This window comes from Equus asinus, chromosome 6 (assembly GCF_041296235.1).
Source record: "Equus asinus isolate D_3611 breed Donkey chromosome 6, EquAss-T2T_v2, whole genome shotgun sequence".
NCBI lineage: Eukaryota > Metazoa > Chordata > Mammalia > Perissodactyla > Equidae > Equus > Equus asinus.
The window spans coordinates 7233701-7305789 of NC_091795.1; the positions used below are offsets into that span (position 1 = coordinate 7233701).

Consider the following 72089-nt stretch of genomic DNA (forward strand, 5'->3'; position numbering starts at 1 on the left):
ATTTCACTGCTATTTTCATTGGCCACTTTTTGTGAGAATTAAATGAGTAGTTGGTATATAGTTTTGCTTATATTATTGTTATCATATTTAATTCAAGATTTCTATGTCTTTTAGTGGACTGAGTTGATGAGACTCAGTCCACTATGTAGCTTTTTCTTTCATGTAATGTTTTGCCACCATTTAGCATGAACTTAAGCAAGGTCATTTATCAAAGCCAATCCTCACCTCTCTCTACAAGTTATTATTTCACTGATGCACATCCCAAATTAAACGTTAGGAACATTTGCTACTCATAGAGTACCAAGATCTCTAAAAGCTTATCAGTAAATGTTTGTGAGTGATCTACTTAATGAATACAGTAATCATGTTTAAAAAATGTATCCTACCTTCTTCCTCAGGCCTTTGTCTCACAATAAGTAATTCGGAGCGCGCAGGCTTATGAAAATTGTTCAGGTGAATTACACACAAACAATTGGAGACAACTGACACCACCAAATCTGCTTGCAGATGTGTTGATGCAGTGAATGTTGCTCTCATCTTTTACCAGTTTGTGCTGAGTGCTCACCTCATCATTACAAAATGACCGAGTTTGTTAAATATGCCATCTTTTTCTGAAGTTTTGATTTAGTTGTAACTAGTGCAATACATCACAATACATGTTAATTTCTTATTAAAACATAGATATCATATTTTTTTCTATGTTTCTATTCCAATTATTTAAAAATGCTTTCTGTCAAGGAAAGTTTTAATTGACAACCCCAGAGCTCTGTTGAGAGTGGTAGAATTCAGATTTTGTCTATGTACATTAAGGAAATTGGAAAATTGTGACAATGCAAAGTCTTCAAGGTAAAACAGCATAGTGTCCAAGGTTATTGAGCAAACAGTTATGGACATTCTTTATCCATAATATGAGGTGTGGAAGCAACAGCTAAATAATATTTGCTGCTGCTGTTAGGCATGACAAAACAGTGGTGTGGAAAGTTCTGTTGACCTGTCACAAGGGAAAACAGATGAAAACAATCCTCTGATTCACTGCAGCCAAATAAACTTGGAACATTTTGTGTGCTTCTGTAGCTAATGAAAAAGCTAACATTTTCTGCTAAGTCAAGACAGACATATAATAGAGAGTAAAGGCTAAATTGAGAATCTGCCAGGACTTCATATCCTCAGAAATTCAAACTTTCTCTTCATTATAGTCATAGAAACATGAGTTCCCAGTGTTTCAAAGAGCTCAGACAAATAGAAAAGAGCAACAGAAGAGGCAGATTTTTGGGAGAACTATGGTCACTGTATCATGGGTAGTAATTAAAACAGTCTATTTCGGTTAGTAAGATGAGCTTCATTCTATTAATAGACTGAAGCCAAGAGATGATCTACTCAGAAATAGTGTATAAGGGAATTATTATAAAACAAAAGATAACCAATATAACATTGATAAAACTGCGTCATCTGTCATCCACGTGGAATAGCACCTACTCCCGTAACATTTTAAAAGTGAATAGATCAAAAGCTGAAAAGATAGAGGGGATGTTTTATTCCAAGGAATGGTGTAAGCTGAGTCGGAAGAGACCAATCTATTATGTTTGAAGTAAGATCAAAAATAATTTTTTATATACGCACCTTCTAAATTAACTCTGATACTGCTGAAGTATTAAAGAAATCTTTGAAGAAAGCAACCCACATTTCTGTCTTTAGCTCAGGTGACCTACTTTGGACCAAGTACATGTATAACAAATGAAAAAGACAATATGCGAAGGCAGTATTGTAGAGGAGATTTTGTACACACAAAACCCAAGAATATCAAATTTATAGTTCCCATGACAACTGTAACTATGCCATACTGCACATTATAGTAATCACTGCAGTGAGCTGTATAGTTACAGTTGCAAGATATTTTGGGCTGTAACTCCTTATTTTCCATTGCTTGCAGTAATTTTCAGAAAAATTCTCATTCAGGGCTCTACTTTTAAAGTTTGCCTCTACTGAATGGAGAATAATACTGGAAATTGAAAACAATAGTTGAAAGACTCTTGTGGAAGAAAAATCTAGAGAAATTAGTTTTATTTTTCAAGTATATATTTACTTGAAATATGCATATGTATATGAAATAATATGTATGTATATATATATATATATGCACACATATATACATATTTACTCCTTGTCCATGTAAGGCATTCTGAGAGCATAAATTGCTAGTATAAAATATATTCTTACCCATTAACACCATTAACACAGAGTTTGTATATATGCTCATGCAACAAATGCACACATGCATGTGCCTACACCTAGAACCTCAAATGTAGTAAGTAATCCATAGAACTTTGTTGAAATAAAAAACAAAGGTAATAGCATTCAAAAATGTTATAGGAGTTCAAAGAGGGATGTCATGATTTTTATCTACATCTTTGCAGAGAAGCTGAATGCCGTGTTTGGGAAGGTAGTACTTGGTTGTGAAGTTAGATTATTAGATTCCAGACTTTACTACCAACTAAACTGTGACTTTGGCAAGTGTATGGACAACTGTCATTGCTTATCCACTCCCGTTTTTCTCCTAAACAGAATGCCAAATGTGTTTTGATAACCGTCTTTTTCCAAGGGATCCCAAAGGAGGTGACTCACCCCCAACACTAGGAGTATATCCTGTTTAGCCAAGTCAGCCAAGATAGCCCATCATTTTGCTCTTGAGTGCTCAGACCTTGGGCATGTGACCCAGGCGTGACCAATGAGAAATGAAATCAATCTTTAGGAGGAGTTTCTGGGAAAGGTTCCTTGACCTTAAATCATGAGCCAGGGGGAGATAGTCTTCACCATTGCACTAGACATTGTCAAGTCCAGCTGGGCTGCCTGAAACAGCTGAAAATCTGAGTAGAAAGTTCAGCCAATACCAAGAATGTCAGAAGAGAGAGAGAGAATGCAGTAAGATGCTTAAGCACATCATGAGCCATATAAACCATTCTAAAATCTGGTTTTCCCCATAGGGTCCCCATTATGGAAGATATTAAATTCCTTATTTTCAAGTCAATTTCATTAAAAGAGTTTTATTATTGGCTGCCAAAAGCATCCTTCCTGATACTATAAGTCATTAAGCTCTGTGACTTTTAATTTACTCATTTATTAAAAATAATAATACCATGTCTTCCAGAAAATCTGTACAAAATACTGTGAATTGAAAGTCATTATACAAATATAAGGCAAGTAAATTAACCTTCATACATACATTATTTATATCCAGCGGTGTGCTAGAGCCAGCTTCTACCAGTTCACAAGAGCCAATTTTCAAATTTTTAGGAATTTTGAAAGCTAGTTGACATCACATACTTAGATTAAAATCAACCATGATGAGATATTTATGCCCCAGGAAAATACTATTTGTCAGGGCTCTTCTTTACTTCAGAGAGTGAGTTGTTAAACATTTACCAATATGCCATTATTTATATCTATCCTGGAAACAAAAGAGGAATGTCCTAGGATGTCCTGAATACCTCAAAGAGGAGTGGATGTCTAGTTTTAAAACATGCCAGTTTCCCTTAGACATCTTCCATCTGTTCATAAGTTCCTTCCTTTATATTTTCCCAGACCCTGACCCTATAGATGCCATGCCATTTGTAGAACCCAGCCATTCATGCTCTTGCTCAAAAGAAAGCAAAAGAAAATGTTAACAGTAATGACTATAGGAGTTCGCACCTTCATCTTCATTCACCCATCAAATATATACTGAGATCCTCCTACAACAGGCACTGTAGCAATGGGCTAAACATGGTATAAGACATAAAGCATATGATACCTCTCCTCAAGGAGCTCACCTTCCTGTAGTAGAAGACAGATAATGCAAAAGTTGCATTAGAAGCACAAAGATTTCAGACCTAGCTAGAAATTGTCAGGGAAGCCTTCCTGGAAGAAGGTGGGTTCAGTAGGTTAAGAAGAAAGCAAAGGAAGGGAGAAAGCAAACTATCCATTTGGGAAATACTAAGTTGCTCAGTTGTCTGGTGACCTGGACTTATACAACAGGTACTTGAAAGTAGAGAAGATCAACAGCAGGAAAGAGGTGGCCAATAGAACCAAATTTTACATAGATGTAAAATGCAATAAGAATTGAAAATTATCTACTGTATTTATTAGTTAGGGTGTCACCATTGATCTCAGAGCATTTTAAATGAAATGGGCATGGGAGTCTCATTGTAGTGATGGATGGTCATGGATTAAATGGGGAGTTAGAGTCTGTGAATACATATAAAATTACAAACTGTAACTGTGTGTGTGTGTATGAAAGAGAGAGACAGAAAGAGACAGAGAGAGAGAGGAAGAGGCTGAAGTGAAAGAGCCAGCAGATGAAGCTATAGGAGCAAGAGGAAATGATTAATAGGATAAGAAGAAGTGGTTTGAGGGAAAAATATGAAAGGCTGTCTTATGCAAATGGAAAGATAATTTTTTCTCCAGGATGCAAAAAGAAATGGTACATTTTTGGTGTATTCATGGATGTATTTGCAAATTACGTGAGGAAGGTGTTGGGAAACCAAAGATAAAATTGCCTAGGAAAACTGGTAAGTACAGAATAGAGGAGAACCAATAAAAACCTGAATCAAATGCATAAAGTAAATGATTTACAACACAGACAGAAGGGGAGGAAGTGAAAACAAAAGGAAGAGTGGCAGACAGATGGTAAGAAATTTAAGAGAAACTGGTGCCATAGAACCCAAAGAAAAAGGAAAAGGAAGTTTTAAGAAAGACGGTGTGGTCCCCAGGGGTCTGCCAAGGTTAGGAGAGCTTGCAGCTTTCATCAGAAACAACTTTAGAAGCTACTAGACAGATGAGGACAGCCAGATATTAATGAGTGAGAAGAAAAGGGACAAAATTCTAGGGAAAATCAACGTGTGTACACATAGCTTTGTGGCAGAGTTTAGGAGACAGTGGCTTGATGTCCTTAGATAGTGTCTCCTGCTCTAGATCCCTCTGTCTCTCACTGACACCTAACCTAGTGGCTGAGAGGTCTCCCTAACAGGTAATACATTAACATTTCAGTGAAGATCTCCTAAGGTCTAAGAAAATAAAAATTTGGGCAGGGCAGAGGCATATGAACTATTTGATGTCTAAAATTCAATCAGGTGAGTGTCTATATACCTTAAATAAAGAAAACACTAACCGTGTGTACATATGTGACAGGCTCTGTCAACTCAAGGATGCTCCATTTACTGAGGCACATTTTTTGTAGTCTCTAAAATAATTTTTTTCTATCTGCGGTCTTTTCTGATGGTCTCATACTTTAAATGGTGGTTTCTCTGATGTTTCATTGCTTTAAAATGGTGACGTCTTCTATTGATTTAATCATTACATAAAGAGTTATTTTTGTTCTGTATCTGACATTTCAAATAACCGAAGTCCTCACCAGAGTGGAAGTGTGGAAGAAAGGGGGACATCTAAAATGGGTCTGTGTTGTTTTAATGAACTCTCAGAGAGGATTCTCTCCTCCCTCTCTCTCCCTCCCTTACCCCCTCCTTCCCTCTCTCTCTTTCTCTCTCTCTGTGCATGCTTATTAGATTTGACCAAAAGACTACATATTATTCTAATTTCAGTAGGCCTAAATTGAAGAATTTTGACAAATCATTTTGAGATGCTTTGATGTATATCCTTGATAGAAGTACCTTTGAGATTATGTATTGCAAATATTTCCTCCCAGTCTGTGGCTTGTCTTTCATTTTTTTAAACGTAATGTCTTTCAAAGAGTAAAAGTTTTAATTTTGATAAAGATTATTTTATGATTTTTCTTTTATGACACAATTTTTACGTCCTGTCTATAAAATTTTTATATCCACCAAAGTTGCAAAGATTTGCTCTATTATTTCTACTATTATACTTTAACATTTGTGTTTAGGCATATGATCCTTTTGGAGTTAATTTTGGCATATGATACGAGGTGAGGGTAAAGGTTTACTTATTTATTGTCTGTACAGATATTCATTTGTTCCAGGACCATTTGTTGAAAACATGACCCTTTCTCCATTGTATGACTTTCACCCCTTTGTTGAGAATTAATTGAATTATTAAACATGGGTCTATTTCTGGACTCTTTATTCTGTTCCAGTGATCTAATATTTATCCTTACACAAGTATCATCATTCCTTAGTTCCTGTAGGTGTGCATAATATAACTTGAAATCAGATAATGAGATTCTTCCACATTTTTTCTTTATTCAAAATGCTTTTGGCTGTTCTTGGTCCTATATATTTTCATATAAATTTTAGAATCAGTTTCATAAGCACTAAAAAAAAATCTTCTGGGATTTTTATGTAATTGTATCAAATCTAGAAATTATTTTGAGAACTAACATCTTAATAATGTCAATTCTTCTAATCCACAAACACCGTATATTTATCGATTCGTTTGGACCTTTAATATTTCTCTCAGCAAAGTTTTATGATTTTCAGTGTATAGGTTGTGTGTATACATATTAAATATATCCCTAAATATTTTATGATTTTATTCTATTGTAGGTTTGTTTTTTTATTTCAATTTATAATTATTCATTGCTAATATATAGAATACAATAGAATTTTTGCATGTTGCTCTTGTATTGTTCCTTGATTATTTTTAAAATCCAAATAAGATATTATTATTTTTTTATACATTCAATGGTATTTTGGATTTATCCTCATATTAGTAAATTACTTAGCTCTCCTCTCCTCTGTATATTAGAGAACTTCCTTCTGGGAATTTTACTCTTCTTGTTGAAATACAGCTTTTAGTAAGTGTTTGTTGTGGTAAATTCAATTTTTGTTTGACTAAAACTATATTTACTTAATCAGTTTTTAATGAACCTTTAATTGGACATAAAAATGAAGAACTTGTTCCTTTTTAAAAAGCTTTCTAGTGAAAAGTATTATACGTTAAAAAGCACAAAGTAGATATACACAATTGAAGGATGGTAATAAAACAAATGCACAAAATTGTTATTTGAGTGAAAAACTAGATTATTGCCAGTACCTTAGGAATTCCATATGTGCACCTGTTGCTCCTCTCATCTTCCATTAGATGAGTTCTGGCTCATTGATATGATTTCAGGTTTGAAGTTCAAGCTTTACTTCTCAGGCACTTCTCAAGCTTCTGCTGCAACACATTTGATAATGTCCCGCTGACCAAAGCAAGACGGGTCTCCATCCACATTCAAAAGGTGGAGATGTAAATTTATGAAGTCTATATATAAAGACTCATGGCATATACATACTATATATAAAAGTGGTGATATAGACACATTTCTTCATGGAAGTAGAATAACTTTTGGTCATTTTTGCCAATTATCACATCTTTTCATTCATAAATATCAGTATATATGAAAAAGTAAGTTATATATACGTATATATAAATTCAAAACATCCTATATATCTGCATTGGGTATGTATACATAATACATATATATATATATATAAATTTGGTATGTTTTGAACTTCATTTATATGAAATCATGTTATATTTAAGCCTCTATGATAAACTTTTTTCACTTATATTTTGTTTTTAATATTTATTGTTACTGGATTTAACTGTATTTTGTCTTTATCTTTGTATAGTACTCAGTTTTATGAATATACTTAAATTCATTTATTCATTTTATTATTGATGGACATTTGAGCTGTTACCAGCTTAATATATTCTCACTCTATTTATGGTGCTTTCAGACAAACAGAAGTTTTAAATTTTAAAAAGCTTGAATTTACCAATCTCTTGCTTATTATTTTTATCATTTTTCTTATTTAAGAAATCTTTCCCTATGCTAAAGTCACAGAGATATTCCTGTATATTGTCTACCAAGTATTTTAGAGATCATGATACAATTTTATTTTTATATATATAATCAGTGTCACGATTCTTGAATATCCTATTGCTTCTCTGGTGATCAGCAATGCCATCTCTATCACAATTCGTTTCTATTATGCATATATGTTTCTATTTTATGAATTTGTTAGGAAAATGTCAATATTCTGTAGTATAAATATACATTATATTGCATTAATTTCAACTCATCATTATTTATTTCCTTCTGCTTTCTTTTCATTCATCCCTTTTGTCCTTTTTCTAATGTATTAGTTCACTCATTTTCACCTTTTTTCCAAATAAAAAGCATTTGATGTGTAGATTTCTTTTTAAATACTATTTTGTCCACATCTCCCAAGTCATTTGTGTATAAATGTCATAGCTATTTTATTATGAATCTTTTCCAAATTTTATTATGATGTCTTTTATTACCTTAAATTTCCACATATATGGAGGTTTACTAGTTATTTACATGATTGTGTTCTAACTGAATTAAATTATATTCTGAGAATGGGTTTTGGGTGATAGTAATACTTTAAAATTAGCTAAGACTAATTTTTATAAATGTTTCCTGTTTGCTTGAGAAAAATTTTATGCACATTTTTACATAATATGGTTGAATTTAGTAATTTTTTGTATATAAATAAAGAAATATGTAGAGGTGTTCAGCATTCTATCTAAGTCCATAAGGTAAACTTCATCACTTGCTCTTGAAGTCTTTTATAGTTTTTCTGAGCTTTTTTGCTAGAGTTTTCAATTACTGAGAGAGGCATATGAAAATCTCCCACAAAAATTATGACTTTTTCCAATTCTACTTGTAAATCTGTCTGTTTTTGCTCTCTATATTTTGAAACTCTGTCAGATAGATTTCTGTTTTTGTTAGTCCAAAAATGTCTTTATTTCACCATTCTTGAAAGAAAGACTCACTGTGAATAGTATTCTAGGTTGACAGCTGTTTTCTTTGAGTACAATTGAAGGCACTATTCCTCCATCTTCTGTCTTCCAACATGCTGACAAGGAGAGCAGTAAGCCTTCCTTTGCAGGTGAGCTGGCTTATTTCACTCTCTCAATTTCTCTGTCTATATCTCTTCACATATTCTGAATCTAGATTTCTTTTTTAAATCTGGAGACATTACTTCTGGATTTGTGAATCAAGTACTTTTTTCTGCTTTTATCTTTTCAAATGCTTCCACTCCTTTATTTTTTCAATTTCCTTTATCTAGAATTCAATTAGATGTACATCAAATCTATGCATTTATTTTCCATTTCTCTCTCATATTCTTTCTCTGTGCTTCTCTGAGCTGTGCTGTGGGGAAGTTCGTCACATCTCACAATTCAGTTTGCTACTTCTCTTTTCATCTATACCCAATATTGTGTGTCCTCATCCATTGAAGTTTTCATTCTAACATAAAGGTTTCACTTCTAGAAGTTGTATTTGAACCTCTTCCAAGTCAGCTTGGTTATTTTCGATAACAAATTGTACCTTGTTCATATAGCCTATTTCCTCTTTTGCAGCTTCAAACATTTATCATACTTCTTTTATTTAGTATCACATAGTTCCAATGGCTGAATCTCTTGGTTAGGCAAAGTAAAGATCTGATTCCGCTGCTGTTGTTTCTTCTATAGTTCATGGTGATTTGTTTCATTGTGTGTGCATAAGAGTGTGTGTGCATGAGTGTGTCTGTATGTATGTGTGATATTGGATTAAGACTTCAACATATTTCAGCCTCTATCTGTGTAGTCTCATTTTGAGGTGAGCATGCAAATCTACTGAAGTTTTCACCCTTCCAACCCAGGAACATGCTCTTACCAGAAGGTATCTACATTCAGAATTTAAAGCCACATTAAGAAGGCTGTGGCTACAAATGAATTCTGAAATAGATTTTTCCCTCTAGAGCCAAATCCACGTGGCTTAATGCTGTTGGAATCTCTCCACATTGGCAAGATTTCTTTCTATTCCACTTTTTCACAGAAGGTGCAGCTTGTCAAAGTTCCTGGCTCTTTATACAAGTTTTCCACTCTAACTGCCCATTTTGCTATCGTTCAAGGTCCTGTCCCCTCTGTTCTATATGGCCCTTAAAGCCTAGTCATCTGGATCACCAAAATCCTCACACATCTGAGGGCAGTAGTAGCTTTGGTGTCGTTTTGTGGCTTTTTGTATCAGAAAGTATTCTCATTTACCAAACTTGCCTTTCATCATTGTTTCCCTTCCTGTAAGTTGAGTAATGTGTCCAGCATACTGAACTGAAGTGTTAAAGAATCCAATTTATACACATCTAAGTGATAACAACTAGTAGCTAGTCAACCTTTCCAGATGCTTTTGGATCTTAGACTAGGAATTTATTAGCCTAAACCTAAACAAGTCCCTAATGATAACATTTCTGTGGATGCATTTGAGGGGAAGGAGATTTCTGAAACCCGCACACTTTACCAGCTAACCCTTGTTGTATAAATAATGTTGTATTGAAGCCAAGACATTTCTTTTTCAAAGATGCTATGGTAGAGATCATAACATCTCTCTTTCATTTATCAGTTTCTTCATTTATTTATTCAATCAGTAGATATTTATCAAGTGCCTGCTATGAGCCAGGCACTGTGCTGGGACAGCATGAAGGAATGGTGAGAAAAGTAGAGCCAGTCCCTTGTGGCCTAGTGGGGAAACAAAGAGCTTGATAGTCACACAGATGTGAAAATGTAAAAGGACATCCGAGAGAATGCTTTGGAGTAGACACACTCTGTACTAGAAGAGATTGTGATCACATATTTGAGGTAGTCTGAAGGGTAGACCAGGTTCCTTAGGAAGTGATGCCAGTGGAAAGATGGGAAGAATGACTCAAGCCTGGTGAGTGCATGAAGAGGCTACAGTGGCTGAGTGAAGAGAAAGAGAAAGAGTGATGGGAAATGAGGCTGCAAAGGTTGGCAGGATCAGACTTTAAGATGGGAAGATGTTTCTCTATTTTCAGTTTCTGTTAATCAGGAGACAAGCATAGAGTTCTACACTAGAGAGAAAGGATAAGGACAAGAGATCAACATGGTTAACACTCTCAGAATTTTCTTTCCAGCGAAAATAATTCAGATGTCTTAGCCATGACTAAACCAGAATACTCCATGTTCCTCTCTTTTAAAATATAAAAGTTCTTGTGAAATTAAAGTCTTAAAGGAATCAGATCAGTCAGTCAAAATAATTTCATATTTCCCAGCATTCAAATTCTGCAAAAGCAGCCAACTTAAACTTTGCAGAGAAACATTCTCGAAATCCGTTTCATTTCTCAAATAATGTGCAATCAAAGGGGCTGTATCTCTTATTCAGCATCAGTCCCTCTCCAAGTGGCAGACAAGACAGTTAATCAACTAGTCCACTGGGGAACCTCACCCCAAACAACTAACATTTAAGGATAAAAGAGCACCAATTCTACAGTGATCATGCATTCATTTATTCATTTAGCTAGTGAAAACTTATTAAGCATATACTATGTCTTGAGCTCCATATTTTATTCTATAAAAGGAAAATTAACTCCCAATAGTCTTATTTTTATTAACAAACTTATCAAGGTCTGTCTGAGTTGTCACTAATCCAAATGATTGGTTATTTTGAGTTGGAGTATTGTGGGGTAGAGTGGGGACATTTCAGGCCAGCACAGAGGTGGCTAATCAAGAAGACCCAAATATTGTATCAATCCAAGTTCTGCCCTTGTCTTGCTTGTAGAAATGCCTCAGAAACAGCCTGCATGCCTGCTGCTGCTCTGTGAACAAAATCTTGGAAGGAAAAGGAGAGAGAGTAAAGCAGCCTTTTACAACATCAACAAATGGGCTCAATTCCTAGTTCACAAATTTTCAGTAAGTATTGCTCACAAATATTCAGTAAATATATTGGTGGACCTTAGCCTCACCTTATTTTTGCACAAGATATGAGATGAAATTAACATATGGACTGACAGCTCAGCTTACAAGTCAAAAGGAAGAGATCTCAGGAACAGATACTGTCTTAAAAAACACAGAAAGAAATGGTTATGTATACATTACTACTGCATTTTTCTATTTTTTATACCCAACCAAGCCAAATGAAGTGTGTGGCATTAGAGATGTAGCTCCACTTCAATAATGTATTTGTATTTACGTTCTTATTGTTCTAGTTGTAAGTAGTCTAAATTTCAACATTTTTAGTTCTAGCTATTGATTGGGTTCAGAATGGACTTAGCTTTTATGAGGATAAGTCATTTCTGTCCATGAAAATCTTATGATGTCTTATAGTTAAATCTATCTAGGTTTTTATCTCTTGGCAATAAGGAGAAATCATGCGTGCATCCTTTCTGGTCATCCTGAGGAAATGTAGATCTGTTTGTTCTCTGGAAATACTTTAAAAAGAGGCTGCTCCTCTGCAGGGCATAGTTTATGAGGAGGTATTCTTGAAGGCAGGGGAAGGGCTTGGAAGCCCCTCTGAATCCTCTCCAGCAGTAATCTCCGCTGGTGACTCTAATGGGGAACTTCTTTCCTCTGTGCAGCTTCGTGTGAATGGTAATAAGCTATGACACCTATGGTGATCCCAGAAATGGAATTGCTGCCCACTGAGTGCCATTTTCTGTCTCTTTAGGAGGGTAGACTCTTGCCTCTGTTGCACTTTGCAGTAATGTAGATAACTGCAAAGAGGCAAACGCTTACCAGGAGTTTTCCCTATCACAAAGTCCTGGCCCTTAGCAAGATTACTTTCCTCCTATAGTGATGAAATGGAATATTAAATACATATCTCAAAATGAAAAATATGATAAAAATCCTTCTTATCTGCCTGTTGTAGAAACTTTTCATTCTGGGTGCATTGGTGACATATTCTTTTTAATTGATGGCAGATAAAATTAAAGATGGGCCAACCATAGCAGAGAATGTCTCTTTCCGTGAAAATGGAAGATCTAAAAATAATGTCAAACAGAAAATACTTTCCACACCACAGGTAACTCCACTTATCACTTTATATCTCCACAAACTAAAAGAACAGCCAGTATAATCACTTAAGGATACTATCATCCCATGGACGGAAATGTTATTAAAAGAAGGACAAAGAAAAAAGATTAGAAAAGATAGAGACACTTTTCACTCTGTAGTCTGTATTTGACCATGAGTATCTAATATAACACGTGTGGCAGCAGAAAGACAGAGCTGTACAAAGTGCCCTCACCAATGTAGGGCACTGTTGAAGTTGCATGCAAGGTGGCAGTGACTACAGGTTAAGCAGTTGTTGTAAGTGTGTGCTTGTGTGGATTAGAAAGGTGAGAAAATTGATTTAGGATTAGTTCTAGAGCTTTACAAATATGGACTAGGCTTTGGGAGTTTTTTGAGCCTTTAAAAGCCCAATGGAAAGCATTTCCAAGGGCCCTCTGCTCTTACTGCTGTGATAGGAACGAGCTTACAAAGAAGCAAAATGGGTTGGAAAAAGACAGAGCTGTACTGAAAACAAGGTTGCTGGACCAAATCAGGAATTATCGATTTGGAGTCACTTTGGAGTGTCCATTTACTGAGGTATGTAAAATCACCAGAGGAGCAGAATTTGGTGGGACTTGTGGGTGGGTGAAAAAGTCAAAAGCTCAATTTTGGACAAGTTAATTTAGAGACGTCTATTAGTCACAGAAGTGGAGAGGACATTGTTGGAGATATGAGTTTAAGGTAGAGTCTAGGCTATGGATGTGAATTTGGGACTTGCCGGTATATAAAATGCATTTATAGACACACAACTGAATGAAATCATCTTAGCAGAGAGAATAGTTAAAGAAGGGAAGCCTGGGGGCATTTAAGACTGCAGGGAGGAGGGGGAGGGTTAGGGGGACATATATGGAGGAGCTAGTGAAGGAAACTGACAAGTATCGATTAAGGGAGGAAAAGAACCATGAGAGAGTTGAGCCAAGAGGAGAAAGTATTTCAAGAAGGGAGGAGTGATCAGCTGTGTCATGTGCAGCTTAAGAGAAGTGAAATAGCCGTGAAAATTGACCAGTGGCTTTGGAAAGGTAGAGGTGATTTCTGATCTTGATGAGAATTCTCTTGATGAGAATTTATTGGAATGTTGGGGGCAATACCTGACAGAATTGGACTCAAGAGACAATGAAAGAAGACCAGGTGGAGCCAGTAAATATGTATGAATATTTTGAAGGGTAACATAAGCAGGCATCTAGGTGGAGATACTAAGTAGGCACACAGAATAACCATTCTTGAGGAAATTGGGCACTGGGAAATTGGTGTTTCAGGTGTTACATTTGATTTAAAGATATAATTATCATCCATGAGGAAACAGGTCAAAATTTCTCAAAAGAGTTACTCAGTTTTATTGCATCTAAACAAACCCCAGACAATAGAGTCAAGTAGAGGGTCTCAGAAATCAAGATGTAATATTCAAATGAGGATGGAAATTCAGCTTAATTGATACCAAATATGAGTGTAAAGAAGAGAATTCAGCAAGATTACAGGAAGCAAATTGAATTTGTCCTGCAACGCATTTTAATGGGGCCAAGTTTTAAATATCAGAGCCAAATTTTTATTTCTAGTTCCTTTGGTGGTAAGGAACAATGACTCAAAATGATAAAGTTTTTGGTGTTATAGCCCCTCTAAAAAGATAAACCTATGCTTGGCTACAGAAAGTAGATATTTATCAGGTGAAGTTAAAGGGTCATAGGGCAAGTTCCTGCCAGCAAATTTTCACGGTGCCTGTGAATTTCAACTCACTTATTTCTTTGGGCTTTGAAGCACTTCCTGGAAGAGTTAATACCCTAACCTCTTACCAGGAAAAATCTTAGTGAAGGTTAACTTTGCATTGGTGGGAACTTTTTCTAGCTCACACTAATTCCCTGAGAAAAGATTAATCTGGAAGAAAGGAAAGGGCAGAGCCTGAACCATCCATGTCTGAATTTTGCTGACTGCTCATGGGGCCTCCCTGGCTGCCTCTTGCCTCAAGGTTTGGATGCACAGGGAAAGCCCAATGGAACAGACAGTCTCCAGGGAAACTGAGTCAAAATAGCATGGGGATGGATTTCAATGAAAAAGCACAGGAGAAAGAAGTGTTGTCTGTCGTATCATGAAATTTACAGCCTTCTGGTGGATTTTTTCCCATGCTTTGAGTGAATCTGCAAGGAAAACAGTTAAGTTTGCATATCATTGAATTGGATGACTTGGCAATGTTCTCAAACAAGGAACAGAAGAATAATATTGTTCATCTTTTTTTTTGGTTTGTTTTGCTTTTTAAATTGTGATGAAAGTTTTGAGATTCAGAAAGAAACAGTGAACCAGAGAGAGAGAGTGTGCAGCAGATATAACACCTTTCAGAGAAAATAAAATGTTCCATATCTCAAAATAAACAAACATATTTTGCTTTTAAAGGAAAAAACTTGCATTATTTATTTCATCTATGGGGCTTTTCAACCCACAAATGAGTTTTTCTTAGATCCTCCACGGTTGCCATCACTTCAATACCTATCTTGATTTTGTCTTCTTTCTCCCTTTTCTTCTTTGATGTCAATATTTCTTCTTGGTTTTTCATTACTAAATACAACTTTCACTTACTTTTCTGCATTCTGGTTTTACCCTAAACCTCTGGTGTTACACCAATTGATTATACTAACTGTAAGTTATACTCTCTGCTCACAGCAGGAACTGCAAATAACATTTCTATCATGTTTATGCTTACTTTGGTCTATGATGCAGGTAGTTTCATTACTTCTGTTTATGCATAGTATCTATTAGAAGCCTACAGTATTTATAGATGCAAGTACACTTTGGGGGTAATTCCTATCCATATGTTTCATTCTATGGGGCTCCTTCTTCATACAAGAAAGATTAAATTTATTTCAAAATATAAGTGAAATAAATCCTTTAAGAATAACAAAAAAACAAAGGTAAAACAGAATGTTCAGATCTTGGAAGAGGACAGCCAAATATTTCTATATTTTAATTTCAGGTTTTTGTTTTTTACCTAATATTTTGCAGGGCAAGATATACCATCTAGCTTGATACTCTCCTTTAAATTTTACAGTAATTCCTTCTCTGTTTCCATATTGCTTACCACAGTTTTTCTGATTCCTTCATCTTCTAAAAAGATGCATTTTACAATTTCTGTTACTTTTAAAGTTTTCTTTTTTGTTTGCCAATTTTTCTCTTGGGGTTACCCTCTGTCTCCTCCATCCAGCTGAATTCCTGTCCATCTCTGAACACACTCATTCTTGCATGAGCTATAAATCCATCCTTTTACATTCTGACTGGGCTTATCACCTGGACACCCAACAGGCTCAACATGTCAAAATGAACATCATCTTTTGACTCCCCAATCTAGTCACTTATACTGATTTCCTGATATTGGTCAGTAACCACACAGGAAGAGTAGCTGAGCCAGTGCTGCCATAACAACCACTAAGCTAAAGTGTGGCTAAAGTCTAAACACCAAGTGTGTTTGGACAAACACACTAAAAGTAGTTTTTGTCTCCAGAATGAAGCAAAGAATATAGTCTTCTGAAGGAGAAGTTCTGACATTACAGACTCTTGTTCTGGGGTAACAGTCATAAGTAACATAAAGCCATGGGAAGTATGAGGAGTCCCAGGAAATAAACTATATGTGAATTCCAACTTAATTCCCATCGTAGTGGCCTCTTCAAATCACCAAGTGTGATATTCTTAACGTGAAGTTTCATTTTTTTCTAGGAATGCTCTCTGTGAATGAGAAAATAGACTACACCTAGTAAAATATATATATATTTTTTGCTGAGGAAGATTTGCTCTGAGCTAACAACTGTTGCCAGTCTTCCTCTATTTTGTATGTGAACCACTGTCACAGCATGGCCACTGATACATGAGTGGTGTAGGTCTGCACCCAGGAACCAAACCCAGGCCACCAAAGTGGGGTGCCAAACTTAACCACTAGGCCACCAGGGTTGGCTCACCTAGTAATATATTTAATTTAGACTCTTATCTACAAATATTTACAGACAAACAAGAATAAAAGCCTAAGAAAGAGGCATCAAATACCAACAATAGAACAAATCCTAAGGAGAGAAATCAAGTGGAAAAAGAAAGCCTTGAAATAAACAGTCCTCATCAAGAATGGAGATATAATCCATTAAAAAAGAAGACGAAGGCAAGGAAGAGGAGGAGAAAGTGAAGGAAGAGGTGAAGAAAGAAGATAAGAAAATGAACATATGGAAAGGAAGTATTTAATAGGAAATAATGAAACCTTTCAAGAGTTCTTGGAGCTCTAAAATATTGTCATAGAAATAAAGGTTTAAAGATTAACTGAGTGGCATAATTAAGAGTCTTGGTAAGAAGGTAATTTGTAAGGTGTAAACTTGTGTGAAGGAGACAAAAGATGTCTCTTGTTTTCTTGGTGACTCTGGCTAAGGGTTTGTCAATTTTGTTATCTTTTCAAAGAACCAGCTCTTAGTTTCATGGATCCTTTCTATTGTGTTTTTAAAACTCTGTTTCATTTATTTATGCTGATTTTTATTAGAACTTTCCTTCTACTAAGAATAAAATAAATAAAATCAATAATGAAAGAGGATAAATTACAATGGATACTGCAGAAGTGCAAAGGATTATAAGAGAATACTACGAAAAAATGATATGCCACAAATTGGATAACATAGAAGAAATGGATAAATTCATAGAATCATACAACCTCCCAAAACTGAATCAAGAAGAAATAGAGACTATGAATAGACCAATCACAAGTAAAGAGATTGAAACAATTATCAAAAACCTCCCCAAAACCAAAAGCCCAGGACCGGAAGTCATCTGTGGTGAATTCTACCAAACATTCAAAGAAGATTTAATACTTATCCTTCTTATACTCTTACAAAAATTTGCAAAGGACAGGGAACTTCCTAACTCATTTTGTGAGACCAACATAACCCTGATACCAAAACCTGATGAAGACTACACAATAAAAGAAACTTACAGGCCAATATCACTGATGAACATAGATGCAAAAATCCACAACAAAATATTACAAAATTAAATAACATGATTCATTAAAAGGATTATACACCACAATCGAGAGGGATTTATTCCAAGGATGCATGGATGTTTCTTTATCTGCAAGTTAATCAATGTGATACACCACATTATCAAAATGAAGAATAAAAATCAATCACATTATCATCTCAATAAATGCAGAGAAAGCACTTGACAAGATCCAGCATCCATTTATGATAAAAAAAAACTCTGAATAAACTCTGCAGAAGGAAAGTGCTCAACATAATAAAGGCCATTTATGACCAACCCAGAGCCAACATCATACTCAACAATGAAAAGCTGAAAGCTATTCCTCAGAACAGGAACAAGAAAAGGATGCCACTCTCACCACTCTTACTCAATATAGTATTGGAAGTCCTACTCAGAGCACTTAGGCAAGAAAAAGAAATAAAAGGAATCCAAATTGGAAAGGAAGTAGTAAAATTGTCATTATTTGCAGATGACATGATTCTACATATAGAAAACCCTAAAGAATCCACCAAAAATGATTAGAAACAATTAAAAAATATAGTAAAGTTGCAGGGTACAAAATCAACATACAAAAATCAGTTGCATTTCTGTAGACTAACAAGGGACTAGCAGAGAAAGAAATCAAGAATACAATCCCATTTACAGTCACGACAAGAGGAATAAAATACCTAGGAATAAATTTAACCAAGGAGGTGAAAGACCCTTACACAGAAAACTATAAGACGATTTTAAAAGAAATTAAAGAACATATAAAGAAATGGAAACATATTTGTGCTCATGGATGGAAAAATAAGCATAATAAAATGCCCATATTACCTAAGCAATCTACAGATTGAATGCAATCCCAATCAAAATCCCAATGACATTTTCCACAGAAATAGAACAAAGAATCCTAAAATTTATATGGAACAACAAAAGACTCTGAATACAAAGCCATCCTGAGAAAAGGAACAATGCTGGAGGTATTACACTCAGTGACATCAAAATATGTTATTGTGTGTATATATATATACACACACACACACACATATATATATAAATACAATGCAATACTACTCAGCCATAAAAAAGAATAAAATCTAGCCTTTTGTGACAAAATGGATGGACCCTACAGGGTAGTATCCTAAGTGAAATAAGTCAGAGAGAGAAAGATAAATGCTGTATGATTTCACTTATATGAGCAATCTAGAAAATAAAACAAATGAACAAAAAAGAAACAAACTCAAAGATACAGGAAACAAGCTGGAAGTTAACAGAAAGGGAAGAGGTTGGGGCAGGCAAAATAGGTGAACAGGTTTAAGCGGTACAAACATGAGTTATAAAATAAATGTCATGAGGATGTAAGGTACAGCATAGGGAGTATAGTAAATAACATTGTAACAACTTTGTATGGTGACAAATGGTAACTAGATTTATTATGGTGATCTTTAGTAATGTATATAAATATGGAATCACTATGATATATACCCAGAACTAATGGGATATTTTATGTCTATTATACTCGAATAAAAAAAAAAGAATTAGTTATGAACAACTTTCCTTAAAATATGTGACTCTTGCAGACAAATTATTACTGCTAGATACAAAATGAAGTTGCACAGAAGACAAATAAATTTCTTAGATAAAATAATAAGTATGGTTGGGCCCAGTCCAGTGGTGTAGCAGTTAAGTTTTGTGAGCTCTGCTTTGGCAGCCTGGGGGTCGCTGGTTCAGATCCTGGGCACAAACATATGCACCATTTATCAAGCCATCCTATGGCAGGAATCCCACATATAAAATAGAGGAAGATGGGCACAGATGTTAGCTCAGGGCCAATCTTCCTCAAAGAAAATAACAAAATAATAATAATAACTATGGCAGCTATCACCCTAGTCCACAAATCACACTATCGCATATCACAGTTGCTCATGTTCAAAAATTATACTCTTAATTATGATCGGGTTTTTTTTTTGGTGAAAATGTGACTAGAAAAAGAGTACAGCACAGTAACTTCCTGCTCTTCACCAGGATAATAATCTAGTAAATACTCCAAATAAAGAAACTAATAAACAGGAGTAACTGTCCTTAAAACCGTGAAACACTCGATTAACCTTCATTTTTTCAGAACTCATGGAACTGAATTATAGTCTTGTTAATGAATGCCTCACTGAACCATCTAATACTGAACCAGAGTAGCCAAGCATTTTTGAATGCTATCTGTGTAGACAGCAAGCTTCAGAGACTTTAGAATCTTATCATGAATTACTGACTTGATTAGATTCATACAATTGGGATAAATGATATCTCAAAACAAACATATAGCAAAGGGTAATGATTGTTTTTGTCATTGATTGGACCTCAGGTTAAGGGTTGAAAAAATATTTGAGAAATGTTAGGCTCTATTGTCCCAAAGGAACCTAGGATAGATAATTTTAAGGGTAAAACTGCAGATTCAATAATTGTATTTAGTATTTCTGATATTGACCCTGGTATCAGTTTCCCCACGTTAAACCCAGCATATATGGGGTTAAAACCAAAGCACTCTTTGCCTGCTTACTCCCTGGCTTCCTGGCTCCAGAATCCACTATCCTCCATGGAGACAGACACCTCCAAGGACAAGCACCTGGATTCATTATCTCCTCCCCACAAAGAGATACGGGCTGGTGGGAAAGCTGCTGACCAGCAAGGTCATGAGCTCCCTCCTCTCTGCAAGTGTCTCAAGGCCAAAGACAGGCTGGTGGGAAAGCTCCAACCAGCAAGGCCATATGCTCCCCCTCCCCTACCTAAAACCCCAAATAAAAATCCTTCCTTTTAGCTTTTCAGGGAGTTTGGGATTTCAGCATTAACTGCCCTCTCTCCTTGCTCAGTGCTGTGCAAAAATAAAATTCCTACTTTCTTCCACCACACCCGGTGTCAGAGATTGGCTTGCTGCGCAATGGGTGAGCGAACTCACTTCAGGTTTGGTATCATTTCCAAGTACCCAATATTATATTTGTGGGTTCAAGGTAGAGAAATCAAAATTCCAGGAATTCTTAGTATTAAAAAAATTACTCTTCATTTTTCATAACTGTTTATTTATGTGTTTTAACATAACACGTAATCATAATACTAAACAGGACGTCATATTTCTGTGGTAGGATTCCACTAAAGATTTTAGAGATTTTTCTTGAAAAAATTATAGATATATATATGGGAATATATATATAAAATAAGTTCATGGTTTATTATCATTAACAAATATATTTTGATATATTTCAACATACTAAAAAACATGAAAAGTATTCAAAATGTTCAAATATTCACAATATTAAGGAATATAAAAATGATTTTGATTTGATAGAGACATTTGACAATAAAAGCAGAATAAAAGGGAATATGGATACCAAAGAAAATTTTATAATATTGAAAGGTAACACTACAAATGTTTAATATTAGATGTTATTCTTAAATAAAATTTTAAAAACCCACAAAAAATTAATTACCCTATCCCATAATCTTGATCTTTGTTTCATGGCAAATATTCCTGATGCAGAAAATGTCTTTCACTGTGTGTTGAGGTTGGTTACGTTATTCAATTTGTCCCAGAGGGTCTTCACATTGGGCTTTGTTGGCTTCTTCTAACACTTTTTTTTTTTTAATTGAAATCACTACTGCTTTTTTAATTCAGATTTTAGATCAGTTTCTACCTCTGTGTCACAATATTTCCCCAACATTATCATCTTTTTCTGTATCTTCTGCTAAATTATTTACGGAGAGCTAGAGCCTATAGCTAGCAAGGTTAATAGCACTGCAGAGAAACGCCTTATGAAATTGACAATTTAAGGACTTTTTTTATTGCTTCCAAAGCTTGCTATTTGTTGGAACATTACTCACAGGAGTTGAACAAAGTGTACTGTGCACATAAATGTATTAATATCGATTTTATTTGCAAGAATACCTCATCGTTAGCAACACACAGAGCCAGGAAAACATACAGAATACGGTAAAAGCTACAAGCAGGACTGCTGGGAAGGTGATGACTTCTCTCCTACCTATATCTTCTCCTTCCGTGGACCTGGTCCATGGAAATGTTCACTTCAACCCTCAACTAATCTTCAGCTTTTCCTGCTCTTGCTTTTGATTTTTTGTCAATAGATCTCCTTGAACAGATAATGTCTCCATGTTGTTTGCTAACCTTTAATTCTAATCTGAGAATTATAATACATTTCCTGTTTTCCTAATTTGTCAAATGATTTTTCACAGGACTTGGGATTTGGAAAAGCATATAAAGATCCCAGAAAATGCCAGGAAAGAATTCCTACACAGAAACATTCAACCATATTTACACATATTGTGGAACCAGGCAAGGAAAAGGTTACTGAGAATCTAATCAATAACTAATATGGTCTGTCAAATGTTTTTCCAGACAAGGAGAAATAAAATGCTCTGTTTTTCAGAAGTTGATGTCCCCATTTTTGCAGATGTTGCCGTCTTACAGTGAAGCTTACACGGTTGCAGCTCGACCCCTGCAAATTGCTCCAGCTCCGAGTGTCCAAGGGTTGCCTTGAACTCATTTTGTGACAGTACCTTGAACTTGTTACGTAATAGCCTGCTGCACATGCCCCAGATGGAGCACAGATGTTACACAGGTGTAACATATCCTCTGCACTCTTATATAAGGTCTCTGCGGGCACTGAGCTTGGGGAGACGCTGCGTTTGAGAACTATCCCAGGTGTTCTCCATTGCTTGTGCAAGCAATAAACTTTTTCTTCACTACTTCCGCCTTGGTTGTGCTTTTTGGCTCCGCATTCACCAAGAGATGAATCCATCAAGTTTGGTTACAATATGAGGTACAGCTATTTAACTTGGAGACCATTATTGTAAAGGCTAATATTTATTCCTTCTTCCCCTTCTTTCTTTCTTGAACAAATATTTATCAAGTGCCTATATGTAGAAGACATTATCCTAAGTATTTACATGAAAGCAAAACAGAGTTGTATGGAGCCTTGATCTCTGGAGGCTTCAAAGAAGCAAGGTAATTTATTAGTACATAAATTAATATAAAGAGAGTCTGAGCAAAGATAGAAGTAGAGATAAAACATAGTAGGATTTCACTGGAAGGAGAGCCATTCCAGCTGTATCTATTCAAAATAGACTTCAAATATCTATTCCAAAATAGATCTTAGATAAATAGCAGAAATGATTTAAAACAAATTTTTAGCTCTCTTCATTTCTGATCCATTCAATACTAACTCTAAATGTCACCACTGGATCTACTTTTGTTTCTGCTATAGTTGCTTTTAGCAGACTAGCACTCTCAATGAAAACAAATAGAAAGCTGATAAAATCTAATATAATATGTATATAATATTATATAGAAATGCATAAAGTATATTATATATAATACTATATATTGACATATAAATAATATAATACCATGCATTATATACTATTGTTTAATTATATCTATCTATATCTACATATTTATCTCTAGAATTAGATGGACCAGGATTCCTGAGAGGCAGAACCATGGAGATAAGCTCACATTTCACAGCTACTTTTTCTTTGGGAATATTTCCTGATTGTGAGAATGAGTCAAGATGCTGACATTCCAAGCTTTGCCCAGGTAAGGGGTCATTACTTGGTTGGATGGTAGGTGTAGATAAATAAGCAGAGCTTTGGCGATCACAGAGCTGAAAGAAAAAAAAAAACTGGGAAATTCTCTGGTCAAGATCCGGTTGACCAGAGAAAGGAGGAGAATCAAGCCTGACACAGCAAAATAATACATTTCTATATACTAGCAGCAGACAATTAGAAATGCAATTTTTAAAATTCCATTTTCAATAGTGTAAAAATCATAAATACTTAGGAATACATTATGTAAAAGATATATAAGAACTCTACACTGGGGGGAAAAAAAGAAACATTGGTGAGAGAATTTAAAGAAAACCTAATTAAAGAAGACCTAAATAAATGAGGAGGTATATGTCATGTTTATGATTTGGAAGAAGCAATACTGTTAAATTATTAATTTTGGCTAAATTGATCTATAGATTTAATGCGATCCAATCTTAATTTAGCCACTTGTTTATTGAAATCAACAAACTTTTCAGTCTGAATTAAAATGCAAATAAACTAGTATATTCAACATATTCTAGATAAACGAGAACAGTCAGAGTAGTTATACCATCTAACTTCAAGACAATATAAAGCTAAATTAATGAAGAAAATGTGATTCAGGTATGAGAATTAACATATAAATTAATAGAAGTGTATATAAAGCCTAGATATGGAAACAAACAGTCATTTGATTTTAAACCAAGGTAGTAAAGCAATCCAAAGGAAATTCAAAGCCTGTTTAAAAATGGTGATGGTAAATCTAGATAGTCATATGAGAAAAACAATAAACCTGGATCCCTGTCTCACCCTTTACAGAAAAGTTAATTTAAAGTTGATTATACAACCTAAACATAAAAGCTAATGTTATAAATACTTTAGAGGAAAACCTAGGAGAATTTCTTCATGACATGGGGGAAGGCAACAATCTCTTAACTAGAATACAAAAATCAATAAACATTAAAGAAAAAAGTTAATAAATTGTACTTTGTCAAAACTAAAATCTTCCGCTCATCAAAATACATCTTTAGGAACATGGTTTGGCATGCCACAAACTGAGAAAATATTTTCAAAAAATGTGTCTGACAAAGGATTGGTATCTGGAATATATAAAGGGTTCCTATAATTTTTTATTAAAAGATAAATGAGCAAATATAAAATCTTAACAAAAGATTTGGACACTCTTTACAATGGAAGATATACCAATATCCAATGAGCATATGAAATATCGGCTGACATTAGGTATCAGGGAAATGAAAATAAACCCATAATAAGATAACAATATACACAACTCCACATACATGACTCAAATGGATAAATTTTTTTAAGAATTGGCAATCCTAAATGCTGATGAGGATGTAGCGCATCAGAAACTTTTATACATTGCTGGTGGGAGTGTAGAATGGTACACCCACTTTCAAAAGGTCCTTGAAATTTCTTAGAAAATCAAACATATGATTAGACTTAAAAGAAGAGAAAGATTTTCACTTAGTCTTAATGGAGTAACAGGTGTTTACTTTTCTGCCTTAAGCAACTAAGAAACAAACAAAATTTGTGACATGATGATTTACAAATATTGGAAATCAGGCAACACAAGACAGTAATTCCCGAAAGAAGGCCACCATATGAGGTGGACTAAGATGAACACCTTACTGCCTCTGGTTTCCACACAAAACTGCAGAGAAAGAGAACTGGAAGAGAGGCTAGAAATCTACCAGAATTGAGGGGACAGTGTTGATGATTTGAAGACACCAAGGGGGCTAAAATTCACAAACCACAATAACAGAGTTCCCTGGAGAGGAGAGACCTGTACAGATGTCAGGTTATTCCTGATGTAGGGGTTCCCCTCAAGTATTAAGCTGAGTACTGATCAGTACTTGTTTGTGAGGAAACTAACCAAAGCTGGGAAAAGGAACAGGTATGATAATATCCACAGATCACACATAATGCCATCATCCAGAAAAGAGAAATCTTGTATTTCTTGTGGCTTTAGTTAGAATACTCAGAATTCTTAATATCACCTCTGTAATAGGGGCAAATTAGCTAGGACTACAGGCTGCTCTGGTATTGACTAACAAAGTTTGAAAGCAAGTCTCAAAAAAGATTAAATTATTTTTAAATAACTTCACTGCATCTCAGAATAAAACTGAAAAATAATTCAAGGAATCCTAAAAGAGAAAGAAAAAGTCCCAGCTCATAACCATGCAAAATTCACAATGTTTAGTATCCAATTCAAAAAACTACAAGGCATGTAAAAAAGTAGAAAAAAATGTCCCAATGAATAGAAAAGTCAATCATTAGAAATGACTTATAATAAAATTGGGAGAGAAAGACATTAAGCCAGCTATTATAAATATACTCTGTATGCTTAAGTGCAGAGTCAGAATGAGCATGTTATCAGAAGGGATGTTAGATATTTAAAAGATTCAAATTGAACTTCTAGAAAAGAAAAATACATTGGAACAGATTACTAACAAATTATACACTACAGAAGGAAACATTAGTGAACTTGAAGATATAGCAATTTAAATTATCCCAAAAAACCCAGAAAGCCAAAAAAATATATAAGGAAAAATAAATAAGAAGTCTCAGTGAGCTGTGGGAAAACTTCAAAGAGCCTAATACATGTACATGTGGAGTCACACAAAGAGAGAATGAGGAAGAAAGAAAAAATACTTGAAGGAAAAATGGCCAACATTTTTCCAAATTTAATGAAAATCATAAACCCAGTGACCTAAGAAATTCAGCAAACTCCAAGCTTAAGAAACATGAATAGGACTACATAAAGCCCCCTCATAATAAAATTGCTAAAAACATTGGTAGAGAGAACATCTTAAAAGCAGACTAAGAAAAAGACAAAGTGTATACCAAAGTAAAAAGATAAGAATGACCTCCAACTTCTCACCAGAAAGCAAAGCAAGCCAGAAAACAGTGGAGCAGTATCTTTAATATTCTAAAAGAAAAACAAATAAAGGTCAACCTAGTATTCTATACTGAGCAAAAGTATCTCTCAAAAATGATAGAAACCGAAGAATTTTTTCATAGGAAACTTGATAGAATTTATCACCATCACTTCAGGAAATGGTAGAGGAAATCAGTCAGATAGAAGAAACATGATACCAATGAAAATTTGATTCTACACAAAGGAAAGAATATCAGCAATGGTAAATAAGCACAAATAGAGTGTGAGATTTTCAATACTTCCCTCTGAATAATTGATAGAACATGCAGGCAAAAATTTATGAGTTGAGAATAATTGAACACCATTCTCAAACAACTTGACTAAATTGGCATTAATAGTCCACTCCTTGTAAGAATACTAGAATACACATTCTTTTCAAGTGCGTATTTGACCTATATTCTGAGTCAGAAAATGTCTCAATAAGTTTGAAACTTTTCCACTCATAACAACATATATTCTATGATTACAGTGGAATTAAATTATAAATCAAGAAGAGCAATATATGTGAAAAATCTCAAATGCTTGGATGTTTAAAAATGCATTTATGTAAACTATAAAAAGGGTTAAGAGGTAGGTTGAAGAGGAAGCAGTTTTAAAAAGTACTTGAACTAAATTAAAATGACAACACAACATACAAAAATTTGTGGTATGTAGTTAAAGCAGTGCTTAGTCAGAAATTTGTAAAATGCTTATGCAAGAGAATAATAAAGGTCTCAAATCAGTGGCCTAATTCTCCAATTTAAGTGGCTAGGAAAAGAAAAACAAAATAAACCCAAAATAAGCAGGAAAAAATAATAAAGATAAGGAAGAAATCAATGAAATATCCAAAAGAAAAATAGAGAAAACCAGTGAATCAAAACAGATGATTAATAAAAATAACTTTCTAGCTAGACTAATCATGAAAACAAAAGAGAAGACATATTTAAAAATATGAGTAATGAGAAAGTAGAATCATTACACATTCTATGACATTAAAAGTACAATAAGGGATACTATGAACAAATATATGCCAGTAAACTTGACAAGTTAAAGGAAATGAATGAATTCCTTGACATACATTACTTCCAAAGCTCACAAAGAAAAAAAATAGATAATATGAAAAGCTATCTTTCTATATCTATAAAGAAATTGATTTGTAGTTAAAATACTACTAGGAAGAATAGCTCAGAGGGCTTCACTGGTGAATTCAACAGAACATTTGAGTAAGCAAAATATCAATTTTACACAATTAATATTAGAAGATTATAGTAAAGGAAGAAACACTCTCCATCTCATTTTATCTTACCTGTATCACTCAAAAACCAAAGCTAGACAAAAAGATTATAATAAAAGAAAACTACAAGTTAATATTCCTCTCAAGAAAAACTTAGAAATTAAATCCAACTATGTGTATACATATATTATATATAAAATAATGCATTATGATCAAGTGCTATTTTTCCCAATAATTCAAGGTTGGTTTAAAATTTGAAAATTAATTAATGTTATTCACAAGCTAAAGGACTAAAAAAATTAAAATCAAATAATTTTATACAGAAAAAATGTTTGACAAAATCTAGCGTGCATTTATGATAAAAACTCTTAGTAAACTGGAATAAAATGAACTTCCTCAATCTGATAGAAAGAACCTATGAAAATCCTATAGCTAGCGTCATATTTAATGATAAAATAGTTCAGTTTTCCTACAAGAATGCAAATGAAGCTATGATTTCTGTTCTCTTTAGAAATTCAATACGGCATAGTCCCAGAGTTCCTAACCGTGAACATTAAACCATGGACAGATCGGAAAGGGAGAAGTGAAATGGTCTTTATTGGCACATGGGATGGTCTGATATGTAGAAAATGCTAACAAATCAGTAAGAAAAGTACTAGAAATAACAGGACTTTAGAAAGATTGCAGGATATGGAGTTAGTTTACAAATATCAATTCACTTATATATTCTGGAAATGGAAAATCAGAAATTGAAATTGAAAAACAATTACATTTATAATGTGATTTAAAATTATGAAATATTTGTGATAAATTTGAAAAATCTGTACAATACTTATGTAGTCAAATATACAAAGTATTTCTTCAAGAAATTAAAGAAGACAAATAAATGGACAGAAATACATTAATCAAGAATCAGAAGAATCCATATTTTAATTCTTTCTCCTCCAAATTCACCTATATGTCTGTGGATTCAATGATATTTCAATGAAAATTTCAGCAGGCATTTTTATAGAAATTGACAAGCTGATTCTAAAATTTATATTTTGATAAAAGTTATCAAGAATAATCAAAACAATTTTGAAAACTAGAAGAAATGCTGAGAACCTAGAACCCATAATATTTTTATTTTAAAACTACAATAATGAACACAGTGTGGTAATGGCATAAAGATAGACATATAAGATAAGAGAACAGAATAGACAGTCCAGAAATAGGCCCACACATGAGTAGTCATTTGATCTCTGACAAGGGGGCCAAGGAAATTAAATGGGGAAATCGTAATGTTTATATCAAACTCTACTGGAACAATTGGATAGTCAAATGCAAGAGATCTCAACCTTTTACCTCACGCAATGTACAAAAACTAACTCAAAATGGACCATATATCTACATGGACAAGTTAAAACTATAAAAGTTCAAAAAGAAAATAGGGGGAAATTACAGTAATCTTGTCTTTGACAAAGACTTCTTAAATAGGATACAAAAAGCTCAAAATGTATACCACAAGTAATTGAAGTTCATCAAATTAAAACTTCTGCCCTTCCAAATATATATTTACAAAAAATAAAAAAGGAAACCATGAACTGAAATAAAATATTTAGGAAACATATATCTGGCAAAACAAAGGTCTTTTATCTATAATATATTATTAAATTGTGTGGTCAGGGTGTGTGTATAAGTGTGTATACATACATGTCATATATAAAACTGTACTCCAATAAAGCTACAAAAATATCTAAACATATTTCTATCCTAAGACCCACATTGTAGGTCACTGTATATACATATACAAATATACACACACACTGACAACTCATAATAGGAAGAAAAAAATCAGTAAAAAAATAAAAAATAAGCAAATATATTTAACAGACATCATAAAAAAGATATATGGATGGAAAAATAACACATGAAAATTTGCCCAACATTATTACTAATGTGAAAAATGCAAATTAAAACCAAAATTAGATGCCACTACATATCCACTGAAGTACCGAAAGTTTAAAAGACAGCCCATACCAAGCGCTGGCAAGCATGTGTTATAATTGAAAGTCTCTTATATTAACCGTGGAAATGGAAAACAGTACAACCATGTTGAAAAAGATTTTGGCAGTTTCTTGAAGAGTTAAATGTATATTCCTCATGTGAATAGGGATCTTATCTACTCTTAGGAGTTTACCAAAGAGAAATAAAAACACATGCCCACACCAAGACTTTTACACAATTGTATCTATCAGCTTTATTTCAAAAGCCAAAACAAACTGAAACAACCCAAATATCCACCAACAGGTGCATGAACAGACAAATTGTGATATATCCACACAGTAGAATATTGCTCTGCAAAAAAGGAAAGGAAACTACTGATGATTTGATTGATTATAATTCTATTTATATAAAATTCTAGAAGCTGCAAACTAATACATAATAATAGAAAGCAGATTGCCTGAGGATGGAGGAGAGAGGGAAAGGCTTACCTTACAAAAGAGGCATAAGAAAATTTCTTGGTGAGATAGATATGTTCTTTATCTTGACTTTTTTTGTTGCTAGTGCCATAGAGTCTATTCCAACTCCTAGTGAACCTGTGCACAGCAGAGTAGAACTCTGCTTAGTCTTTTTGCACCATCTCTCATCTTTCAGCACTATATCAGACAATAGCCTTGCTGCTATGCACAGGGTTTTCACGGCCAATTTTTTTCAGAAGTGGGTGGCCGGGTCCTTCTTCTTAGTCTGTCTAGTCTGGAAGCTCTGCTGAAACCTGTCCACCATGGGTGATCCTGCCGGTATTTGAATTACTGGTGGCATAGATTTCAGCATCACAGCAACACGAGGCTGCCACTGTATGACAACTGACAGAGGGGTGACGTGGTTCCCTGACCAGGAACCAACCCAGGCTACAGAGATGAAAATGCCAAATCTTAACCACTAGACCACCAGGGCTGGTGGATCTTGATCCAGTGATGGGTTTATTAGTATACATATATGTCAAAACTCACCAAATATTGCACTTTAAATATGTACAGTTTGGGGGCTGGCGCGGTGGCACAGAGGTTAAGTGCACACCTTCTGCTTCAGAGGCCCAGGGTTCACCAGTTCAGATCCTGGGTGCGGACATGGCACTTCTTGGCATGCCAATCTGTGGTACCCGTCCCACATATAAAGTAGAGGAAGATGGGCATGGATGTTAGCTCAGCGCCAGTCTTCCTCAGCAAAAAAAGAGGAGGATTGGCAGCAGTCAGCTCAGGGCTAATCTTCCTCAAAAAAAAAAAAAAAGCACAGTTTGTTATATATCAATTATACTCAAATAAAGCCACAAAAAAATCTAAACATATGTCTGTCCTAAGACCCACACTAGTTATTTACTCCTAGTTATTTACTCAAGGGAAATAAATATATCTATCCATAAAAATACTTGTACAGGAATTGTATATCAGCTTTATTCATAATAGCCAAAAACTGGAAACAGCTCATGTATCCATCAACATGAGAATGCACAAAATACTAGGGAGTGTACATAAAATAGAATACTACATAGTGATAAAAATGAGCAAATTGCTGATAAATAAAATAACATAGATGGATCTCAAAAACATTATGCTGTTGAAAGAAGTTTTCACAGGGCACACAGTGTGTGATTATACTGTGTGATTCCACCTATTATTAGAACAGGGGAAACTAATCCAGGGTGAAAAAAATCAGAATAGTGGCTGCTTCTTTGGTTAAAGGAGTAGGGATTTAGTAGAAGGAGGCATGACAGAAATTTCTGGGGTGTTTGATTACCCTGTATCTTGATATGGATTTGGGTTGCACAAGTATGTGCATTTGTTGAGATTCATCAAATAATACACTTATGAATTGTGCATTTCATTGTAAATCTTACTTCAAAAGAATAAAAAGGACCAAGGATAAATGCTGATCTCTAATTAAGGATATCTTTGTAAGAAGGTGTATATATGCCTGCAATTTACTTCAAAATGTACTGACAAAAGAGATAAGAGTTGTATGGATAGAAGATAAATAGATGGACAGATATGTAAAAAAGCAAATATAGTAAAATATTAGCTATAAAAAGTAGGTAGTGGGTACGTGAGTGTTCACTGTAATATTATTTCCACTTCTCCGTGTTCTCAAATTTTTTTCCATAATGATCTGCTATAACTTTGCATATCCTCCTATTAAGAAGTAAAGTCTACTTTTCTACCCCTTGAACCTGTACTGGCTTTGTGACTTACCTTGGCCAAAATAAGTGGCAGGGTAATGGTGTTCCAGCTCTAAGACTAGACCTCCAGATTGTCTGACTTGAGAATGACTGCAAACATGGAGGAAGGTCCAGATGCTGCAGTCAATGCCAGTGAGAGCCAATCAACCCCAAATATGTAAGAGAGCACAGCCAAGCTCATCAGAGCTCTCTACTTGACCCTTCTTTTGACCAGATGCATGAAGGAGTCCAGCCAATACCAGCAGAACCACACCAGCTGATAGTTGACGAGAGATAGCAATGGCAGGCAATACATGTTGATCTTTGGTATGTTACATAACCTCTCTCAACTTCTATTTTTCCATAGTATCTATTTCCTAAGGTTGTGGAGAAGACTGGATTAGACAGTACATCCAAAGTGCTTAGAAGAGTTGAAAATGCATACATTCTTAAAATTACTGGCTATTAAAACCATCTCCACTACCTCAGGGGGCTTCCATGGTGACCAACTCAAAATTCTGACTGCCAAATTCTTCAGAAATGTGGGGTTCAGACACGATTTGTTCATGTTTGCCAAGCCATTACTCTTTTGTCTTGATGCCAATCCAAACTGAGGCTTGTCATACATGGAAAATGAACCTGCAAAAGAGAAGAAAAAGCAGATTGAATTTAGAGTTTAGTCATTCACCTCGGTTTCAGAAAGTTAAGAGCTCTTTCAAAGAGCAGCCCAGTGAATCAGATGACTTTCTGTTACTCCATATCGTATTGCAACGTGTCATTTCTGAAACTAAAGTCTCCAGTCACATTTTATTTAAAAAACAAGTCACCTGAGCTGAAACCTTGTCCAAAGACCTCTCCCCACCATATGCAAACATCTGTTTTCAAAGAATTTGGTCCCTTACCTATGCTTTCAAAGAGAATTGATGAGGTGCCTTGGCACAGGAATTACAACCCCTTAAAATTACAAAAGCTGTCTGTGCTTCAGACAAAGGTGGCTGCCAAAAGTTCTCGAGTTTATGCAAACTCTTCACTACTCAGTCAGGGCCTCCTCAACAGAACAGGCTTCCTCAAACAGAAAGTAATTAATATCCAAAAGGTTGCTTCAAAAGAAACATCATTTTGGGACCCACTTTGGTGGCCCAGGGTTCATGGGTTCAGATCCCAGGCATGGACCTACACACTGCTCATCAAGCCATGCAGTGGCAGTGTCCTACATACAAAATAGAGGAAGATTGGCACAGATGTTAGTTCACGGCCAATCCTCCTCACCAAAAAAAAGAAACATCAATTTTACACCTGGCAATGAAGAATGGGGCATCCCAGAGTTCTGCTCCACAGGAGGCCAGTGGCAGCAATTATACCATGTCTGGGTCAAGAATCACTCTCCAGAAGGTTTAAATAGGGGCTGGTTGGGCTGACAATTCAATATAAATCAAGTGAGGCACTGTTCATAGTCATCTCCTTTTTTTTTACAAAATGAAATCAAAATATACTTAATCAAAAAACTGCCTTGAAAACAGCAGACATTCTCCCCATTTCTTTGACTGAGGGACACTATAATAAAGTCCAGAATTCTCATTTTGTTCTATGGATCAGGTGTAACAGAGAAGGGATACAGCCGGTGTTTACCCTCCTGTGGTATGAGGACTCCCTGTGGACCTGGAGCCAGGTCTGTGTTCCTTGGGCTGTCCTGGTGTTGTCACCCACCCTTCCATGCAGGGCTCTCCTTAGAGACGGGATATTATCAGGACATCAGTCTTATGGAGGGTATTAGAGTTCTGTGGCTGCGGGGCTGCACACCCTGGGTAGGACGTTTCTGTCAACACACTTTAAAATAAAGATGAAACCACAGCAAGCCTTTATATCCGCCATTTCAGGAGAGATGGTAAAGCTCTCCTGTTTTTGGCTTAGTGTAAAATTTATGGGGGTTTGGTAAGCATAGGCACCAGAGTGTTTTGTATAAACCTTACAGCTGTGGTATACACTTTGTCTCAGAGTTCAGCAGTCCCAGGGGAAGTTGCTTGTGATGCCCGAAGAAAGGTCTTATGCTGTCGTCTATATCTGGCAAACTCTGAAGTAAGCTGGGTTATTTTCTGCAGGAGTTCTCAGAGCCTTGAAAATGCTAAATACATAATGCAGCTGAGATGAGGAGGTGGAATAGGCAGTGCCACTCGAACTTGTTTGATAATGACACACATTTTTTTCCCACAAAGAATTACATTGATCCTCAGAAAATATTGTGGGAAATACAGCCTTAGGGGGACCATGAGAAAATATATGTGAAATGGTTAATATAGTCCCAGTAATAGAAGCAGGCTTCAGTGATCAGGGACAATTGAAACCACAGGCTTTCTAGTGTATCTCCCAGATCCCAAGTTGGGAGCTGCTTTATATAATCCCAGGAAGTGAAGAGAACCACTGTTGAGAGGATACCCTTAGGTGGAGAGAGGTCAAGTGTCCCGTGGATGTCCAGGAAGGACATCAGATAATAGGCAGGGTGAGGCTGCGGTTTCAGTACGACCACCTGTAAAAGGGGAGAGGAGGCCAGATTCTAAGCCAATTCCCATGCCTACTCCTCCATGTGGCTGCCGGGAACCCAGCTGCCCTCAGGGCTCCAGGCTTGTGAGTACACTCTCTCTCCTGATGGGAGGAACATGGGGTACTTCTGCCCACTTGGATAAAATGAAGTGCAGAGAAATGATTATTTACCAATGACACCAAGGAGCCAGAGAAAATTCACTTCTCTCCTTGAACAGCTGCTTATGAAGTGGGAGGAATTCTGGACTTGGCCTTAGGAGACCAGAGATCTAGTCTCAATAAATAAGTCAGATCCTATGCTGTCATTTCCTGATCTTGATAATGAGAAGATCAGGTAAGATAATCTCCAGGGTATCTCTAAACTGAAAAAATCTAAAAGTCTGATCTGTATCAGACCACATTTGCTCACCTTCCCTTATTCAGCACCCCACTGATATTTGTAGATAGTTATCCTGAATCCCATTTGGATGGAAGAACAGGAATTAAGAAGAGTGCAGAGATTAGAAATTCCTTGAAAGAGCTCCTCTTTCATTCAATGAATAAAATAAACTTATAGGAAATAATCCATTTCGTTCAGTGTATTATTATATGTGAATTTTGTATGCCCTTGATTAAGGTTTATTTCAGATTTTGATGTGAATAGAAGTTTTACTCTTGATATAAGGCTCATGTTTCTTATTCCCACATATTATGGGGCAATAGGTAATTATCATCCTCTTGATATTACCAAAAGTACTGGACTGAGTAATCCAGGATTAGATTCAAGTGTGAAAAATGACATACAGCCTTACAGCTTCTGGGTAATAACTGTGTCCACAGCAATACACAATGAAATTTACCCACTGTTCTTAATGATAATGAATGCTGGTAATAATACAAGTTGGTGTTTCAGGATCACCTTTCATCTTAAGACTCAGCTTACTGTGAAATCGAAACAGCCATATATACTTCCAAACGGTATTAGTACAATAGTACTAAATCATTACATGCTATTCTTTACCCTGTGTTGCCATCAATGTTCCCATATGGCTGAATTGTTTATTTTACTAGTTATTATGATCATTATATACACTACAAATAGTGCATCTTACATGATGCTTGCATCACTTTCCATATTCGAGCTTAATGGGTCTAACATTCTACTTTTTAAAGGATTGTTTCCAATTATTGACAAAAGATTATATTTAAGCATCTGATATAATTGCTCAGATGTGCCCATGAAGTGATAAAAGGGAAATTATATTGCTCCAATAATCTCTGCAAGGGCATTTTGTAATAAGGCAGCCATTTTCAGAGGAAGATATATATGTATATACCCTACATATACCATACTTACCTCAAAAAATAAAACTGAATTTGATTCACTCATTAAGGAATGATATCCTACAACCTGTCAAAGAATAAAGTGCTTGAGTCATTTGATTCTGTTTCCAACATCTAAATAGTAAGACTTATCTTGTGGTTGGGTGGATACGGTAGGTGTTCACTTCTATGAGGGGATTTGAGGAATTATAAGATGGCCCAGTAAGCCTACAATAGCTACTAAATCATAATAACTCTAAAATGGCATTTATCATTTTCCATGGGATATGATTTTACATTAGAGATTCATTCTGTTGGATGAAACCACCAAGCCTTTGAAAGTGATATTCTTATATCAGATCAGCCATTTGTACCTGATACTGAGGTTAACTTTGCTGAGAGGAGCTTTGCTGCAGAAAGCTCAGAAGAAGCATGAGCTTATTGGTAGGTGTCTATAAAATAAGGACTGAGAACTCTCAGACCCCCCAAAAAATAGGGTCCTTGGTATGGCCACACGCACCTTCTTATAGTTTCCTGATCTTATTTAGGGCCAGTCCTAATCAAAGGACTGCTTTACTGTGGCTGGAGGAGAAAACACAATTGAGGGCTTCAGTGATCACCCAGGAGCTTCAGATTTCCATGACCTGCTACTTTAATCTGTTGGCTGAACAGCCCTATTGTAGAAATACTTTTTAATGTAAGCTACTCCAAAAGCACTTTAAAGACTTGATTTGAATAAGTATTATAGAGGTGAAGTGGAAGTCAATCCATTCACTCACAGCTTACCCCTCCACACACGCGCACACACACACACACACACACACACACATATTCATCATTGCCACTATAATCAGCCTTAGTAGTTGGCCAACTGCTTATAATAAATGCTTATATTCATACATACTCACGCTGCTAGGCCCATAGAACATAAGCCTTCAGCTCACCTCTGCACTCTTGTACTCAAAGTATCTACATTAGCTAGACAACCCAGATGTTAGAATCCATGGCCGACAGGCAACAACTCTGAACAACAGAACATATTTCAATGCTGGCGGTGGAAGAGGGGACAGATCACATGTAAGAATAGCAAATACCTGACACATAAGAAGTACTAAATATAGAACAAAAAACCTATTTCTTGATTTTGGTTGGTTAGTTTGTTTCCAAGGAACAATTGGGATAATTCTTAGATGGCTGTCCTCAAAGACAGATTCTGGAAACCAAAGGCAACTCAACAAAAATATAGAATTCTAGGCTAAATTAGAGAACACAGCTAACCTGCCGCTCGCCTGTCTCCTCTCTGAGCCACGCCTCCTGAGTCCCTGGTTCTCACAGCACTCCTGGCTTCTGCTCCAGGTCCCTGCCTCTACTCCAGGTCATCCCCAGAATGCCTGGTGCCACTTTTATGCTGGAGCCCTTGCCCTTGCAGCCTACAGCAAGCTAACTGTATCCAAGAACATGATATTTTGTGTTTAGTAAACAATTCTGCTTCTCATCTACTTCTTTTTATTCATCTCTCTCCCGACTCTGACCTCTTGAGCCAGCAGCTTTTAACAAAGTAGAGCCTTCCCATCATGTCATAGCACCACTCAGGTGTTTTGTCTGTTCTTAGAGCTGGATGCTCAGGGCAATGAGAACATGAACTTACTCCATCATGTCAACTCATCTGCTTTCCACTGAGAAGGTGAACAGACCTACCACAAACCTACCCTCAGCTTTGAAATGTTGGGGAATGACAAGAGCTCCTCAACAACCTCTAAATTGGAAGTCAGGAGATCCTAAAGAATAAAAGATGGGCAGTGAAGTATGCACATTGCTATTACTAAAAATACAACCCAAAGACTATCTCCTATTGATGGTATATCCTATTGGTGGATAACCTTGGCTGTGGTTAAAAGTCATATGTACTTCCTAACTAATTCTAGAAGACTGTTATTATCCTAATGTCAAACCCAGATAGGGGCCAGCCCTGTGGCCAAGTGGTTAAGTTCGTGCGCTCCACTTTGGTGGCCCAGGGTTCCACCAGTTCAGATCCTGGGCGCAGACCTAGCACTGCTCATCAAACCATGCTGAAGTGGCATCCCACATAGCAGAACCAGAAGGACCTATAACTGGAATATACAACTATGTACAGGGGGACTTTGGGGAGAAGCAGAAGAAGAAGAAAAAAAGAAGATTGGAAACAGATGTTAGGTCGGGTGCCAACCTTTAAAAAAAAGTGTACTTCTTGGAATCGGAAAAAAAAAAAAAGAAAACCAGACAAAGACATTACAAGAAAGGAAAACCGCAGACTAATATCTTTTATGGACATAGATGCAAAAGTCCTCAACAAAATACTAGCAAAATAAATCCAACGATGTTCAGAAATCTCAGGTATACAAGGCTGGTTCAACACTCTGAAATCAACTTTTGTAATCCATCACATCAGCAAACTAAAGAAAAATCACATGATTATAACAAATGTTAATAGCAAAATGTTAATAGCAGGGGAAATTGGAGGTGCTGATGGTGTATGAGGGAATGTTTTAAAACATAGGCATTATTATTATTTAAATATAGCAAGGCCAACAGACCAGAAGACAATTGCCATTGAACTAGAGTTTGTTACTCACAGCTATAGCGAGGAGTGGGCATGCAACACCACACCCTGAGAGGCCACACGGGAAAGCACTGGGGTCCATCAGGAGGTGGAGGGAGAGCAAGAAACTGTGAGCGACAGGCTTTATTGTGGTTTCCATATGAAGGATCAGGCAAGGCAGGCTCAGCAGGCTTAGGATTGGCCAGTCTGAATGATTTCAGTGGGCTTGGGTCATAGGCCTGTCCCTACTTGTCTAGTACCTGCCCTGGGGTGACTAGGGCAGGGAGATGGTGGTCCTGAGGATAAAAGCCCAACAGAGGAGGTAGTGGGGGATGAGGACACTGGATTGATTGGTTGTCATTTGGAAGGCACACTTATGGACGAGCTTTTTAGTATCTCTAAAATTTGGTAACCCTGGCAGGGGCAGTCCCTCCAAAGTCAGCAAGGCCCTAGATGTCAAAGCATCAGGACACAGAAAATAAGACACAATTATTACAGTAAACTCTCGGTACTTTCCACTCATTGTTCTGTGAATCTTAAATTGTTTTTTATAAAAAGTCTATTAAGATAAAAGAAAGTAATATGCAATGGATGGCCCATTTTTGGAACCATTTGGCTCATTAGGAACCAGCCTAATGAGACAGGGTCGTCTGCAAAGGCCCTGGCCCAACAAGATAAGGCCCCTAACCCATCCACAAGCCAGAAGAATCAGATAGAGGCCACTGAGATCCGCATTCCACAGCCTCTGGACTTTCCTGGGCTCACGCATGTGCCCTGGCACTCAGGAGTCCACTGAAGGTGGCCCCAGCCCCATCACCACAGTAAAAATCACACCTAGGGTGGAGAGATACCTTGCTAATGATACACGAAACACATGTGGTGGCATGTGGAACAACAGTGCAAGTGCAAGGACAACCCCATCTCTACATGCCTTGACAAGGCCCTCCTCCTCAGCCTTTGCCTAATAAAAAAGCCCCACAATCCTGCTCCTTAACGAGCAGGTCACGTGCCCCTTCCGTTTCTGCACCTGCTCCCTTGTGCTTTTCCTGTGCACAAGCTAATAAACTTTTATTTTCTACTCTCATTTGTTGTCTCTCTTGATTTCTATCCTGAGGGACAATAAGAACTCAATGTGCCAGTAACATTTTGGCAACTTTCCCTGGAATTTTCTATGTCTGTTGGATCTAAAAGAGGGGCATTATGGCTGGGTCTTTGTGGCTCAATCCTCCACCCCCAACACCCTCTTTGAAGGGTGGCTGCTGGACAACTTGCCAAAACCAGAAAATCACCCTACCCTCCAGCCAAATTATGTGTCAAGGATTGATGGGAACCTTGACCCTTTGAATGATGTAAACAAAGAAAAATTTGGAAAGAGCATATGTTGTGATAATACAACAGCAGTCAGCTAAAATGCAGGCTGCTGTCTGTAAGATGTCTTCACTGGTGATCGGAGAGCAGAAACCCTCCCTGTGGCCCTTACAGGAGAGAACTGAGGTGAGACACAGGAGTGGGGAGGCAAACATGTCTGGGGGCTTCTACATAAATGAGCTTTACTCTTCCTTCTCAAAGTCTTGCTAATTAATACTTCAGGTGAGATAATTAGACTTCTACAGACTTTGCAATTTTAAATACTCGGCTTTTAACTGGGACCCCGCTTCTCCCCATCACCTGCAGAGAGAGACAGAGAGACAGAAAATGGTGTTTCTTTCCTGTAGTTCTTGCCTCTGGTTTCCCAGAGCTCTTAAAATCTCCTAATCTCTTGATACTAACTTGGAAACACTTTTGCTAACAGAAATCTCTTTTTCTATGTCTTTCACAGAGGTCTGCTTGCATGGCATTAAGAGCGAAAATGCTGGGTGACTGGCAGATTCTGTTATGCTGTGGTGGAAATTTTTTCCATTAGCTTGTTTTTATTTTTAGAGAACATCATTGAAACCTGTGAGTAAAACAGCCTTAATTCCTTCATGCAAAACAATGTCTTGCCAAGGAAAATGACAGAATCTATAAAAGCCTCTTTTACTTTTCTGCACAGAAAAGCCATTGTCATTGAGTCAAGAAAAGATTTTGATATCTCTGAAGGGAAAAAGGAGTAAAACCTTTAGATACTCCAGCATCTCAAGCCACGTTTGTCTTCCACCCAGTGACATGAGGTTCCTGAAAGTTTTCCAGGTATGTGAGAGTGCCTGGAATGACTGACAATCTCCAGTTTGGGAGGGATGCTCAATAGAAACACTGAACCAGATATGGAAGGACAAGTGCGAAGAGTATAGGTCTTCTGTTAAAAACATTTTTTTAACATATCAAAAAAAGAAAGGCTCTCAAGAGTCCTCCCTCCAGACCAGCAGGACGCAGCCCTAGCTCTCTCGCTCAGGCAGGAGAAGGTGGGCTGAGAGAGCCCCGGCAATCTTCAGATTGTGTGGTGGTGTTTTCTCCTTTCATTCCTGCTCCACTCTGACTTCATTTTATAATAGGCTGAGTCATGTCATGATTAGTCGAGATGTTTCTTTGAGCGTTTTCCAAGCTGCCAAGAATATAGTGTCCCTTCTCTTTTCTGCATCAGTCCTAGTTAAAGGATGCCTCATCTAATCAGGAGGCATTAACTGTGCTCAGAATCCTCTCAGACTGCAGCAGGCTCTTAATCTGTCTCTGATGTTGAAGATTAATCATATTGCAAATGCCTGTGATAAAGTCCAGTTATTTGCCCTGCATTTGCTTAAGATCATGCAAAAGATCTTGTGACAAGCTGCCCCTACCCAGGGTTCTAAGACCCTGCACTGAAGGCAGGGGCTAGCCAGTGCCCACATGTTGTTACTAGTCCCACTGTAGGTAAACTGCAGCACAGAAACTACTGGTGGTCCCTCCACAAACGTCGCATCACCATTCTCTTCTTTCTGTGAAGCTCTTCTGTCTTCTGAAGTCACATTTACAAGCTGAGATACATTCTGTGTTTCATCATTTATGAAATTGAGAAGGGAGAAGTCACCTTTCTTGTCTTTGGTTACCCTGAAAGCAGGTGTGCCGTTGTTAAGAGAACAGGAATAAAGTTCTTTGTTCCAGTTAGAAGGGAACATGAATAAGGTACCTTGTACTTGGAATATAAAAGAATAAATAATGATGCTGCTGGCTCTGAAGAAGGGATGCGGCACCTGGAGAGAGGTGATGTGGATTGAAAGGATTGCAGACTTAGCGTTTGCTGCAGGACCTGGGAGATCTTTATCCAGCTTTCCTATATTTTGTTTTGTTTTGTTTCTTCTTTTGATGGAAGGAAAGGTTTTGAGAGATAACTCTAGGCAGCTGCTTTAACAACCTCAAAACTAGAATACTGTGTTGGGGAGTTACAATATACTTCAATTTGTTTTGCTTTCACTTTTATTTTAGTTTTTTGACATTTAGTCCTGTTTCAAAAATGGTCAATTAAAATACAAAGATAAATGCAGAGAGATTCTGTTCATATGTCCCATGCAGTGCGATGACTAGTCTTGGCTTCAAACCTGCACGCTGAATTTCTTGGAAACCATTCTGTCTCCTAACAGTGTTTAGTTGCTTTTATCTCCTCACTTTTGATTTTTTAAAAAATGTTTCTCTCCTTCCATGTGAAATTTCATTTTACAAAAAGAACTGATGGCAGACATTGAGCCTGGCAGCTCCTCCATCCAGAGGAGAGAAATGAAGAGCAATGCTGAGAGCTGTGCTGCATGAAATGCTTTCCCTGCCCACCCTCCCCCAAACCCTAACTGGCTCTAAAAAGACATTGTGAGAACAGAAACTGTGCACTGACCTTTATACGGTGATTAAGCTACACCTCATCTCCTGTGTTTTCTAAATAGACAGCAGGGATGTTTTCTCAAAAGGGAGAGAAACTATTGCCAACAATCTCACGTTATCTGGTTTTTTTTAAGGTCACTCACAGCCCTATTATCTACTGCTCCCTGGTAGCCCAAGGGATGGGCTCAGAGGGCAGTCCAATATTTTTAACATTAGTCTCTAAAGGCTTATCGTTGTGACTTGGCCAAGGCAGGGGTAGCTATTACAGACTTCTTTCTGATGCTAAGAGGGGATGGAAGTCCCTTTGTTACCAGTTGGTGGCTGATGTTGGCATGTACATGAAAATGAAAGGCATGGCACATAGCAAACAAAATGGTATTTTAAATGTTGTTGTTCAGTTTAGGAGTCTACAAATTAGACTATTAATGCTAAATTGGAGACTCATACATAGTAATGAACTTTGAAGTTTAGTTTAGAGATGAGTTAAGAGATACCTATCATTTTGTGTTAATACAGACAAGCTGGTCTTAGGGAATGACAATGGGAAGATATACAGAGTAAGTGAGCACAGAAAAAAGCTTTTACAAGCTATTCACGTGGAAGTCAAACAGTCGTGAATGCGTGGGATTTCTTCCAAAATGCTCACATTCAATGTGTGTCACTATCTATGATAGCAATAAAGGACAAGTTTGAAAAATTGCCTGCAGTTCTCTTTGCTCTAATTACTTTCAATGAGGATGTAGATAAATTGACTAATGGTGGACATGGAAGACTTCTCTTGATTAATGTGGATAATGATTTGATAAACAGAGAGCATAAAATGTTTCCTTGTATTTGATAATTTCACTAGAATTTATTGTCTAGGATCACTGAGACTGACCTGTGGAGTTTATAATCTCACATTAACATCACACGGGCAGTGTGTGACAGCCTCAGGAATGCATGCATAATATCCTAGTTTTCCATAACATTCATGCATTGGCTATTAAATCCTTAATTCAAAGTAATGGGCAACATTTATTGAGTCCTTACAAGGTGCCAGCTACTATGATAGATACCGTATCCATCTTTAATATCACAACATTACTTTGAGGAGTTACTATTATTATTTTCATTTTACAGAATGAGAAACTGAGGCATGGGAGAAGGTGGTGGAGTAGAATTTCAAATCCAAGTAATTTGACTTTAAAACTTATGCTCTTCATTACTACACTAAATTTTCTGTAACCACAACTTTACAAACTTCCATGAATAAATCTACAATTTAAAATATTTCAAATGCTTTGATTTAAATTTTCCAATATTACATTCTGATGTAACAAATCTCAAGATTATCCACGTCATTTAATTTGTCTACATTGGGTTAGACATTCTTGAAAATGGAACTACCCTCATCAGATTTTCTCTAGAAGCTTGTACTTCTTAAAAGGAACAAATGAATACCCTCACTGACGTTATCATTACCGTCCCTGCCTATTCACTGAGCCAAAAAATATGCTAAGCATTGGTCACAACAATCTCATAGACTACTTGCTTGTGGAATTTGTCCACTTTTAATGCCACTTCAGGTTTCAAAATATAAAAAGAGTAGTATCACACAAATGGAAGTGGATTGCTGTAGACAGTCTTATTTCATCAGGTACGATCACTTGGTTATTTAGTACAACTCCTTAGAAAGTTAAGCACATGGCCCAAGCCTTTTAATGATGGCATGAGCTATTTTTCTCTAGCATTTCCCAGCCCTAATACTGGCAATGTGCTTTCCACAGGAATTGCACACTTAATTGACTACAGGCTACGTTGAATATTTGTCCTTCCCTGACAGAGGAATTCAGGTTCCTCTGGCTGTGTGCTTGAATGGATGGCTTCATTCATCCTGACCTTGTAATGCTATTGATGCAACAGGAATACTGAGCTAGTTGATTCTCTGTAAAACTAAGCACAGATGAAGCACTTAGGGTAAGGTTGGGTGTTGTCACCACGATTTGAAATGACAAGTTCTGATGTGATTTGTATAGCTGAAAAAAAGCAAAGTGGAGTCACAGGCACACAGTTTTTCTGAAAGCTCTTCAATGAAAAGTGGATAGCCAGTGACTAAGCAGCCATGAGAAGTAGTTGATCTATTCAGTGACTGTTGGTAGCAGTTCTGCTATTCTATTTTCCATTCCATGTAAACCAAGGTAAAGAGTTTTGGTATCAGGCATGAGACACATACAGATAGTCATAGACAAACTGAGCTTGTCTTAATGGTCTTATTTCTTTGTCTTTTTCTTGCTACTTACATACCCAAAAGCAAGATTTTAAAGAATATTAATATCTGCTGTCCAGTGATTACTATACCAATGTATGCCAGGCACCAGCCACTAAAAAAAGGAGGAAAGGAAGTTATCAGCTCATGCAACTAACTTACTAAATCATCGATTTCATCCTCTCAACACCCTAAGAGTATGTAGTGTCATTGTCACCAAGTACAGTGAGGAAGCTGAGGCTCCCAGAGAGCGAGTGACTTACTCAAGTCCCATAAATAAAAACTAGCATAGCCACCCTTCACACTTGTTTTACTGGCTTCACAGTCCACTCACTGTCTTGACCATCATGGCCCGACCTCCATAAAACAGGGAATTTCGCATCCAGTGGAAAAGAATATGCACTGAGGAATTTTTCAAGGCTAAGGATATATTTCCTTATTAATTCAACAAACATTTATCTAGATACTATCACACGCACATCATGTGCTGCATGCTGAAGAGATAAAGTCATAGCAATAATAATAGTGAATATTCGTTGAGAGCTTGCTATTGGCCAGACACTGTAGTTCACTCTCTCATTTAAATCTTACAACAATATTATGTAGTAGTTACTATTATTTCCCAAACTATTTTGTTTAAAAAAATTGAAGATTAGATAGTTTTGGCCACTTACTCAAGGCCAATGAAGTGGTAAGTGGTAAAATGAAATCCCTGGAAGTGCAGAACCCAAGGTCTTAAATTTCAAATTAAAAAAATGAAAAGTCAAGAAGTGACATTACAGATATATGGAACATCACGAAGATGGAACTGCATGAAACTGGATGGGCATTTGGAGAATGACTAATACTGGAATTGAGGCCTACGTGATTCAAAGCAAGTTGTATGCTGTTATAAGAAAGCAAACAGAACTGTCAAAGGGTTTGTGTGCAGTGGAGAGACATTGATATGGTCTATGTTTTGTTTTTTTTATGCTGTTGGCTTATGATCAATATAGCTTAAATTTCAAGTTCTCTGTTCTGTGGTAATAGATTTTTATAATTCTTCATTCCTCAACTAGAGATCCATTTGAACCCGATTGTATTAAGCAAAACTCTTTTAGTTTTTTGTAATAATAATCTCCTCAAAACCACTTAAACAAAGGAGAAAAAGAGGCCAAGAATGTGAGTGGGGGAAGGTGTTATTATGTCAGAGCTAGCTACATCAGACATCTCTGTTTCTAGATGTTCAAAAGAGGTCATAAAAACGTATCTTTCATTCACTCCATCTGTTGTCTCTGCTTTGCTCCACAGGTGATGGCAGAGATGATTCCCCAGGCTTACCTGGTCCCTAGTGTTCATGACCAGCGTGAGATAAGCTCCCTATTCCTGGGTTCATATGGATACACGGTAAAGGGTTCTGCTAGGTCATATGCCCACAACTGGTCTGGTCCCAGTCAAGGGGAATTCTCATTGGCAGGAAGAGGAAGACCTTGAGCTTGATGATCCCACCGGGCTAGGAAAGGGTAGTTTCCAAAAGGAAAAGATGAGTTCTCTTCCCTCACAGTGAAAAGGGAAGCTGAGTAGGCAAAAAATAACAAATGCCCCCTACACCAATGCAGATGCCTGTAGGATCTGAAGGGAATGATAAGAAAAAAACTCATTACTCACCCCTGTCACCCCATGTGGCCTTCCTTGGACACAGAAATTCCATTGTTACTGACTTCCTTAGGATAAGGCATTGAGAGCTCTTTTTAAAATGACAACTATGTTATATGGGAAGGCAAGCACATTAAACCATTGTCACCCATTAACAGTTTATTAGGAAAGAGCTTTTCAGATTATCCGTTTTATCTCTTAGCTTTGCCCAGGGCAGGCTCTGAGTAATACATGTTTCTGAAATGGTGGGTTCAGTTAATAGGCAAAGACAAAAAAATTGACCTTTGAGGAGATTAATCCTGTACTGCGTGCTCAAGAGCAGATGACAGTGAATTCAGAAATCCTGACTGCAGTTTACCCTTAAGTTATTGGGACAACATCAAGAGGGAGCAGTGTCCAGACACTGGACGTAGTTATGACGGCTTAACGTTCAACAACATGTACCTGGCATGATGTGAGGCACATTACCTAAATCATCTAATCTGCTTGAGAACTGTCAGGCACACACTGTTATTATCCCCATTTTATGAGGGAGGAAGTCAAATAACTTAATCACACAACTATTAAACTACAGAGCAGGATGAACACCCAGGGCAAGCTGACTTCAAAGCCGCATTGGCGCTATCAGGCCACGCCAATACAGACGCTACAGAAGAAATGTGTCCATTGAGTGAGCGTTCACGTGGATGGAACCTGGGTGTCATTCCAAGTCTGAGGCCCTTGAATGCTCTCGGGTTTTCATAGACTCTTTGTGGGAGGGCATCAGTCATTATTTTCAAGGCATGTGGCTCTCTCAGCATGCCTTTATGGTTCTTCCTCCAGTTATTGGTGCTTGTGTCTGTTTGCAACTTCCTGTTAAGAATATTTCCTGGACATAAAAAGATTATATAGCTAATAAGAAAACAGCATAGAGGAAAATCACCGACAGCTTGTCACCAATACCAAATGACAGCTGGAGCCTAGTCTACTGGCTCTATTTGTCTTTGCTGGATGAGGACTATGACAGGGCAGGTCCCTGTGTCTGCAGGTGGAACTATAGCCCCAGCCACGGGAACCCTCCCTGCCATCGGGGGAAAGCTCTGTTGAGACTGCACCCTGTGTCCTACCATACCCACAATCCTAGTCTTAGGCTTAGGGAGTACTTTTTGTAAATAAAATAAAATAAAATAAAACGATAGATTTAGTTGTATTGACCTTGGGAATCTGGATGGACATTCATAAATTGGCACTGTTTGGATAGCCTAGAACTTGTATTTTGCATGTTAACACTTTCTATGTTTTCCTAAAGTCTATCTACATCTGCCCATACTCCCATTTTTCACCTAGATCTGGAATCCTGGACAATTTTCCCCTCAAGCAACAAGTAAATTTTAGGAGGTGAGTGAGTTTTATGTCATAATTACCCTAGGGCTCACAAACCACATTCCTGTCAAGTAGGTGTGCTGGCTGTGCAAGCACCCAGATGCACATATATACTGAGGTTGAACCAAATGTTTGCACAGCTTCAGCTATAATAAACATCTAAGATACTTTGGATCCTACCTCACTCCTTAAACACATGCAGAATAATTCTAGTCAGATTTGATATTTAAGTTTCAAATGGGAGTTCTTTACATGAGTGATAGTAAACCAAGGACCCACAAAATAAATGACTGATAAATTTGATATGATAAAGGAAATTCTAAATGGAAAAAAAACTAATAAACACAGACAAAGGTAATAAAAGAAAGACAATGCCTTATAAACAGGCAAAAGTATAGACAGACAATTCACACAAAAAATAGAAATGACTATAATATAAAAAATAATTAAGTGAAATATTACTCAGCAATAAAGATGTAGAAATGATTGATGAATGTATTATGCACAACTGTATCATGCAACATAAGGGCATTCCTTATGCTGAGTGAAGAAAGCTGATCTCTAAATGTTATGTTCTGGGGGCTGGCCCCATGGTCGAGTGGTTAATTTTGGCACACTCTTCTACAGTGGCCCAGGTTTGTGGGTTCAGATCTCAGGCACAGACCTATACCACTCATCAGCCATGCTGTGGCAGCAACCCACATGTAAAATAGAGGAGGGTTGGCACAGATGTTAGCTCAGGGCTAATCTTCCTAAGCAAAAAATAAAAACAAAAAAAGTAAAGGTTATGTACTGTATGATACCATTATATGACATCCTTGAAGTGTCAGAACTAGCGAGATGGAGAATAATTGGTGGTTGCTGGGGGACAGGGATGGGGGTGGGGGGTGGATGTGACCAAGGGGTAGTATGAGGGAGTTCCTTTGTGCTTCTGTACCTTGATTGTAGTAATAATTATACAGATCTATACAAGACATCTGTACATGGGATAAAATTCCTGAGAACAATTACCCACACCCACTACACCCACAAAGGAGTGCATGTAAAAACTGGTGAAACTAAACAGGATCTGTAGTTAACAGCATTACATCAGCACGAATTTCCTGATTTTGATATTATACTGCTGCTATATAAGATGGCATTTTTGCAGGAATCTAGGTGAAGGATTTGTGGGGCTCTATGTACTATTTTTTCTTTCTCTTTTTTCTTTTCTTTCTTCTTCTTCTTTTCTTTTCTTTTCTTTTTTTTTTTTGCTGAGGAAGATTAACCCTGAGCTAACATCTGTTGCCAATTTTCCTCTTTTTATGCTTGAAGAAGATTAGCCTTGAACTAATATCCGTGCTAATCTTCCTCCACTTTATATGTGGGTCACCACCACAGCATGGCTGAAGAGCTGTCTAGGTCCACCCCCAGGGATCTAAACCAGCAAACCCAGGCTGCCAAAGCTGAGCTCACCAAACTTAACTGCTACACCACAAGGCTGGTCGCTCTATGTCCTATTTTTACAACTTCCTGTGAGTCTATATAAGAATTAAAAAAAATAGCATTAAATACTCAAATCCAACCTACTTAAAGAAATGCAAATTGAAATTGTGAGACACTATGTCTTACTTATCATGTTGGAAAAGTTCAAAAATAGTTAATGTTGGGAGATGTTATGGGTTTAGTTGAGTCTCCTCAAAGCATGTTGAACCCCTTACTCCCAGTGCCTGTGAATGTGACTTTATGTAGAAATAGGATCCTTGCAGGGGATCCAGGTAAGATGAGGTCATCAGGGTGGGCTCTAATACAATGTGACTGGCGTCCTTATAAAAAGGGGAAATCTGGACGCAGAGACAGACATGCACAGATGGAAGACATGTGCAGGTGCAGGGGAAAGACAGTGATCTATAAGGCAAAGAATGTCTAAGGCTACCAAAAGCTGAGAGAGAAACTGTCCCAGCTGGACAAACTGGAACAGATTGTCCCTTGCAGCTCTCAGAAGGAACCAACCCTGCCAACCAACACTTTGATCTCAGACTTCTACCCTCCAGAACTGTGAAACAATAAATTTATGCTATTTAAGCTACCCAGCTTGCGATACTTCGTTACAGCAGCCCCAGGAAACTAATACAGGAGAAGTACAGGGAAAGAGACACTTGCATGTACTACTAGGGAGAGTAATAAATTGGTGCAACTCCTTTGGAAGGGAATTTGGCAATATTTCTCAAAATGTAAAATCACGTATCAATCGACCCTTTATTCACATATCAATTCTACTTCTGGGAATTCATCCTAAGGATATACTCTTGTATTTTTCCGCAGATGCATTTTCAACAATGTTCATTGTAGTGTTGTTTTTAATAACAAAATCCCTAAATAACCTAAGTTTCCACCCAGAGTAAAATGGATAATAAATTGTGTGATTCCGTGTAACATTATACAGATCTATGATAACTTCTCAGCACTTCAAAAATCCTAAAGCTCTGGAACACTGAAGTTTTAAAAAAAAATTGCAGCAAACTTATTTGCTGGTGAAACCTTTTCTATGTTGTTGATAGTCTACTCATTCCAGGCCGGGTAAATAGTTACCTGTTACATTGCAAAAACATCAGCAGTGCCAACATCAATAAGAAGTGCCTCCTTGGACCTTCTGGGAGTTTTATTATATAGAGCATTATCTTCCTGAAATTTGAAAAATTTTAATACTGAAATACATCTGACCCAAAGGATTTGGAATAGGGGAATGTGAGCCTGTATTCACAGCTGTTAAAACATATGTGATAAAAATATATGGTGCACGTTGGAAAGTCCACAAGGTATATTATTACATGAAAGAAAGCAAAGATATAGGATGGTATGTATAAAAACTTCTTTGGCTAAGTGCTTATATATGCATAGACATAACTGGAAAAATATATAAAAACCTAATTAAGTTGTTCTACTCTGGGAATTGGGATGAATTCTGCCCTAATTCTCTGCCGAAGCTGTCCTGGTTCACAAGGTAGCGCAATAAGGCAGAGAGCTGTTCAGGTTCTGGCATTGGCAGTTGGCTTTCAGTGGCTGGGAACCTTGCTCCACTCTGCTTGACCTTGGCTAACCTTCACCTGATTTGTCTGACAAGACGAGTTCTGAACAATGTGCCCCAGGTGTTAATACATTGCCTTCTTTTGGGATTAGTGTAGATTAGATACTCATCTCTAAAGAAATTGATAAATACGATTAGCATGTAAAGGAAAACATATTAGCTTATTGTGCTCAATATCACCAAAAAATAGAATAATTAGTAAATACTTCCGAAATATGAATGCAAATAGCAGAAGTCATGTTAACAACAATAACAAACACACACACACACAACAGGAGATTGTAAAAATCCATTAATAACAACAAAATCTCATTCTTTATTATTTTGCCTTTACCTGTAGTATCTTGTTAAGGACTAACTTTAATTGAATTGAGCCCTTAGAGACAATGTTTGAGGAGGCACATAACAGATTATTAAATAGTTACAATGATGCAAATTAACTCTAGGAAGTTTAGAACTGGAAAGGATCTTAGAGCTAACATAGGTCAACCTTCGCAATTTCAAGATGAGAAAACTGAGGCTCAGAGTGGGAGCAGCTGCCTCAGGACACGCAATAAGGAGAGAGATGAACCCAGAGCATAGGCTCCCTCACAGGTGTTCCAGCACCTTCTCTCTCATGCTCCCTCTCCCTGGCAAACCTGAGCGAAGCTTTAGTGGCTACTAAAGGCTTACTGCCCAAGCCACTCAACCCAGCCTGGTCACCTTGCGCCAGGTTCACACGTGGACTCTCTGTCCTGTCCCACTGCTGTGGGTGGAATAGCTCTCACTTCAGAGTCTGAATATCCAAATGGGGATATTTTTTGTTTTGTTTTAACTTCCAACTTTCATTCCAGGATCCAGGATGGTCCAGAGATTGAGATTATAATCTTAAATGGAATAATAATACTAATTGGTTAATAGAGGGGAAAAAAACATTACCTTATTGTAACATTTCTTTTTTTTGGACATAAACTAGCTATTGGCTCAAATTTATCATTCACAGTTCCTACTGGTAGCCTTTATCAGGTAGTTAATTATATTCATTGTATTCCTATACTTGCCTCCTGGTTTTGCTTTAAAAATCTCTATTTCCATACTGTATCACTAAGGTACTCTACAAACCCATTATCCTGTCGTGGTTGACTCTCATATGATGTTGTATTAATTCCCTTTCAGTCTAGTTACCTGTTTTTTCCTCCTTTATTCTTTGTTCTTGTCGTGTGCACTCCCAACCCATCTCCTGCTCCATCCTTTGCCTTCTCTCTCCTTTCTCACCCCCCCCCCTCCGCTTCCCTCCTTCCTTTCTCCCTCCCTCCATCCCTCTCTCACTTTCCCAGTCACCACCTGTGCCCTGAGGGCCCTGATCTCAGCTCTAGCAATCCTGAGGGAAGACAGTCCTTGAAAGACCCACAGGTTGCCCTTCCTCTGCTCCTTCCTCTGTTTCTCTATTAATTCTTTTGCAGGTAGATATCATAAAATCAGCTAAAAATTCACCTTTATTCTTTCACAAACAAAATCCCTAAGTCTCTTTGTTTCTATTATCTGAATGTTTAGATTTTCCTACAATGCCAGGTAATAATTTTCCATAAGAACCAAACCGGCCTGCAAGCTTTTTTAGTACCATTGCTAATGGAAGCACCAGTGCGATCGCAGAGACCCCAGAGCTACTTGCCTGCCGCTGACTCCCTCTGGACACACCAACATTTTCCCAAATGTGTAGATTTTGTGGGAATTTTACTGGAGAATCTGAACACTTCACCATGGTATAAATATATCAGACACAGAATACACTTTGCAAGTCCTTCCTCCCTTTTCTCACAGCTGTTTATTCAGGAGTTGCTAAGGGGCGCTCCTGTGTATCCTATCGGAAACACAATGGTTCCAAGACACAAGTGTTCATCCTTGGTTCTTCTTTTCTTTTGCCCTCTAGGGTCCTGTGAATCGCTGACTGGAGCACAGCAGCCCTCAAGGCATCTGACCTGCAGTCTGCCCCAGCTCTTTCTTTAAGTGGCCAAGAGCATCAGGCTATGAGAACTTAAAACTCAAAATGCCAGATTTTTTGTACAGCCTGTCGCTATTTTCTTCTTGGCTCCCAGATTCTGGTGACTTCTGACTTCCTGTAATTAGGCTTTTCTGGGCTAAAATCTAGAGAGTCCTTAAACGAAAGGGCTGTCTTACCTGTTATAAATGAGAACCCCCCCCCAAATTAAAGTGCTTGATTCTTCTACCCTGTTACTTTTTCACTTATTTTCCTATCTCTTTGAAGGTCATCAGTATTTAGGCATTAAAGAGAAACCTGAAGAGAAAGTAGACAAGAATGGTATTTTGAAAGCTTGAAGGATTTGAGAAGTAGGCCAGATACTCAGGATAGATACGCAACTCCTCTACAAATTAATACCTGTAATCATTTCATCTTATTATAAATAAATAAAGCTTACTAATTTGATTGTAGGATAAAGATCATTATAAGATATTTTGATAAAGTTGGTAATATCTAATGTTGATTGACATGAAAGAAAGCATCAGATGTTCTTACACAGAGATTTAGGGGCACTTTTCAACTCAAAGAAATCCTGATGAAGTTGGCTGCTCTCCAGGCCTTTGCTGTTCAGGAGAGGAACACACCATCAATAAGAAAATGCAGGTATATATGGAAGTGGATTCAATGTGGCGCTTTGCCTGTGGTTCATTTGATTAACTCTTCTGGAGAATGGTAATATCTTTCATTTCTTAATCTAAAATTCTAAGTTGATACACAACAACATTAATTTTGTAGAGTCTAAAATTTCAAACTTAGTTTCAAACTTCAGTGCAATGCGTGCATTCATTTTGCTGGAACCTCAAGGCACTTGCGCAGAGCCTCTAGGGACTGACCAGGAAGGCCCAGCGGAGCCCTCCCTTCGTCATCCACAGACTCTTACACATGCCTCTGTAGCGGGACTTAGCACACTTTTGTTTGTGCATATCTCTGTCTCCTTACTTAGACTGTTATTGGTGGATTATGTTTTATTCCCATATCTAATGCAGTGCCTGGCACATATAATTCCTCAAAAAAAGTGCAGAATAAATGAAGAAACAACTTATATCATGCAAGTACCTCTTAGCAAGTCAATACCACAGCACAGCTCCTTGAGAAACCATGGCTACACAAAGCAAGATAGGTTCCTGGTGTAGCAGCTGTTCAGTCATTAGGTGCTTAGATAGAGATACTATTTCTATGTCCAGGTAACAGGTTATGAGGAGTGAGGGTGAGGTCTGTGCCACAGGAGAAGCGCATAAGCAGCAAAAGTCTGCAAAGATAAAACCGCTCCCGGCCCGGCTGCGGGAGTTTGGTGAGACATCTGTTGTGAGGTTGTGTGAGCTGGCCTCCCTCTCCCCAGTAATAGACTACCACGTAGGAAACATGGAGGAAAGGGCCCAGTTTTCAATCCCAGTGTAGCCATTTCGTAGGTCTAACATCTCAGCAAGTCCCTTAACTACATTGAGCCCCCAAATCCTTATTTGTAAAAAAAAGAAAAAAACAACGTAGTAACTACATTATTGTTGCTGTAAAATAAAATAAAATTATAACTTACTGTTGTAAGAATTAAATTTTATGAAGCATGTGAACATTTCTAACATCCTGCCAGACATATTTTTAGTGCTCAAGTAATAAACGGAAGTAGAATCCAAATCTGAATGTTGTCTCTGAGGAATTTATATTTTCCTTATGGGAAGACAAGTTTGATTGCATCAGAAAGCTAATAACAAGATATGAGCTGTTTTGGGGAAATATGGATCATAAATAACTTGATGGAATGCACCTCTTCTATAAAGCATGATTTAGCGATTGCCCTGCTGGGCAAAAGGGGCACCTGTTTCTAAAGCCATCTATGTTGCCCTGAGGTCACCCTACACTTTGCTAAAAGAAGTGCGTGGTACTAAATTATCTCTATTTTGAAGATATAAAGAAATGCAAAGATAGAAAGAGAAGTAGCTTTGTAAGGTCACACAGTCAATTAGTGACCAATGAGGAAGATAATTCAAGAGTCTGGATTCACAGACTACACTCAGCTATATTGTTTATCTTGGAGGTACAATTGGAGCCCAGGTGTGATAAGGAGATGGATTCTGTTTTCTTAGCACTGGAAGCGAATGCCAGAATGAAACAGACCAGGGTTTATGTTTTATATTCATTTGACTTTTCCTTGCTTTGCTCCCCTTGAAACATTACATCTGTAATTTTTTAAAGCTGCCATTATAATGTGAATAAAGCATATTCTCTTTCCTCTTCTTCCTCTCTCTTCTGATCATTGGAAACCACAAAAAAGCAAGTGAATGTGATAGAAATTAAGTCTTGGCAGTGGGTATTTGTTTAATGTATTGATCCTAAGTTGCTATTAAGAAAATAATTAAACCATGATTTGGGGGCGATTTTATTTGTCTGTTATGTGTGAAGGACATTTATTTGCACTAGTAGAAAATTAATAAAATTTGATGCTGTTATATGATATAGGGTATATCTAATCAAAAAAAGATAAATTTGCTAATCTAACTAGATATTATTAATTTTTAAAAAGCAACAAAATTCTTCATTAGCAAAGAATTCAGTTCAAGCCACTGGACTCTAAAAGTCAAACAGTTGCTTGTGTTTTTTCTTTTCTTTATAAATTCAGCATTAAAATGTTTTTCTTCTTTTGCATTACATTGTCATTGGAGTTCATGTTGTGTTTCTTTTATTATCACAGAGGCTGCAAATCTTTATTTTCAATATTCTAGTCTCAGAATAGGAAATGATATTCAGCACCAGGGCCTGCGCACTCACTTAGAATGAGAATGTGTTCTATTTGGAAAGCAATTGCATAGGAAGCAGCAGCACTGGAGCTGGAATAATTCACATTGGCGAACTTGGCTATATGATAAAAACATTGCTGAATTATTGGTACAATCCTGAGATCAGGATAGTGCCTTCTTATGCTTTCCTTTCTTTACCTCCCTCTGCCAAGGTCAGAGTGTAGTCATATTTTGATGATTTTGAATTTCAGCATTGTAGCACATTTGCATTTTCCCTATTTTGAGAAAAGAAATCGTGCTGTGTTATAAATGTTATAATGGCAATGTCAGGGTAAAGAAGCCCCCCTCCTCTTTCTTCCCTTGACAAAGTTTTTGTTTTTCCAGTGAGAGACAAAACGGTAAAGATGGATTATAATTCCCTTCTTTTTAATAATGAAGAACACATTTTATAAAAGGCATTTAGAGCTGCAAATTAGCAACTACACCTGCTAATTGATTTTTTGATTTTTTAAAATGTATTCAAAACAGGATTTTGGAGAGAGATGCAGAAATCTAAAACATGAATCATTTAATTCTCTAAATATTCAGTTAAAGAGTTCAGTGCAATTTCAAACAGCAAAGAAAAAAGTATCACTGTTCCCCCAGGAGAGATGCTGTAATTTCTTACGATTTGATTCTTTTCTTGTTTACAGATTTCCTCTAGTAAGCTATTCTTTAAACTTTCTATTGAAATATAATATGCATAATACAAATGAACGTGTCTATGTAACCAGCACCCGGGTCAAGAAGCAGAACAAACCTGGTGTCCTATAACCCCCTTGAGCTCTGGCAGCTACTGCTCACCCGCATGGCGGTACCCACCACTCTGACCTCTGTCAGCAGAGATGAGCTCCACTTGTTTTTGTATTTTATAGAAATAGAATCCTACTGTATCTGCTTATAGTCGACTTTTGAACTCTCCTTCCCTTGGCTAGGTCCTAAGTGCCTTTGTGCGGGACTGCTGTTGGTGGGGGCATCCCTTTGTCCACACTGAAATTATTAACAAAAACCTTATTCTTCGGCTCAATTTAAGTCCATCAAAGTACAAAGGAATGAGAAAGAATCTGAAAGTTTTATATTTGAATGAAATTTGAAGTCTGATTCCTCCAAGCTCTGAGGTCCTGCGATTCACAAAAGAGCTTTTTAGAAGTGCATCTTGGCTTCTGCTTCTAGCAAAGATCAAGTAGTCCTATTCATTCCAGTCCTCCTGACAACTATAAAATGCTGGAAAAAACACAGAAAGAGTCTGAAAGGTATGAAGAAGGCAAACTGCCTCGGAACTCAGCACATGAGAACACATGCAGTACTGACACCCTGTGTCTCAGTTTTGCCTCTCATATATCCTGGATGGGGTGGCAGAATCTTCAATTGTAAACACCAATAGGGACAGATCAAAGAAGCTCCAAGAAGAGCCTGTTCCTCTTAGCCAGGACCCTGGGGAAAGGCTGGTCTAACAGAACAGAAAACTTCTTTGACAATGTCTTCCATACTGCAGACAAACACCAACAGAACCCTCTCATTCCCGTGGTTTCAGCAGGCTTGAGAGGGGAGCTGATTTTCCAAACCACTTTCCCACCCACATATGTAAGCAGTAGTGCTTTGAAGCCCCTTCCCCATAGAGACAAGCAGTGCTCCAATCCCCCTACCAGGGTAAAGTCAATCAGGTCTAGCTGTGAGCTGAGCCTTCTCCCTCACCAAGCAGCAATATGATATGACATTGTGAGGAAAGTGAAGCTATTCAGCACTCTACATCATCTCCCACTCAATGTCAGTGGTGCCTAGTGGGAAGCTGAACCTGCTCACCTACCTGGCATCAACCAGGGGAACAAGGTGGTGTGATATAGGGCAAGTTGACACTCCACTGCCTCATCTCCCTATCCCCAATGTCACTGGGCTTCAGTGAGGAGCTGAGCTTCTGCCTTAATCTTGTAGTAAAAAAAGTGTTTTTTGAGTCAGTCCTCAGCTTCCCCCTTCCTTAGTGTCAGTGGGGCTCAGTGGAGAGTCAAGCATATACTCCCTCTGGGAGACAACAAGCAGTCTCAGTAGGTACTCACTTTCACTGGGAAGGTAAAGTATCAGCAGGGCTTGGGGAGAAGTTGACCTTTCACTCCACTCATCTTCAACCAGGCAGTGTGAGCCAGCATCCTCTTTTGCCATGGTGATGTTGATGGCGCGCACCAAGAAGCTGAACATACTCACACATCAGGTCCTCAAATTATATCTCAACAGGATTGTCTGCTTAAAAAAAGGGAAAAAAATAAATAAATTATATCCAGAGCCCAGCGTACAATGAAAACCACTCAGCACACCAAGAGCCAGGAAAATCACAACTTGAATAAGAAAAGTCGACCAGCATATGACAACATTGAGATGAATCAGATATTGGAATTGTCTGTCAAAAATGTAAAACAACTATCATAAAACTACTTCAACGAGCAATTAAAAATTCTCTGGAGCCAGCCCTGATGGCCTAGTGGTTAAAGTTTGGCACACTCCACTTCGGCTGCCCAGGTTCCATTCCTAGCCATGGAACTAGACCACTTGTCTGTCGTAGCCATGATGTGGTGGTGGCTCACACAGAAAAACTAGGAGGACTTACAACTAGTATATACAACTATGTACTGGGGCTTTGGAGAGGAAAACAAAAAAAGAGAGAGGAAGATTGGCAACAGATGTTAGCTCAGGTCAAAACTTTCCCGGGGAAAACAAAAATTCTCTGGAAACAAATAAATAGAAAATCTAAGCAAAGAAGCAGAAGCTACATATTTTGTAAAAATAACTAAATAAAAATTATAGAACTATATCTCCAATAAATGAAACGAAAACTTGATGGATGGTCTTAATAGTAGAGTGGAGATGGCAGAGGAAAGAATCTGTGAACTTGATTTATTTTGTGAACTTGATTTGACTTGAGGACAAATCAATAGAACTTATCCAGTTTGAACAACAGAGGGAAAATAGACTGAAAAAAAGAAAAAAATTATGAACAGAGACTTGGGGCCCTGGAGATATTAACAAGAAAGGTTATGTTCAGGTCATTAGAGTCCAGGAAGAGAGGAGACAGTGAGTGGAATTGACAAGGTATAATTAAAGAAATAATGACTGAAAACTTCCCCAGTTTTTGTGTGTGTATGAGCAAGATTGTCCCTGAGCTAACATCTGTCACCAATCTTCCTCTTTTTGATTGAGGAAGATTATTCCTGAAGTAACATCTGTGCCAGTCTTCCTCTATTTTGCATGTGGTATGCCATCACAGAATGCCCTGATGAGGGGTATGTAGGTCCGCACCTGGGATCTGAAGCCGTGAACCCCGGGCCACCGAAGTGGAGCATGCGAACTGAACAACTACACCACTGAGTCAGCCTCTAAAACTTACCAAATTTTGAAAAAAGACCCCATAAACCCACAGATTCAAAAAGCTAAGTGAACCCCAAATATGATAAATACCTAAAAAAGAAAAAAATCACTTTGAGACATACCATTAACTTCAGAAACTAAAGACAAACAGAAAATCTTGAAAGCAGTGGAAGAGAATTACATCCTACCTCTAGGGGAAAAACAATTTGAATGGCCACGGATTTTTCATCTGAAACCATGGTTGTCAGAAGGAAGTGGCACAATATTTTTCAACTGTTGAGAGAAAAGAACTGTCAATCATGAATATTATATCTAAATAAAAGATACTTCATCAATGAGGTAAAATAATGACATTCTCAGGTGAAGGAAAGCCAAGAGAATTTGTTGCCAGCACACCTTTCCTTAGAGAATGACTAAAGCAAGTTCTCTAAACAGAAAGGAAATTATATGATAGCTCAGAACTTCAGAAAGGAAATGAGAACATCAGAATGAGTAAACAGAGGGGTAATATGGTACACTCATGAATTTCTGAAATAGTATATGAAGGTTGAAGCAAAAATTATAACAATATGGTCTAGCCAGGTGGCATAGTGGTTGGGTTTGCTTGTTCTGCTTCTGTAGCCCAAGGTTTGTGGGTTCAGATCCCAGGTGTGGATCCATACACCACTCATCAATCCAAGCTGTGGTGGGATCCAATATACAAGGTGGAGGAGGATTGGCATGGATGTTAGCTCAGGGACCATCTTCCTCAAGCAAAAAGAGGAGGATTGGCAACAGATGTTGGCTAGGAGCCAATCTTCCTCACCCCCTCCCCCAAAAGTTACAACACCATCTTATGCAGTACTTAAAATGTGTAGAAGAAAAGCTTAATACAAGTTAAATGCTTAAGGCTAGTTAAAAAGTGGGGCAGGTAAAGGGACCTAAATGGAAATGAGGTTTCTACACTTCACTCCAAGTGTTAAAACATCCATAGTAGTAAAGTGTGATAAATTATCTATAATATTGTAATACTTAATAAAGTGATATCATGAATAACCAAAAAGGAATCTTAAAATATGTTTAAAAGCCCACCGGTATAAAATCTACAGCTAACATCATACTTAATGGTGAAGAATTGAATGTTTTCCCCCTAAGATCAGGAAGAAGGCAAGGATGTCTTCTCTCATTACTCTTATTCAATATAGCTAGCACGGGGTGTCCTACTAGAGCAACAAGCCCCTTTCCTCCCCAGAAAAGCATAAAAATTGGAAAAAGAGAAAGAAAACTATCTCTATTAGTTGATGACATGATTGTATCCGAAGGAAATCATAAGGAATCTACAAAAAAAATCTCTAGAACTAATATGTGAGTCTAACAAGTTCACATGATACAAGACAAACAGAGAAAGCATTCACATTTCAATATATTAACAACAAAGATGGGGAAACCAAAATTAGAAACACAATACCATTTATAAATTTTACAAAGAAGATGAGATATTTAGGTATAAATCTAATACAACATGTACAGAATATGTGTCCTGAAAATTATAAAGACAGGAAATCAAAAAAGAACTAAATAAATGGAGACACATGCTGTGTTCATGGGTTAGAAGACTCAGCATAACAAAGGTGTCAATTCTTCACAAACTGGTTTGTAGATTTTACATGATTCTTATCCAAATCCCTGCAAGGTTTTCATAGTCATAGACAAGCTTTTCTAAAATTTATACGGAAAGGCACAGGGCCTAGAAAAATTAAATTAATCTTGACAAGGAAGAATATAGTTGGAGAAATCATTCTACCTGATTTTAAGATATACTCTATTGCTACAGTTTTCAAAATAATGTGGTATTGGCAGAGGGATAGATTCAGAAATTAATGGAGTAGAATAAAGAACTCATAAGTATAACCACATAATTATGTCAAACTGATTTTTGACAAATATGTAAAAGCAATTTAATGGAGGAAGGATAGGCCTTTCAATAAATGGTACTGAAGAAATTGGACATCCATGGGCAAAACATCGAAATTTGACCTACATCTCACACATTATACAAAAGTTAACTCAAAATGGATCCTGGACTTAAATGTAAAATGTAAAATTATAAAACTTTTGGGAAAAATATAAAATCTTTAGACTTAAGGCTAGGCTAAGAGTTTTTAGAATTGACACCAAAAGCGTGATCCATAGATGGAAAAATTGATAAATTTGACCTGATCAAAGTGAACTAATTTTACTCTTTGAAAGACCCTGTGAAGAGACAAAAAGACAAGCTACACACTGGGAAAAGTATTTGCAAACCATATATCCAACAATGAATTTGTATCTAGGGAAAAGAAATCAAAATTCAACAGCAAAAATAAACAGACATTCCAATCAGAAAATGGGTGAAATACATAAACAGGAATTTCACTGAACAGGTTGTGTAGATGATAAATAGTACATGAAAAAATGTTTAACATCATTAGACATTAGAGAAATGCATATTAAATGCACAACACATCACATTATACACTAGTTAGAAAGGCTAAAATAAAAAATAGTGATGGCCTCAAATGGGAGGATGCACAGAAAGCTGATCACTCATGCTTTGCTTGTGGAATGTGAAATAGTATAGTCATGTAGGAAAACAATTTGGCAGTTTCTTACGAAACTGTTTATCTTTACTCACTTATCACATGAACCAGTAATTGTGCTCTTGGGCATTTATCACAGGAAAATAAAAACTTAGGTTTACACAAAGTCCTATACATGAATGGTCACAGCAGCCTTATTCATAATTGCCAAATCTGAGGACAAAATGTCCTTCAACAGGTACATGGTTAAACAAATAGTGGAACATCCAATGTCATTGACTATTACACAACAATAAAAAGAAACAACATATTGTTGCATACAACTTAGATGAATCTCGAGGGATCGAAGTGAAGAAAGCCAATCTCAAAGTTCACATACTGTGATTCTATTTATATAAAATTCTTGGAACGACAAAGATATGAAGACGAAAAACAAATTAGCAATTGCCAGGAGTTGTGAAGGGGGAAAGAGAAAGAGGTGGTTGTGTCACAAGGCTAGCATGAGAGATCTTTGTGATGGGACTATTCTGTGACTTGATGGTGGTAGTGGTCACATGAAGGTACATGTGATGAAGTTGTATAAAACTAAACATACACACTCACACAACTGAGTTCTTGTAAAACTGGTAAGATGTGAATAAAGTTGGTGAATTGTATCAATGTCAATTTCCTGGTTGTGACATTGCATTACAGTTATGCAAGATGAAATCATTGGGGAAAATTGGGTCAAGGCTATGTGGGATTTCTGTATTATTTCTTACAACTGGATGTAAATATAAAATTATCCCAGAATAAAATTTTTAAAAAGTGTATATCTTGATTAAATACAACAAAGTCACAATCCATGGAAGAAATAATTGGTAAGCTGGACTTCATTAAAATTAAAAGCTTTGGCTTTGCAAAAGACAATGTACAGAGAATTACAAGAAAAGCCACAGACTGGGGGGAAATATTTGTAAAAGACATATCTGATAAAGGACTGTTGTTCAAGATATACAAAGAACTCTTAAAACTCAACAACAAGAAAATAAATACCGTAATTAAAAAATGAGTCAAAAATCTTAGACTCCTCACCAAAGGAGATATACAGACGGTAAATAAGCATACGAAAAGCATTCAGAGGGCCAAAAGGTACTTCAAAAGATGTTCAACATCACTAATCATCAGGGAAATGCAAATCAAAATCCACAATGAGATAATCACCTCACACCTGTTAGAAGGGCTATTATCAAAAAGTCAAAAAGTAATGTGTTCAGAAAACGTGGAGAAAAGGGAACCCTTGTGCACTGTTGGTGGGAAGGTAAATTTGTGCAGGCACTATGGAAAACTGTACAGAGTTCCTCAAAAAATTAAAAATAGAACAAGCACATAATCCAGCAATTCCGCTTCAGGGTATTTAGTCAAATAGAATGAAAACACTAATTGAAAATGATATGTGCACCCTCACATTCATTGCAGCATTATTTACAGTAGCCAAGATATTGAGACAACCTAAATGAGAATGGAATGGATAAAGAAGATATGGTATAAATATACAATGGAATACAATTCAGCCACAAAAAAGAATGAAATCTTGCCATTTGTGACAACATGGATGGACCTTGAGGGCATTATGTTAAGTCAAATAAATCAGACAGAGAAAGACAAACACCATATGATCTCACCTATGTGTGGAATTTTCAAAACAATAACAACAGTAAAATACCATGCTCTTAGATACGGAGAACAGATCGGTGGTCACCAGAGGTGAGGAGTGGGAGGTGAGAGAAGTGAGTGAAGGAGGTCAAAAAAGTACAAAATTCCAGTTATAAAATAATTGTCATGTACAGTACCATGACTACAGTTAATAATACTGTATTTGATATTTGAAAGTTGTTAAGAAAGTAAATCTTAGAAGTCCTCATCACAAAAAAAACCACTTTTTTGTAACTAAGTATGGTGACAGATGATAACTAGATTTATTGTACTGATCATTTTGCAATCTATAAAAATATCGAATCATTATAGTGTATAGCTGAAACTAATATAATGTTATATGTCAATAATACCTCAATTAAAAAATACAGATCTTTAGGGGCCAGCCCAGTGGCATAATGGTTAAATTTGTACACTCCGCTTCAGCGGCCAGGGGCTCGCCAGTTCAGATCCCAGTCACGGCATGGACCTAGGCATCACTTATCAATCCATGCTGTGAAGGCATCCTACCTATAAAATAGAGGAAGATGGGCACGGATGTTAGCTCAGAGCCAATTTGCCTCAGCAAAAAGAGGAGGATGGGTGGCAGATATTAGCTCAGGGCTAATCTTCCTCAAAAAAAAACACCAGATCTTTATTTAACATGAGTCATGGTAAAATTAAAAAAAAAAAAAAAAACTTTCCTAAAAGAACTCTAGCCACACTGTCCACCGTCTGATTGTCACCACTAGACAAATGTGGCTATTTATATTGTAATTAATTAAAGTTAAATGAAATATAAATTCAATTCCTTAATAAAATGACTATAGCATTTTAAGTACTCACCATTTATAATTGATTAGATGTTATTGTTTTGGACAGTGCAGTTATAGAACATTTATGCCAATGAAGAAAGTTTTATTAGATAGTGTTGGTCTAAAGTCACAGTCCTAGGTAAATATTAAGGAACTGATTTTGTTACTCATTTATTTTTTGTTTGCCTTGCTACATGATATTCAGTTAGTCAACTAATTGAGATCAAAGTGAAGGTTTAAGAATTTGGACAAAATATTGAGTATCTCAAGCCAGATGACCGACTTATAGATTCTAATAGATTTAAGAAGTTATTCCAAAAGTGTATTATGTGTACAAGTATGACATTTCTTAGAAAGCATATAATTTATTTTAAACAGGTAGAATAATTAGCCAACGACTATCCTAATTTATTTAATATTTATCTCAGTTTTTTGGATATTAGGGTGACAATTTAATCCATGGGAATATACTAAGATCGTTTAGGGAAAAGAACAAAACAATGTGACTCCAATAATGACAGCAGAACAGGTATGTATATTGCCTATGTAATATCATGTTTTATGAAAAATTTGTATGTATTCAACTTGTGAGATTTCTTTCAGGGCAGAGCAGTTATTTCCTCCGGGAATTTTCTTCTCATCTATGTTTCAATTTGAGTTTCCTTAATTCACTTTTTAAGAACATTTTAAGTAGAAAACAAAGAAAAATATTCAGTTAAATATTAAACATTGGACTCTTTGAATTCATAAATCATAGTTTGAAATATCTAAATTTATTTATATTTTGTTTTTCTTTTGCCCCAGAAAGAATGTCAGTGATCTGTTTTGTAATAAGTATATAAAAGCATGATTACTGCTTAAGATTTTGTATTTTTTCTGTGAAAGATCTATTTCAGAACAGCATACAAAATATATCCTAAATATTCGAGGAGTTTTATTCAGTTATTTTCATTTGAAAACATCTTTTCTTTTTTAAAGCTTTAGTGAAAGCAAAACAAATTATTTATGGATAGAGGTTAAATAAAGCCTGATAAAATGACATTGATTAACTCTCATTTTACTTGAGACCCAAAAGATTTTCACAAAATTTTGGAAGTTTCAAATTCAATAACTTTGTAATTTATAAGATATTTCTAAAATATGTCCTGTTTATAATCTCAAGTCTTGGCAGTGTTCCTGTCAGTTAGTAGGAATTAAGTACATAATTTCTAATCATGTAATAAAAGAATTATCTAAGGACATGTGCATAAGTTTAGTCAAGTAAACAATACTTTATTAGTACCTAGAGAGTCAACTGTATATAATATGAGGAGGCATCTTCTCTATTCACTTAGGAGATGGACTTAACTCTAACTTTGGTGATTATAGGTATATAACGAGCAACTCTAAGTAAGAATAGAAGTGGGATCAGGTAGATATAATCAAGGGAATGTTGTTTTTTTATTACAGAGTATAGAGATATTTATATAACTCAAGGAAACAAAAATGACTGGGAATACGGTAGGCAGAATTTTGGCTCCCATCATTTCTGCCACCTGATGTTACTACATGAATATATAAAAAAAGAAAGAAAAAGCATATGAAAAGAAGTTTCACATCATATGTCCTCAGGGGAATGCAAATTAAAATGGCAATGGGCAAATCACATACCTATTAGAATGGTCAAAATCTGAATCACTGACAACACCAAATGCTATTGAGGACATGGAGGAACAGAAAATCTCATTCATTGCTGATGGGAATGCAAAATGATGCAGCCACTTTGGAAGACAGTTTGATGGTTTCTTACAAAACTAAACATACTCTTAGCAGATGGTCCAGTCAACTCACTCCTTGGTATTTACCCAAAGGAATTAAAAACCTATGTACATACAGAAACCTGCACATGGATATTTATAGCAACTTTGTTCATAATTGCCAAAACTTGAAAGCAACCAAGATACTATTCAGTAGGTGAATGGATAAATAAACTATGAAATATTATCCAATGATTACAAGAAATTAGCTATCGAACCATGAAAAGACATGCAGGCACCTTAAATGCACATGGCTAAGTGAAAGGCAATCTGAAAAGGCTAACCCTATATGATTACAACTATATGACATGCTGGAAAATTAAAAATTATGGAGGCAGTATAAAGATTAGTGGTTTCTGTGGTGGGTGGGGAAGGAATGAAAATTGAGGGACAGAGAATTTTTAGGCCAGTGAAAATACTCTGTATGATGCCACAATGATGGATACTTATCATTATACATTTGTCTACACCCATAGAATGTACAAAACTAGGAGTAAACTCTAACATAAACTACGGACTTTGGGTAATTGTTATGTGTCAACATAGGTTTATGGATTGTAACAAATGTACCACTTCAGTGGGGAATGTTGATAGTAGAGTAGGCTATATATATGTGGGGGGAAGAGCTATACGGGAAATCTCTGTACCTTCTTCTCAATTTTGTTGTGAGTGTAAAACTGCACTAAGAATATAAAGTATTTTAAAAAGATAAGAAAATATTATGAATAAATTGATATCAATACATTTTAAAATATATTTGGGAGGCAAAATTTTCTTGAAATAAATGAATTGCTAAAATGCACACAAGAAGAGCCTTCTATATCTGTTAAAGGAATTGATGTTCTAATTATAAACTTTCTTACAAAGACGATTCTTTGTCCAGACGACTTCGCTATTAAATGTACCAAATATTTAAGAAAAAAGTAATATAAATCCTGTACAAGCTCTTTCAGAATAGAGTAGAAAACACTTTCCAGGGGTGGCATTACCTTTATATCACAGCAGATAAACAGAGTTTCAATGAAAGAAAACTACAGAGTAATATTTCTTGTGAGTGTAGCAACAAATATCCTTAGAAAATGTTAGCACATCAAAATAACCAATGTATTATAAACATAATACACAATGACTAAGTGAAGATCACTCCAGGAATGCAAGGTTGTTTGACAATAGGATATCAACATAATTTATAATATTAAGAGATTAAAAATTAAAACATTATTCTCTCAAGTGATGCACATAAAGCATTTCACAAATTTCAGCACTCATTTATGGTTTATAAAAACGAAATTCTCAACAAACTAAGAACAGAATTCCCTCAATGTATGAAAGGGTGTTTTGAAAATTTAAGGATAATATTTTACATAATGTTGAAAATGGACTGTTTTTGATTGAGGTTGGGGTAAGGCTGTTCTCACTACTTTTATTTAAAATTCTATTGTACTGGGGGTCCTAGGAAGTGATAGAAGGCAAAGTATAATACTTTAAAGGCATATAATTTAGAAAAGAAATATATAAAACTGCCTTTACTCACAAATAGAATAATCATCTTATATAGAATATACTAAAATATTTACAAAAAGGCCATCGAAGTAATAAGTGAGTTTAGCAAGGTCACAAACTTAAGGTCATTAAATAAAAATGAATTATATCTACTGTATATATTTATATATGCAATTTGAAGTTTAAATTATAAAACCCAATACTACTTACAATAATAAAAAAATATGAAATAGCTCTGGATAAATTTAACAAAATACTTGCAAGACATATATGCTAAAATCTATCCAAGATTTCTAAGAGAAATTCAAAGACTTTCATATATGGAGTTATACTATGTTCAGTGACTGAGAGACTCAATACTGTTAAGATTTAAAGTGTTCCTAAATTGATATAAGTCAACATAATCCCAATCAAAACCCCAGCATGTTTTTTTACAGCAATAAGCATTTTATTTTTTTTATTGAGGTCATAATAGTTTACAATACTGTGAAATTTCAGTTGCCTCTTCCCCTATTCTGCTGATCTCTCAACCACCTTCCCCCTGGTAACCACTAAACAGTTCTCTTTGTCTGTGTATTTGTTTATCTTCCACATATAATTGAAATCATCATATGATTTCACATGCTTGTCTTTCTCCTTCTGGCTCATTTCACTTAGCGTAATACCCTAAATGTCCATCCATGTTGCTGTGAATGGGACAATTTTGTCTTTTTTGTGGCTGAGTAGTATGCCATTGTATATATATACCACATCTTCTTTATCCAATCGTAAGTCAATGGGCACTTTGATTGCTTCCACATCTTCGTTATTCCTAATGCTGCAATAAACATAGGAATGCATAAGTTTCTTTGAATTGTTGATCTTAAATTCTTTTGATAAATACCCAGTAGAGGGAGAGCTGTGTCATATGGTATTTCTATTTTTAATCTTTTGAGAAATTTCCGTACTGTTTTCCATAGTGGCTGCACCAGCTCACATTTCCACCAGCAGTGTATGAGGGCTCCCCTTTCTCTTTATCCTCTCCAACATTTGTTATTTTTGGTCTTGGTTGTTATAGCCATTCTAAAGTGTGTAAGGTAATATCTTAGTGTAGGTTTGATTTACATTTCCCTGATGATTAGTGATGTTGAACGTCTTTTCATGTGCCTATTGGCCATCTGTATATTTTCTTTGGAGAAATACCTGTTCACATCCTCTGCCCATTTTTTGATCAAGTAGTTTGTTTTTTGTGGTTCAGTTGTGTGAGCTCTTTATACATCATGGAGATTAACCTCTTGTCGGATATATGATTTGCAAATATTTTCTCCCAATTGATGGGTTGTCTTTGGTTTTGATCCTGGTTTCCTTTGCCTTGCAGAAGCTCTTTAGTCTGCTGAACTCCCTCTTGTTTATTTTTTCTTTTGTTTCCCTTGTCCGAGTAGATACAGTATTTGAAAAGATGCTTTTAACACCAATGTCAAAGAGTGTACTGTGTATATTTTCTCCTAGAAGATTTATGGTTTCAGGTCTTACCTTCAAGTCTTTGATCCATGTTGAGTTTTTTTGCATATGGCATAAGATAATGGTCTACTTTCATTCTTTTGCCTGTGGCTGTCCAGTTTGCTCAACACCATTTATTGAAGAGACTTTCCTTTCTCCATTGTATGTTCTTAGCTCCTTTGTTGAAGATTAGCTGTCTGAAGATATATGGTCTTATTTCTGGCTTTCAATTCTGTTCCATTGTTCTGTGTGCCTGATTTTGTACCAGTACCAAGCTGTTTTGATTACTATAGCTTTGTAGTGTATTTTGAAGTCAAGGATTGTGATGCCTCCAGTTTTATTCTTTTTTCTCAGTATTGCAATAGCTGTTCAGAGTCTTTCGTTGTCCCATATGAATTTTAGCATTCTTTGTTCTATTTCCATGAAAAATGTCATTGGGAGTCTGATTGGGATTGTACAGAATCTGTAGATTGCTTTAGGTAGTATGGACATTTTCACTATGTTTATTCTTCCAATCCATGTTCATGGACTATCGTTCCATTTCTTTATGTCATCATTGATTTCTTTCAGTAATGTCTTATAGTTTTCATTTGTATAGGTCTTTCATCTCCTTGGTTAAATTAATTTCTAGATATTTTGTTCTTCCTGTTGTGATTATAAATGGGATTGTGCTCTTGAGTTCACTTTCTGTTAGTTTGTTATTAGAGTATAGAAATGCAACTGATTTTTGTAAGTTGATTTTTCACCGTACAACTTTGCTGTAGTTGTTGATTATGTCTAACAGTTTTCTGATGGATTCCTTAGGGTTTTCTCTATATAAAATCATGTCATTTGCAAACATCTAGAGTTTCACTTCTTCATTGCCTATTTGAATTGATTTATTTCTTTTTCATGCCTAATTACTCTGGCCAAGGGCTGCAGTACTATGTTGAATAAGAGAAGTTAGAGTGGGCATCTTTGTCTTGGTCCTGTTATCAGAGGGATGGCTTTCAGTTTTTTCCCATTGAATATGATGTTGGCTGTGGGTTGATCATATCTGGCCTTTATTATGTTCAGGTACTTTCCTTCTAGACCCATTTTATTGAGAATTTTTATCATAAATGGATGTTGGATATTGTCAAATTCTTTCTCTGCGTCTATCAAGATGATCACATGGTTTTTGCTCCCCATTTTGTTAATGTGGTATATCACGTTGATTGATTTGTGGGTGTTGAACCATCCCCGTGTCCCTGCGTCCCACTTGATCATGGTGTATGATCTTTCTAATGTATTGCTATATTTGGTTTGCCAATCTTTTGTGGGGGCTTTTGCATCTATGTTCATCAGTGATATTGGCCTGTAATTTTCCTTCTTTGTGTTGTCCTTGTCTGGCTTTGGCATCAGGGTGATGTTGGCCTCGTAGAATGTGTTAGGAAGTGTTCTGTCTTCCTCAAGTTTTGGAATAGTTTGAGAAGGATAGGTAATAAAACGTCATTGAGTGTTTGGTAGAATTCTCCAGAGAAGCCATCTGGTCCTGGACTTTTATTTTTTTGGAGCTTTTTGGTTACTGTTCCAATCTCTTTATTTGTGATTGGTCTACTCAGATTGTCTATTTCTTCTTGATTCAGTTTGAGAGGTTGTAAGAGTCTAAGAATTTATCCATTTCTTTTAGATTGTCCAATTTTTTGGCATATAGTTTTTCATAATATTCTTTCAAAATCATTTGTATTCCTGTGATATACATTGTAATTTCTCCTCTTTCATTTCTAATTTTTTTTAAAAGATTTTATTTTTTCCTTTTTCTCCCCAAAGCCCCCCAGTACATAGTTGTATATTTCTCGTTGTGGGTTCTTCTAGTTGTGGTATGTGGGACGCTGCCTCAGCATGGTCTGATGAGCAGTGCCATGTCCGCGCCCAGGATTCGAACCAACGAAACACTGGGACGCCTGCAGCGGAGCACGCGAACTTAACCACTCGGCCACGGGGCCAGCCCCTCTAATTTTATTTATGTTAGCCTTCTATCTCTTTTTCTTAGTGAGTCTGGCTAAGTGTTTGTCAATCTTGTTTATCTTCTCAAAGAATCAGCTCTTAGTTTCATTGATCTTTTCCACTATCTTTTTTGTTTCAGTTTCTTTTATTTCTGCTCTGGTTTTTATTATTTCCCTCATGCTGACTTTGGGCTTTGTTTGTTCTTCTTTTTCTAATTTTGTTAGGTGTAGTTTGAGATTGCTTATTTGAGATTTTTCTTCTTTGTTGAGGTGAGCCTCTGTTGCAATGAACTTCCCTCTTAGGACCACTTTTGCTACATCCCATATGAGTTGGTATGGTGTGTTTTCATTTTTATTTGTCTCTAGGTATTTTTTTATTTCTCCTTTGATTTCTTCATTGATCCAAAGAGTGTTCAATAGCATGTTGTTTAGTCTCCTCATCTTTGTCCCTTTCCTAGCTTTTTTTCTTGTAGTTGATTTCTAGTTTCGGAGCATTGTGGTTGGAAAAGATGCTTGATATTATTTCAATCTTCTCAAATTTATTGAGGCTTGCCTTGTTTCCAAACATATGGTCTATCCTTGAGAATGTTCCATGTTTACTTGAGAAGAATATATATCCTGCCATTTTTGGATGGAGTGTTCCATATATATCCATTATGTCCATCTGGTCTAGTTTTTGTTTAATTCTACCATTTCCTTATTGACTTTCCATCTGGATGATCTATCCATTGGTGTAAGTGGTGTGTTGATGCTCTTTATTATTATTATGTTGTTAATATCTCATTTTAGATTTGCTAATAGTTGCTTTATGTACTTTGGTGCTCCTGTGTTGGGTGCATAAATATTTATGTGTTATGTCTTCTTGGTGGAGTGTATCTTTTATCATTATATACTGCCCCTCTTTGTCTCTCTTTGCTTGTTTCATCTTGAAGTCTACTTTGTCTGGTACAAGTATGGCAACACCTGCTTTCTTTTGTTTGCCTTTGTCTTGGAGCATCATCTTCCATCACTTCAATATGAGCCTGTGTTTTTCTTTGGAGCTGAGATGCGATTCCTGGAGGCAGCATATTGTTAGGTGTTGTTTTTTAATCCATCCTACCACTCTATGTCTTTTGATTGGAGAATTCAATCCATTTACCTTTAGAATGGTTACTGATATATGAGGGCTTGCTGCTACCATTTTATCTCTCATTTTCTGGTTCTTCTGCATTTCCTTTGTTTCTCCTCCCATGTATTTTGGACTATCAATTCGGTTATGAAGTTTCATATGTTGAGTTTTTTTAATTTTTTCCTTATTTATCATTTTTTTCTCTGTTATAATTATTTGTTTAGGGGTTACCATGAAGTTTGTATGAAAAATCTTGTAGATGAGGAAGCCCATTTTCTGGTAGCCTCTTATTTCCTTAGACTAAGCTGATTCCATCATGTTCCTCTTCCCCTCGTATGTTGTTATTATCTCATCTCATTCCATCTTGTGTTGTGAGTTCATGGTTAAAATGACAAGCTTATGCTTATTTTGGATGTTTTCCTTCCCTTTATCTTTAATGTTATAATTCAGCGTTTGCTAACCCTTTCTGATATTTATCTATCTATTTATCTCCTTTTGAGAGTTTTGTAATGCCTTTTTTGTTGTTGTTGTTCAGGTATGAGGGCCTTCTTGAAGATTTCCTGTAAAAGGGGGTCTTGTGACATTGAACTCCCTTACCTTTGTTTATCTGGGAAAGTTTTTATTTCTCCATTGTATTTGAAGGATATTTTTGCTGGATAGAGTATTCTTGCCTGAAAGTTTTTGTCTTTCTGAATTTTGAATATATAATTCCACTTTTTCCTAGCCTGTAAGGTTTCTGCTAAAAAATCCGCTGAAGGCCTGATAGGCTTTCCTTTATAAGTTACTTTCTTCTGCCTTACTAACTCCTAATATATTTTCTTTGTCATTAA

General features: G+C 36.5%; 1 long non-coding RNA gene across 2 annotated transcripts; it reads left to right on the forward strand.

Annotated features, from left to right (window-relative positions):
* The first annotated feature begins 23224 nt into the window (after positions 1-23224).
* Positions 23225-54864, forward strand: LOC123286398 (uncharacterized). 2 transcript variants are annotated; one of them, XR_011504275.1, is made up of 6 exons: positions 23225-23356; positions 39954-40072; positions 40167-40303; positions 45438-45533; positions 47109-47159; positions 52121-54864. It is a non-coding gene; the product is annotated as an uncharacterized lncRNA (long non-coding RNA). The 2 variants fall into 2 exon arrangements; XR_006528718.2 differs by lacking the exon at positions 23225-23356 and adding an exon at positions 39539-39628.
* Positions 54865-72089: the final 17225 nt, after the last annotated feature.